We start from the raw sequence: 72089 nt of genomic DNA, 5'->3' as shown, positions 1-72089 counted from the left end.
GATTACAGACACATACAAAACACTAGATACTGAACTACTGACATTATGCACTAACAGACTCCCCCTTAGCAGTAGCTTCATATCTCTATCTTCATTCACGTGTCTAGTAATCCCCAAAATCTCATGTCACCCGTCTTCAAGCATGAACGCCCTGTCTAACACAAACAGAGACCACTCTCTGGTACTTCTTGGCTTCATCTTCATCTTCCATAACCGCTTCAGCTGTTTGGCTATCAACATACCACCACTTTAGATTCTTTAAAACATCCTTGGGCATTATCTTCATCGACACTTCTTCCAAACACCGAACCGGCTTATATTTCATCACCATCCAAGGTTTGCCATCAGCTACGCATTCCTCTTTTCTTTATCTTCAACTAGCTTCCCTTTCTGCGGCTTTAACAACTCAAACTTTTTCTCTTTCACACTTTCTTTCCACACAATCTTCCCAATAATCCTTGCCATATTATCATCACTTTTATTAATCAACCCTAATTTTGCCAAATCCTTCACCTCACACTCAGGCAAGGTATTAAGATATCTCAACATCCTCTTAAAATACTGAATCCCATCAAAGCGTTTAATCACAAATAACCTCAACTGCTCATCATACAACCAACATATAATACCCTTCTTCGACTCAGCATACCCTTTGATATTGTAACTCTTCTTGAACATGGTTGGAACCGCTGGCTTCTTTGTCTTTACAAACCACTGAGCGTATCCTTCTTTCCATCTCGGCTGCTCTTCCCACTCAGACTCATCTGTCACATCCATATCTTGACTCACATTTACTTTGTCAACACCTGGAATATCATGTTCTACACTGTCATCCACAATCTCACCCTCTTCAATCTCACTATCGATCACAATCTGTTCACCTATCTTTTCAATCTCTTCAACAGGTAACACATCGTCATCACCCACATCATCATCACCACCTGATCCACCTGCTGTACCAGTTGACTCCCCCTAAGATGTGGAAGTCCCAAGAGTTTGTTCAGTTCTTGGCAACTCACCACCTGCACCTTTCGATGCATTGGGATCATCGTCTCTATCATGACTTTTCTTTGTTCTCAACTCATCTCCCTTGCAGCTCGTCTCCCCATGAGATGTTAAGAACTGCTTTAGAGCATCAAAAAGTTTACCGTGTTCAACAAGGAGGGACGATTGGATCTGATTTTCTGCTACAAGGCGCTGGATAGCTTGAGTCTGGATTAGATTGATTCTTGACTGTTCAGCAACGACCCGTTCAAGAGCAGCTATCCTTTCAGAATCGGATAACGTAGCATCAAAATCAAACCGCATATGAGAAACGTCTTGAGCATAAGGTGGAGGTATTCCCAAACTAGCTGGAGTGTCAGAAACAGACTGAAAAGTAACCGCGGGTGGTATTGTGACAGATAACCCCGCAGTAGCAACCAACGTCGACTCAACAAATCTTGCAACAACCTTCAATGGAGTAAGAGTAGGAGGTGGCAAGGAAACTATCTCCGGGGCCGAAAACTGAAACGTGGTTGGTGGAATACCAAATGATGATGATGTTGTCACCACGGGAACACTGGAGGTGATCGGTACTGTTACAGTCATCGAAGCCGGAACCATGGTCATACCAGATAACGAGGGTGGAGAGAAACGAACCACCCTTGAGCTTTCACCAGCTCTCGAACCCTCACCAGTTCTGGCCCTCTTTGATAGACGTATCAACTGGTCTAACTCCTCCTCGAAGTCAGATTCACTGTCATCTGAGTCTTTCTTTCTCTTACCATGTATTCTTTCTTGTGTGACCAGAATCTGTCGTGCTTCAGCGATATCGTCAGCGGAGGAGTCAGAGTCGGTTCTCTCAGAATCTGCTACAGACGTAGCTACCATCGAAACATTCACACCAGATGCCTCATGCTTGAACCTCTGCAGCTGGATCAATCTGCTCCATATCAAAGAACCCTTGGCCACCAAAAGCAGCTTCAAGATCTACCTGTTCCTCTGGAGCTGCAACAGGATCAGCAGGCAAAGCCTGCTGTACCACAGGTGGTGGTTGAGGAACATCAGCCTGTTGCTGTGCCCGGTCCCGAAATTCATCTCCACGAGGAGCAATATAAGCAGGGTTCACCAAATAACCAAACAATGGAGTGTGCCGCGGACGAAGCTCTGGTTTGCTACGTGCGCTTGACGACCTACATTGCGCAAAGATCCTCTTACTTACACTCTCAACATAACGGATGGGACGTCGTTGAGGTAGCATAGGTGCTACATGATTCAAAATCATCTGTAAGAATATGGGGTACATTAAAAATCTTTCACGAGCGACCACGCGTCTCTGACGATTGATTTCATAAAACACCATCTGACTGAAGCTGTAGGGCTTGTTTTAAGTCAGGGCTGTCATAGCAGACTGCATCGTTGCCCCCATACCGTCTGTACCAGCTTTACGACCCGACATGCACACAATCATTACGTGCATAAGAAAACGCCACTAATCTAGCAAGAATCCCTTTCGCCTTTGAGTGTCACCCAAAGGATCCGAATAGCCCATACGTAAAAATGCACCATCTCTGAATGGAGCTGAAAAATCTGTAGGACCATCTCTAGTTTCAGTCCCGAACTGCAAAGCGACTCTGATCTGATCTGCTGAGAACTGCACCTCCTGATTGTTCACTGTGGCGCGCATAACCGGAGGCTCAACTCTACAGTCATATTCTACCGATCGCCAGAAATCTTCTATATTCGGTAGAGAAATGGGGAGAGTTGTAGTGATGGCGTGAAAAATTCGTGAGCGAACGAAGAAGGAGATGATCTCGCGATAGTCGTCGACACCACTAGCATCCGGATCCAAAGTAATGTACATGTTGTGACCCGGAAAGCACTGTCGGTTGTTATCACCACCTTCGTCACCACCAGCACCACCAGCTCCTGCTACAGCAGCCATATCTGCACAACAAACGGTCTAAGTTAGAACATCGAAAAAGCAGATCATAACTTCGCCTGTTACCATGAGCGAAGTTATGATAACATCTTATGTGCAGGCGAAGTTAACCATATGGCGAAGTTGAGTGCGACTTCGCCTTAACCCTAACTTCGCCTGAGAACAACCAGGCTAATTAATTAATTAAACATGAGCAGGCGAAGTTATGCCTAGGGCGAAGTTGAGAACAACTTCGCCTAAAGCTAACTTCGCCTGAATCTGAAACGGCAACTTCGCCTAAAGCTAACTTCGCCTGAATCTGAAACGGCGTAAAACAGAGGTCCGATCATGGTGTGTTTGGTGTTTTTGTGATTGAAAACATGAAAAGATGTTACTATGGAGATCTAGACGATTTACTGAGTTACGAACACATTAGAAACAGATTGGTTTATCAATTGTTTAAAAGGTAGCATAAACAATGTCACACATCGAATCACCATGGCCCTTGATTATCACCATTAGTATGAATTACATGTAATACCGAGCCTACACACCTTTAACACGGATTGAAAACAGATAATACGGATTCAAGGATTAAGTACGCCGAGGGTTAGGAGTGTATATAAGTTCGCCGAGGGTTTAACCAGGTTGACCCTTATATAGGTTTGAAAATGCAAGGGCGAATTTAACCTTAACTTCGCCCCTGTGACAACTTCGCTGGTCAACAGGTTATCATTAACTTCGCTCAAGGTCAACCATGGTCAACTTCGCCTCTTTACAAGTTCGCCTAAAGCATACTCGGAAGCAAAGTGTGCTCGGAAAACAAAGTGTACTCAGAAAACAAAGTGTGCTCGGAAGTAAAGTTTACTCGGAAAGCAAAACACTTGTATTTTTCAATTTTTAACTAGCACAAAGTGTACCCGGAAGCACTTTCCTAGCACAAAGTGTACCCGGAAATCAAAACACTTGTGATTTTTCAATTTTCAACTAGCACAAAGTGTGCTCGGAAGTAAAGTGTGCTCGGATTACTTAGTGCTCGAAAACAAAGTGTGCTCGGATTACTTAGTGCTTTTTCATTTTCTTTCACATAACACCAAGCATGCTCGGGAGCAAAAGTGTGCTCGGGAGCAAGGGTGTGCTCGGGAGTACTTGTGATTTTTCATTTTCTTTCATTTAACACCAAGCATGCTCGGTAGCAAAAGTGTGCTCGGGAGCAAAAGTGTGCTCGGTAGCAAGGGTGTGCTCGGGAGTACTTGTGGTTTTTCATTTTCTTTCACTTAACACCAAGCATGGACAACTTCGCCTCTTTACCTTAACACAATTTCGCCTAACTTAATTTACAAAACAGGACCTTATAAATTTGATCAAAGTGCAACTGTCTTTTAAAATCCTCCGTTAAAGATTTAAACACGATCAAATAACCAAGTGACCAAGTTTTAAACCATAAAACAAAATATGCGTGTGAAAATTGTAGTAAGTAAATAAAAGGGATCAAATTTCAGTCTTAACGAGAACCTGCATGTTTTAGAAAAGATCCGAACAGGAATCATACTAATTAAGTGGCTGTCACATAGATCCATGTTCAGCGGTATTGTGACATATAGAAACAGGTTGTAAGCAGGTATAAAACTTAGTATGGTTTTCATCGCTTCTGTGATACGGATTAGGTTCAATTAAGCTCAAAATTTAGATGGACATCACATGAGAGATTGTGATGCCTCCTATCTATTCTCAAAGCGTATTTGGCTTTCCCCAAGTCACCCCGTGTTGACCTTGACCCGTAGTGTCTGATTAAACAGTAAGTACATATTGATCTTTAGAGTCTTCTTCCCGTTCTCTTTCTTGCCTCTTGGTTGATATTTGAAATAACATAAGCTTCAAAAAGGCTTAACAACATCTTTTTTTAAATAAAGATATTAATACAGCTTCAAATAGTAGACGACTGCAAGTCCCGAATCTGGATCACTGCAGGTACTTGACACACCATCTTCTCGGGAATCAGAACACTCACGGGCTCGTGTATGACAAGGTAATCACTTTTCTGCCTATCATTCGGAAAGATGTATATGGAGACATGCACAACTCAGAATGATTCTCCACATTAAATCGAGGAGATTTAGTTTGTATCACTTCTACTTTTACGCACCATATAAAGCTACCATAACTTACAATGGTTGTTCTAGAGTCTTTTAGGCCTAATAACTTCACCAGTTAAGCACACAGAATTAGTTTTTCTATCACTTTCCATGGTTGGATCAATTTTCTTTTAAACATTGTATTGAAACTTCTTACGAAGTTATAGACTTGAAAAATTATATCATCTCCCTTAAAAAAATTTAAATTCTATCGCCCCGATCAAGTCAAAGTCTTCAGGTAAACGGCTATCCTGAAGATCCAGTGGATCAGCTGGACCGACCACATACGAGTACGTGTCCTTCTAACTAAGTATAAACGACTACTTTTCAGCGAAAGAATAAAAACCCATCATAAACCGCCCCGGTCACTTTCAGTCATCTGGTTAATGGCTATCCTCATAATCTACTAGTAGAAGTAAGGACCAAACATATCCGAAGATGTGTCCTTTAAACAGAAGCAACCGACATAATTCTAAGCGATAGTGATGTTTTTTTTTTTTTTTTAAGAAAAACGGAAAACAAGGTTACTCGGGATTGATCATCCCATTAAGTTCAACAAGATTTTGAAAACGGGATCGGTCAAACGCTTTAGTAAAAAGGTCGGCGAAATTATCCAACGAATCAACCTTTTCTAGCACAATTAATTTCTTCTCAGCACAATCCCGTATAAAATGATGACGAATGTCAATATGTTTAGTTTTGCTGTGTTTGACGGGATTGTTAGTTACTGAGATTGCAGCAGTGTTATCAATGCAAATAGGAGTTTGAGTGAAATTCAGACCGTAATCGCGCAATTGCTGTTGTATCCAAAGAACCTGGGAGTAGCAGTTCGATGCTGCCATGTACTCTGCTTCACAGGTGGAAATGGCTACTGAGGTCTGCTTTTTGCACTGCCACGACACCAATCTTCCTCCCAGAAACTAACATCCACAGGTTGTTGACTTCCTGTTCTATTTGCAACCACCATAGTCAGAATCTGTGTAAGCTACCAAATCCAGTTCTCCCCCTTTCGTGTACCACAATCCCAACTTAGGCTTGCCTTTGACAGAAGACATGATTCTTCTGTTGTCATCTCAGTTGACCTCATATCTATTATATACGTATTCTTTTCTCTTGGAGCTCTCATTACCACCCATGCCTCTGGTATCTTGAAACCAGGATAAAGGACGATTGCCTCGTTTTTAGTAAAATGCACCGTGTATTTTGTGTCACAAATCTGAGATACACTCAGCAAGTTATGCTTCAATTCTTCTACAAAATTCACCTTCTCTAACTTCATTTTTCCATTCGTCACAGTTCCAATACCACTGATTCTACTTTCACTCTCTCCAGCGAAACTAACCCTACCACCTTGAACAGGTTTCCAGTCACGTAACAAATTCTTGTTACCAGTCATGTGCCGGGAACATCCACTGTCCACAACCCACAGATTGTTTACAGCCCTGTTCGACTGTTCCTGCACAATTAAAGAAAAAGACTAAAATCTGGGGACCCAAGACCTACTGGTCTTGGGTCGGTTAAATCTGTTGATCGGCATCCTGTACTTTGGTTGCCCAAAGTCAGTTTGAGGATGATTTCTGTAAGTTCTGAAAGGAAACCTTCTCGAGGATTGACTATGAGGCCATCCAAACCTTAGTGAATTAATTGAGTTATAATTGTTGGTTTGGTTGTTAACTGGGAAAAACTGAGACCGATTTCTTTGAAATCTTGGATTAGTCCAATATCTGAAATTTGATGAGTTCGCAATCTTACCCGTATTATAATTAAAATTCCTTTTATTCTCAGTTTTCGAAGGCCTCATACCTCTAAATATTATCTGGTTTAGAGGACAATCAGCAATAAGGTGTCCTATTTGATTGCATCTGAAACAACTTCTGTGTTCAACTTTCGTCTCAACAGTTGTTGCAGATGTCGAGGTTGCATTACTACCCGTTTGTCTTACATATGGTGGGACGAACGGGTTTAGGGAAGAATTCTTTTCATTAGGCTTATATTCCTCCCCACGTTTTAGTAACACTACCTCTTCTTTTATCTCACCCGATTCGGATGACTTGTCCGAATTTGATGAGACAGAGCTAGGAACAGAAATCTCAACATTGGAAATTGGCTTACTCGTTTCGCTCTTATTAACTTCAGGTTCTTTAGTCAAAATTTTGACTGGAACTGTCTGACTAATCTCAACATCAGCAGATTTCTGATTACTAGGATTATAGGTATAGTTATTGTTATACGGTGGTGGAACTTCAGAAAATCCAATTCCCCCTTTGTTAACTGGGGAACGTTGAACACTTATGATGTGATTAAGCATTACTGAAGAGTTTCTAAATTGTTCAATTTTTCTGTTTAGTTCCACCACTTTTACCTAGTAATCAGCTATCTGTTTATCTCTTTCAGCAATTAGTTTGGTTTTTTCTTCTAGCACTTCATAACTAAGATAAATTACTTGTATTTTATCAGCTAGACTGGCTTTAAGACTTCTGATATCCTTTTCACTAGCTTTTATTTTTACCGAGTAACTGTTTTCTCTAGTTTTAGTGTAGTGATGATCTTCTTTTAACGTTTTAAATTGTGCATCCAAACTAATAAACTGATCAGTTACTGTTTTCAATTGTTCAGACAGATTTTCACATTGTATACAATGAAGTTCAGAACTTACCTCAGAGAGCTGATTGTTCACTTCTGCCATATATGCTTGATTTTCTCCCGTCTCCCGCTCACTTCCTCCAGTTTTGATGTTTACCAAATTAGCCTGTTCGAACACTTCCTCAACTTGTATATTCTAGTTGTATCCACCATTCTGTCTAGATACCATAGCTCTATTCTCACTACCACCCCCATTCTGTTGTGCAGGCCTGTTCTTACTTCGTTCGACTCTCTCATTTGTACATTCCTTAGCAAAGTGACCATTCTGTTGACAGTTGTAACATCGAACCTTTGATTTATCAAACCCTGGTCTTTCTCTAACGAACTTTCTACCCGTTTTCTTCATGAATCTCTTTACCCTTCTTACTATCATAGCCATCTGCAACTGCAGATCCATCTTCTCCAAATCATCAGCATCGATCTGATCATAGTCTTCATCCAAAGTTGCAGGGTCGACTATTTTACCTTTGATGTAGTTCTCATAAGATGCAATGAAGGATGCATAAAGAGAAAACTGTTGTTCAGCTGATTTAACACTCATGGGCATCTGTGAGTAGTTGTAGCTCGGAACATTTGATGAGAAATTTCCAGTTGTGGCTTGAGGTTTTGAAGAATTACTACCTCCAGCTACGAAACATACGTCACCATCCATATTAAGAGTCATATGACCATCACGAGTTGAGTTTGAGTTTGATTCTCCCTTTGAGTAGTAGGCAGAGGATTCTGATTTTGAACTTGAACTTGAAGTGACTTTCGGACCATACATTCCCGGATCCTGAACCTGATCAGTTGGTGTCTCCTTCCGAACCATGTTAAGTTCAAAATTTTGTAACTTATTCACTGCTGTTTCCAAATCAGTATTGGCAAAGTCTTTATCCTCTCGCATCAAAACCGTGTACATTTCCCATTTCGGTGGAAGAGCATCAAGGAGTTTCTCTACTATCTCTACTAAGTTCGGTCATCAAGTGATAATATCTGGTGATGATATCGTCAAGTGATTCATTTTTCAAATACTTGAATATAGAGAATTGGGTTTTTAGTAGCTTTGTCTTGGAAGCACGTATCCCCACATTACCTTCATATCTATTTTCTAGAGCTTCCCATAGCTCTCTAGCGGTTTTGTACTTCTTGAAGGTATGAAGAATCTCTTGTGGAAGAGCCATTGTTATTGCTGCATGAGCTTTACTTTCTACCTCATACATTTTCTTTTCCTTCTCTTCCATCTTACTGTACTTCTTAATTTGATCACGACCTTCGAACAAGGATGTTGGTGGAATGTATCCATCTTGAATGCAAACCCACATCTTAGCGTCTTGATACTTCACATACTGTTCAAACCGATCTTTCCATGCAACGAAATCGGTACCCTTAAGCATTTTTGGAGCTTTGGTTGCTGAACTAGCTTCAACCTCCATTTTTACCAGTTCAGTAATGTATAGTGAAGTCATAGTTGAAAGAAATATGACTCGAAATACAAAGAAAGTATATAATTTTTTTTTATTTTGAACAGTGATCAGATGGTGAAGTTGTGCTTAACTTCGCTTGAGCTTAACTTCGCTTGCTTCCTAACTTCGCTGTACTTAACTTCGCTGAACCTTAACTTCGCTGAACCTTAACTTCGCTTTCTCTGTAACTTCGCCTTCTTTGTAACTTCGCCTAAACCTTATAAGTTCGCTTAAACCCTACAAACGATGACGGCAACTTCGCCTGACGAACACGAGTTTCTGCAGGTTTTGATTGAACGTATTGCGAGGTATGCGAAGGTGTATTGGATCGTATTTGATGGTGGGAGATGGGCAAGACACAAAAACTAGGTATTTCAACGTAAACTCGTTCCGCGAATAGTCAAACGGAACAATCTTAACACCCGTGTGATAATCCCGAACCACACAATCACGAGCAAACGCTTTGATACCAATTGTAGGTTCCCAGCCGGATCTACACAGGAGTATCACGTAACACGAGGGTGCGGAATCCCCACGTAATACGATACGAGTGTAAGATATATAATACGTTGAGACGATACAAAAACACACGTTACAATACTAATAAACACGTTGTATTGCAACACTTCAACACGTGATCTCAAATCACAAAAACACGTTCTGCCCCTAAAAACAAACTATTTTAAACAAGCCGAAGTTAGGCATATATAGGCCTCGAAAACTTCGCCTAACAGACTAGGCGAAGTTGTTTTAACTTCGCTTGTCCACAAGTTCGCTTACATCAGGCGAACTTGTGTGACACCATATCTAAAACCAAAACAACCAATCTAACACGATTACAGACACATACAAAACACTAGATACTGAACTACTGACATTATGCACCAACATTTATATAACACGATTACCAAGTAATTCTACTTGTAAACTTGTTCCATTACATAATTCATTTTTCTAATCAAGGTTTCGTAATACATGAGTATCAAAACATATAAAACCAAGATGTATTTTGTTATAGACTTCATAGATTTCATTGAATTAGCCTCTATATGTATATAATCATATAAATTTATTTAAAAAGTCAACTCAAATATTAATCAGTTTTGATCCGAACTTGCTTTACTCAGAAAAACTTATTGACATGAGCTTGTTTTGAACCAAATATGAATCCACTCACCTAGTTAACATCATAAGTATATGGTGTTAAGAGAGTAGGACTAAATGACAAGAAACTTATACCAAAACATACTATGAAAAAAAACAATGGACTAAAATAAAGATTTTGACGTAAAGATGACCATAATCATGATTTACTCTATATTTCATTATAACATTTATATATGTAATTTCATAAAAACAAATTACACAGAAAATCTAACATGTCCAAACGTATTATTCGCAAGCAAATTTATATACATACATTTTTGGGAGATCTGTGCATTATGGTCTTGTACACTGTGTATCTAAGTTTGTACTTGATTTTTATTGGACCTTCAAATGCACTAGATCTCTTCTCTTTCTTTCCGCTGCCACGATGTTCTATCATTCACCACATCCACAGCCACTACCGCTTCCTCTTCGTTACCTACGGTTGTGCCCTCCCACACATCTGTCGTCTTGAAGGTTTGTGTTCTTTATATCTTAATAAATTTGATTGCTTTTAGTATTTCTGAATTACTTCTTTCATTATATAGAAACATAGATATTACATCAACATAGCAGGTAGGCGGGCAACAAGCTGCGCCGCCACCACTTTCTGAATTGCAAATCCTAACCTGCTAAAGACATACCCTTGCCCCTTTGGAGTCGACACATTGCTATGCACAACCCGTTGAACCCTGGTTAGGAAACGGATAGCTTCCGGTGCCAAGGAGCCAAAGGTATCAAAAGCCAAATGGACAAAAACATGTTGGTTCTCTTCGTAGGCTTTAGCATGTTTCTCCACCTTCTTCGTTTCAGCCATTTTCATTGCTTTCCCAGCTACAAACCCATTATCCCTCAAACCAGCTAAGGAAGATACCCATGCGAGGTCAACACAAGCGTGTTTTCCCCCGGCCCAACCAAAGACGAGCAAATCTGCCGGTGGTAGAGTGGATCTCCCTTCCGTGGGGTCTAGCAAGTTGTTGTGTTTAAATGATTTGCAAGCTCCATTCTGTCTATTTACAAACGATGGTAGGCTTGGATTGCTTTACTTCTCTCTTACTTATAGTCATTACTCATAAATAGCACTTTTTGTGTTTAGCAGATCATTTGTGTCGCAACTCGCAATGGATTGGTGGCATACTATCGTACATGTATCGGTAAGCTTTCAACTTGGTTTTTTATGTTGCAGTCAATTTAGAGTTTTCCCCTGCCAATTGCATTGCGGTTCTGATGAATTGTTTTGTTGTCCAACCTTTTGAATTTCATACTTTTTTTATGTTGTTTTATTTCTCATTTTCTTTGTGTTTAGTTTAAATTGCATTGTTCAATTGGTCCATAATTGCCACTACGAATGATGACTAGCGATGATGGTTGTACGGAAGTTAAGTACGCTAAAAACGTAAAGACTGGACATCCGTTCGCCGTCAAGATTCTTAATAAAGCCCGGATCAACAGCCTTAATATCTCCAATAAGGTATGTCGTTCTTCAATTTGTTGTCATTTCGGTTTGGTTATGTATTCAATTTCATGGATTACGTAATAGAGTATTTGATAAAGTTTGTATTTTTAGTTATTTGATTGAAATTTGATTAAACTTTGTTGTAGATGAAGATGGAAATTGTAGCATTAAAGATCCTTAAACATCCCGTCACTTTTGTTGGGTTTGATTTCCGGGCCCTTGACGGCAGTTGTGTGGTCTGCTATGGGTGTTATGGCAGACGGTGGCGATAGTGATGGTTTATGGCAGAAGTGTTGTCAAACGACAGCCCAGTTCAATTTTCGGCTCTTGATGGCAGTTATTTGGTGTTGGTGGTGGTCTTGAAGACATTTGCGATGGTGATTGTTTTTGAAGCCTACATCTGTTGTAATTTTATGGTCCCTAATTCTGTATCTGTCTATCGTTTTCGGGTTCCGATTTGGAACCTATAGTGCCGTTGTTGCTTGATTGTCGATAGTCTATCGCTACTGTCTTTCGATTCGGAACCCTTGGTGGCGGTGGTGTTAGCGACAATTGTCTATGGCGGCAGCCTACGGCTACTCTGGATCAGTTTGGTTGATAGAATGCCATGATGATAACTTATCGGAGCTTACTAATTGTAATTCTATTTCTTAGCAACCGTTGATGAACCAAGTTTTGGTACATTTGTTTTGCTATTTATTTTTTTTTTAACAAAAGTACTTCTTGGCTAAGAGTTTAACATTCATTTTTCAGGCAGTGGCTCAAGTTAGTTGTTTGGTAATACTGTAGCTACGCTCTACTTGCAGTCCAGCACAACCCGAAAAAGAAAAAAATAGTTGCGACCCACAACTCTGCATTCATCCTCCCACCGGAGTTTCCAAAAATGTAGGGAAACACATATGTTGGAGGTGCGGTTTTATGTAAAGGTGAGTTCTTGATGGCTATGGGTAGTACCGTAGTAGTGGTTCATGGGTCACCAGGTTAATTAAATCTTGCATTTTTTCTGTTTATATTTTCCTTCGTTGAGTTTTAGATTAATTGTAATCCTCTAGACATAACCATTTGACTTTAATGGCAGTGTTTCCTTTTTGTATATTGATTTTTAGATTTATTATTATGTTGGTTTTATTTTGTTTAATTTTCGTAGGTATGGAATGGAGGTGGTAATAGGCTGGGTCAAAATATTTTTGTGTTCAAATGAGTCATGTTTTTGTACGAGTCTAAATTAGGTGCTTTGGGCTGGCTTGACCCGGTATGATGTAATGTAGGGCTATAAGGTTGGTACGTAAAATACCTGTCACACCCCGACCAAAGGCGGCGGAACATGCCGGGGTGCAACGATTGCTCATAAGCGCATGACACTATTTAAAGCGACAATATTTAACAAATTCATTTCATTTCACAACATCGAAAATGTCACATAACCAAATATTCATAACTCAAATACAACAAAATATAACAAAATATAGCAAATCAAATATTATTCATTTTTGCTATTATCCTAACGGTATTTGTGACGTTTTCTTCACCGAACTCCATAATCAACTTAGATGCAAACCTGTAACATTTCATAAAATAAAGTTTATCAACACAAAGGTTGGTGAGCAATTCATAAGTTTGAACAATAGATATATAGTATGAAAAGCCACAAAACTAGTATACAAAACAATAAATAAGAGCTATAAACCTGGATAAAATAGTTATCGCTAAACAAGTTAGCGACACCCAACTATAAGGGGTTGCCAAATAGTTTAGGATTTTATAGTTATCGTTAATTGCATTACGTTAACGATACCTTGCCATGAGAGGTTGCCAAATGGTCTAGGACTTATAGTTCCACCATCCAAAAGCGATAAACACATAGTCAAATAAGCATAGAACACCAAATCGAGCAATTATTCAAGTAAGGTATACAACAACGTTTGTGGTTTAAGACCCAAGTATAAAACATTTAGTTTGGATAAGTTGAATTGTCACCCCCAAAATAAAAGATAGAAAACGGGGTATGAAGTTACTCACGTTCAAGTAATAAACTTGAAAGATTGATTATTTGGAGATTTGCCGGAACGACGAGTTTAACGTATGAAGCCTAAATAAAAGAAAGTCTTGGATTTAGAAAGGTTGTCTTGAAGATCTTTAAATAAAATAATTATTGCAAAAACTAATCAATTAAAGTTCAAGGTTTAAAATGTAACTATTTAAGAATTTATAATAATAACCCTTTTAAAAAATGTAAGTTTGCTCAAAACCGGGTTAAAGTATCTAGCCTTAATATTTACTTAACTAATGTTAAGTAATAAGGTGGGGAAAATGCTAAAATGCAAGTTCCATTAGGCTAAAGACACTAAAACGGGTTTTTAACGAGTGTTCGGGTTGTCGGTTCGGGTCTTGACAAATGGTCGAACCCAAAGTCAACTTTCCAAAATATTAATTGTTATGAGATAACTCATTAAAACATACTAACACTTAACCAAGTACGTAGATCTATTGTTCAGAACTAACAACGCACGTTAAGCGAGTGTTCGGTTTTGTCGGTCCAAACTATGTTATGAGATCAAGTTGGATCCAACTATTCCAAGTACTTAAGAAAATAATTAAAATCAGTTTGTAAACTATTTTTTTAAAGAAATATACAAGTCTTGATAGCTAAAAACACACTTGTGTGTCTTAAGCGAGTAAAAGTCGGTATAGTTCGGTTTGGTTTGGTCTCCATCTCACAAATAGTTCATAGATGGTTTCTACATGCCCAAATATCATAGAACTTGTATATTGGTTTATAACTGAAGGAAACTTAAATTTTACAACAAAAAAAGTTAACTACAAGTCTTTTAAGCAAAAGTTTCGGTTTAGTTCGGTTTCCATCTCCCAACGAGTTCATAGATGGATTCCATATGCTTAATATCAAAGAACTTGTAAAAATGATTTTTGAGACTCAAATCTAGCAATAAACATGTTTAAACAACTATTTTAACAAAACTAGTAAACAAAAGTTCGGTTTCCGGTTTGGACTAGTTTCGGTTAAACCGAGGTTAGTCTTATACAAACCCACACCATGAAACTTGTAAATAAGATGAACAAACTAAAGGGTTAGAAGTTAGTCATAAATGATACGTATAATAAGTTATGTGTGTGTAAATATATATCAAGAACACGAAGTCCTCCATGAAGCCTTGCCTTATGACATTCGAAACTTAACCAACCAGAGTCGGTGAAGTAACAAATAAAGGAAACAAGGGGTGTGTATTATATATATGTTGTACCACCATATTCAAGAGTTAGTAATGTTAGATGAACAAGTTAAATTGAAAGACTATAGTTAGTTTGACTTGAGAAGTCAAAACTTCAAGAATACATAAGAAATAACAACCTTGAATCTATGGAGTTTTGAGAGAGTTTTTGGAGATGTAGCAAGAGTAAAATGAAGAAGATGGGTGTGTATATATAGGGAAGGAGTGAAGGGTTGGGTATAAAGATTCTTTTATGGTTTGCATAAAAATGGGTATGTTTAAATGGTCAAACAATGCATAATATAAAAAAACCAATATTTTATATATTTTATATATTTTAAATGACAAGATCCAATATTTTATATATTTGAAATATTCGGGTTACAAACGGGTCGGGTTTACATAACAAAAGTGACCCGAAATTGACGAATGTCACAATACCTCCTTTGGTAATTCGTACCGACACCCCACCGCAACGCGGCGGGTGAACCAACTAGTATTTAGAAGTAAATGTGTAAGTTCTGATAAGTTCTAAGGAAACCCGTAATACGAAGCCGTTGCTTCTAACTTCTTAAAATTAAAAAAATACAGTATTTTAAATACCAGGACCGACCATTGACCAGGGTGGAGTGGTCAACGGACCTAGGCCCGAAAATTTTTAAAAGTATATATATATATATATTGATGTGGATGTGGATGTTCATGCGGAGTGGTCGACAGACCTAGGCCCGACTAACCGGCAGGCCCGAAAATTTTTAAAATTATATATATATATATATATATATATATATATATATATTAAAAGTTGTATTTCAGTTTTCTTTTAACAAGGCCAATTACAATTTTCAATTGCCCAAAATATGAAAGCTCATAAACCATTTACAATTTTGTTTACCAGGTTATGAATTAGGAGACCAGGAGGCACGACGTTAACGTACGACGTACTCATCATCAGATCAGACATAATATTGAAAGTTTGAAACCCTTAAACCACCACCGTAATCGGTCTGTCGGCGTCCACAGTCCACTCCGGCCAGCCACAGCGCCGCTACGCTGGCTTCTTTGGTCTCTTGGCTCCCTCCGACAGTCCGACTCTCCACTATCCAGCTCTCCTGACTCTTGAGTAGAGGTTTGTTACTTGGTAAAATTTAGACGATCATATCATTATAAATTTATTGAATAAGAGTAACAAGAAAAAATGCCTATATATATTATACTAATATATATCTAACAGTTGATTACAAGAAACACTAACAGTTTCGTTTATTGAATAAGAGTAACGCATTTTACTAATATATATATAACATCCTAAATATTCTAATAATAAATAAAGAAAGTTGCGTTAAATTGTCATGCATTGAATAATATTAACTAACGTCTAATATGGAAAAGATCATGGACTTGGATTTAATTAAGATGGATTAAGGGTAATGGGCCTTAGGTCCATGACCCTTAAGGGGTATAAATACCTCCTTAAATCACCCTTAAACCCTAAACCATCATTCATTTCCATCTTATTCTCTATACATTCAAAACACGCACACATACACTACACCATATTTCGGCCGAGAGAAAGAGAGGTGAGGTCCGAGCAAGCACACGCGATTCAAGATAGATACAAGATCTAGAGCCCTTAAGCAAGCTAACCGAGACCGAAGAACGTATAAAGGTAAGCCGTTTTACCTTTAAAGTTTACATTTTTATACACGTTTAGACTTGAAACTTGAAACGATAATAGATCGGATCTAAACGAAGCGTAAAGTAGCGAACTTGATGCTAATACGAACCTAATAAACCCATAAACATGTACGGTTCGTTTAAGATAAACCGTAGATCTTGTATTGAACGTTTCTGAAATTAAAGGTCCAAACTTTACGTGTTTTCGGGTCAAATCTTAACCAAAAACGACTATAGGAATAGTCGCGGGTTAGTTAAATACCATATTCCTGGATTTCGTGTTAAACGATTATGATTAAGGGGTTTTAGAGCGAACAGTAATCACTGCTGAACAACTTCGCCTGCAAGCTTAACCTCGCCTGCAAGCTAAGTTCGCCATTGTATGAACTTCGCCGAGTACATAAGTTCGCTGAGTAAGTTCGCCAAGCCATAACTTCGCCTGGTGATAAGTTCGTTCAATGCTAACTTCGCCTGAGTTAAGTTCGCTGAATGCTTAACTTCGCTGAATGATAGGTTTGCTTAAAATATAAGTTCGCTTAACACTAAGTTCGCTTACAGTAAGTTCGCTTAATGTTAAGTTCGCTTGTTGTTAAGTTCGCTTAATGATAAGTTCGCTGGAGTTAGCAAATTAGAAAATAAATTAAAAACCTAATGAAAAATGTGTTAAGACAGTTAATGGAAATAAAAATTTTCCAAGCTGACCTGGCAACTCGACCCCAGCCAGGGGCTCTGCCCCTTGGACCCTGCTAGGGGCTGCCGCCCCTAGACCCCGCTGCCAGGGGCGCTGCCCCCGGACCCCCGTTCGTTGTGGGTTATATAAAGATAGAAATACAACATGAGTAGTAGTAGTTAATTGATACATGTAAATATTATACAGTTAGCCGTGCATAGCTCAAGAAGGGAATAACGATTAACGGAGAGCGTAACAGGATTCAGGTGAGTTTCTAGCCCCATTTATGTGTTATGTTTTCGGGGCTGTGTGCATACTCAATATGTTTGTTAATACGCTTATCCTAAGAGATAAGTGTATGCCTTATGTGAATAATGTGAAATGTCTGAATGATTGCTTGATGGTACGTGAACGATCTTCGGATATTGCACGTACTGTCAGGTTGTAACGCTATGTATAAGGTAAGTATGATATGTATGCTCATGTGTATTAACGTGATAAAGTTAATAAAAGAATGAAAGGATGATTGTGTGGTTGTATGGTTACGAAAAGGGTACCGAGCCCTTATAATACTCGAGGTATGATGTATGGTTGTATAGTAACGAAGAGGGAATCGAACCCTACTAATATTCGAGAACTAGGGAACCGAACCCTACTAATATTCGAGGAAAGAGGGTACCGAGCCCTAATAATACTCGAGGAAGGAGGGTACCAAGCCCTAATAATACTCGAGGAAGGAGGGTACCGAGCCCTAATAATACTCGAGGAAGGAGGGTACCGAGCCCTAATATTACTCGAGGAATGTAGGGCGTAATGCTCTTTATAACGTAAGATATGAAAGCAAGTTAGTACAAAAGAAAGTATGAAAGTATGAATAAAAGAATATAAGTTTGTGTGTATTGTATAATGTATGATTAACTAGAACTCACTCAGCGTAGCTGACTTTTAGTATGCACGCAGGTGAGTAGGATGAGGCAGCTCGCTTGAGGGGACACGTGGCGTTGAATAAGAGACTGGCATCGGAAGGCTCAGGGCGTGTTATGTTTTAATTACTTAGTTTTCGTAAGACAAGTTGGTTGTTTAAGACAGGTTTTGAATTGTTATGAAATGTTTTATTAAAGTTTTTATATTCCGCGAATGTTTTTAATTTACTCTGATATTAGAACTGCGTTTATGAGTAAATTCAACACGAAAGTAGGGCTACCGGTAGCGGGGCCTTACAATATATCTATATATATTTTTCAGAAAAAATGCCTCCTAAATACAGGTACCTATCAGGTAGTCATTGGGATCGTGAGTAATGAAGCGAATGATAGAAAGCAGAGATGATCGAGAAGGACGGATGATTGCCAAGGTATTTTAATTGAAAAGGCATGAAAAGATGAGGCTACATAGTGTAGAAAATATGAAAGGAAGACGATAAGAAGAATGTAGTTGTGTACCTGAGACTTTATGGAAGAGACCACTAGCGATACTTTCGTTGAAGTATGAGAATGGTTATGAATTGTAAGGTAGAATTAGAAGGACGTGCGTTCCTTGCTATTCTTTATGTTCGACCTTAAGAGATTTCGACGACGTTTGGGAATGGATTTGCTGTTTGAGCCTAAGGCTCATATATCATGTAAGAGCAAGTTGATAAGGTTTATGTCTTTTGATGGCGGTACATTGACGATTTATAGTAAACTTAAAAAGAGGAAACGGGCGGAAAAATTAACAAAGTCTCAAGCTGGGGATATATTTAACCTTTTTCCAAAACAACCTCAAACTTCAAGCAGTAAATAAGAACAAGAATGCGTTTATGTTGATAAAGATAGTGTGATTAATATTGAAGCTAATGTTGATGGTAATGTCAATGTCAATGTGGATGAAGATGATATTGATGTGGATGCTCATGTGGATGAAGACGATATTGACGTGGATGTTTATGCGGATAAAGATGATATTGATGTGGATGTTCAAGTGGATAAAGATGATATTGATTTGGATGTTCATTTGGATAAAGATTATGTTGATTTGGATGAAGATGATGTTGATGCTAATATGGAAGGTGTTAATTTGGATGGAGGTAATATAAATACAAATATTGATATTTTTTATCCTAGAAATTGGGATACCCTTAGTCCTTACATGATCAATATCTTGGTTGAGAAAGTTCCAAAACGAGATTTGACTATTCATAAGGGTCCGTTGAATTCAATAGGAAGACGGTTTTCTTCAAGCATGTATACAAGATGCCAATCTAATGGGGAGACTTGTGATTGAGCATGGCTAGTGTATTCGAAGGAGGTTGACAAGATATTGTGTTTTTGTTGTATTTTTTTAGAAATGGGCAACCAAAGGTGGGTTGGATAGCAATGGTTTTACGAATTGGAAACACTCTTCCATTAAACTTAAAGATCATGAGCTTAGCATTGAACATTTGAATAATATGAAACAATGGTTTGGAATGCGTAAAAGGTTGAAAAGTAAGGAAAAATTGACAAAGTAGCATACGAGCAATCCAAGAAAGAAAGAGATTATTGAAGAGAAGTTATTTTTAGGATTCTGCACTTGTAAAATTTCTTGCTAAAAATGGTTTAGCATTTCGGGGATCCTACGAGAAGTTGTATCAAAAAAGTAATGGAAACTTTTTGGGATTGATTGAGATGTTGGAAGAGTTTGACCCATGTATAAAGGACATGTACGACATATTATGAATGATGAACTAAATGTACATTATCTTGGGCACAACATCCAAAACGAGTTAATAGGTTTGCTAGCACATCGGATTAGATCAGAAATCATCGAGAAGATAAAGCAAGCAAAGTATTATTCTGTCATGCTCGATTTCACTCATGATATAAGTCACCAAGAAAAAATGTCGATAATTGTGAGGTATGTCAATGTCAATTTAAACTCTAATACTGTTACTATTGAGGAATCTTTTGTAGGTTTTCTAGTTGTTGATGATACCACCGGTAAGGGACTTTTTGATGTTACACTTGAAGAATTAACGTTTCTTGGTCTTGATGTCCATAATATGCGTGGCCAAGGCTATGATAATGAATCAAACATTATAGGAAAACATCAAGGAGTTCAAAAGGGATTCTTAAATATGAATCCTAGAGCTTTCTATGCCGCATGTGGTTGTTATAGTCTTAACCTTGTATTATATGACATGGTTAATACTTGCACTAAACCTAAAGAATTCTTTGGTGTCATACAACGGATCTATTCCAACTTTGCTAATTCTACTAAGAGGTGGGTGATTTTAAAAGACAATGTTAAAGGATTGACTCTTTAGTCAATGTGTCCCACTAGTTGGGAAAGTCGTGTGGATAGTGTTAAACCGATTAGATTTCAACTTATGATGTAAGAGAAGCTTTTCCTGAAGTTAGGGACATCAATACCGATACAGATACTAAAACTCAAAGTGATGCTCGTTCGCTATCAAATAATGAAGTTTGTGAGCTTGATTTTTATATAGCAATTGTCATCGGGTATGAAATATTATCAACGGTGAATTTCGTGAGCAAAAGATTGCAATCATGAATATGACTCTCGATGTTGCTATTAAACAAGTGAAGAAATTGACTAAATTCTTCAAAACTTATATAGAAGTGGGCTTCTCTAAGGCTATTGATGAAGCTACAAAAATTGCCATTGAAATGAGTGTTGATCCGGTATTCTCTCAAAAAGCGTCCGATTATTAGGAAAAAACAATTTGACGAGTCTCATGAGCAAGAAGTTTATTTTCACCTGAGGAAAACTTTAAGGAGAACTTTAAAGTCAATTACTTTTTATGTATTGTTGACCAAGCGATTGCTTCTCTTGAAACAAGATTTGAACAATATGAACAATACGAAAAACTATTTGGTTTTTTGTTTCCTAAAAAGTTGAAGACGCTTGATGAAACAAAACTTAACTCGTGTTGTTATACTCTTCAAGAAGCATTAAAGCATGGAGACAAGTTCAATGTTGATGCCGAGGAGCTTTATTTGGAGTTGAAGTTATTTGATATATTTTTATCTAGTGATATTGTCACACCTTTTGATGCTTTAAACAATGTGGTGTAACATGGTTTTTTTTCCTAATGTGGTAAATGCGTATCTAGTGTTATTGATTAATTCCAGTAACCGTGGCTTCGGCTGAAAGAAGTTTTTCAAAATTTCAGTTGTTGAAGACTTACATGCGGTCCACAATGTCTCAAGAAAGACTTAACGGCTTGGCGTTGATATCTATTGAGAGCGATGTATTGGAAAGCATAAATTATCAAGACCTGATCGAGTTTTTTGCTTCAAAAAATGCAAGAGAGCATCACGTTTTATTTAGGTATGTAAAATAGATTAATTTTGCTAAAATTTATATGTTTTGTGTATTGTAATTACAATTATCATCGTATGATTACCTTTATTTGAGTTATCGAATTTTATATTTTACTTAAGTCTTAAGATCCGAATTTATACTCGTCTTCGACCTAAAATTTTGTAATGGTTTTCAAAGCCGGGCTTGTTAAATACCAATAGGAAGGTTATAAGTTTTAGTAAAAAAGGTAATTGTTTATGTATAAAAAACCATTCAATCCGTGTGTACGTATCAAGTTGCTCCATGATGCCTGAACATACATGTATATTCTTTTGAGTAATTTATAACTGAAGTATTTTCTGAATTTGTCAATTGTTTGCTACTTTGATATTGGCATATATTTCTTTTCTCTTGTAATTAATATATTAACATCTCATTTTCAATTTTTGTTTGTCTTTTATAGATACAGATCATATACTTGATATTTATTAACAAATCCGTTGTAGTCTAGTTGGTTAGGATGCTCGACTTTCACCCGATAGACCCGGGTTCACGTCCCGTCAACGTAATATTTTTAGATTCTAATTTTAATAATAATAATTTGCGTATTAAAGAATGTAGAGAAGAGGGGAAGTAGTCGGTCATCTAGAAGGATAAGGTTTTAATAATTACACATTGTCAAGGGGCTTTATTTTATTTTTCTAAATTGCCAATAGCAATCAACAAGATTTATTTTCTTTTTATGTTTGTTTTTCTATTTGTAATTTAGCAAATAAAAAAATAAAATCGATCTTTGTATATATTAAAAGAGATTTATTTCAAGTCGAGTTATCAAACCTTTTTTTTTTCACTGAATTAACTTATAACTTATAACTTCATTTACCAAGAAGTGTTAGATATGTAGTAATTAAACCCCCACATGAAACACATTTGTATAAAATAAGACACAAGTGTGCTTAAACTACCCAGAGATGACACAATGAAACAAACATAAAGAATAATCATGATTATATATGTTGTGCACCAAATCACACCTAGTAGCTCGACGCGCACGGGCAAGGGCTCAGGCGCAATGTGGCGCTTTGATGACGCACTTCGCACCCTTAAAGGCTGCCTTAGTATTTTTGATACATTTGGGTTTCTAGCTCCAGAGGCTGTGAAATTTTTGAGTAGGGTTCAGCGCGTCGTACACGGAACCTCTTCAGCTTCTAGGTCCCAAAGCTTCGTTTTTAGCAGGATTGGCTTTGCTGTTCAAAAGGGGGTTGCGGCGCAGCTTGTTGCCCGTTTGCCTGCCACTTTATTGTAATCGTTTTATAGTAAATTATATAAAACTTCGATTTGATTAAAAAAAAAAAAAAGGGGAATATAAGTCTAAATCTAAAGCATTATTTTAATCCACACACCAGTCTATTATTGAAACACATTTATAGCCTACAATCTTATAAAATATGAAAGTGTGTGATGACATTCCTCTGCAAGAGGTAAGAATTACAACAGAATGACCAAAGATGATGATCCCTCTTCATGCCTTATTGTGAGACGACACTTTTGGCATGGGCTTGATAATAAAGACTTTTCTCTTTCTTTTAAAACTAAACATGATAAATAAATAAAAATCCTCACTTATGGCTTAGTGATAGGAGGTTTCAGTTATTCAGTGAAGACCCAAGTTTGAATCTCACGTGTATCAGTTTTGGGTGTATATTGACAATGAAGCATTTGAGTTAGGTTTTTTTTTTTACAATGGTTGTCACTTCGAAATCACATTCACCATGGCCATCGTCTCTTACTTGAACAGAGCCTTCTCATCTTCTTCCAAGCTTCTCGTCGTCTTCTCCCTCAGGTTCACTAACTAACTTCCATTTTTACCATTTCAATTTACTTCATTATTATTATTATTATTATTATTATTATTATTAATTACCAGTAGTTAGGGCTTCAAATTATTATTTGGTTTTTCCCAGGGGTTAAGTTTCGATTGATTGGAGAATGTGTTAGAATATCAATAGATCAAGTTATTGTCAACACAACTGTTTGATTATCAACCTTTTAACCATGCATATCCTATTTTATTTAATCATTACTGTTTGCTTTTATACCCACTAGTAGTGACTCTCTATTATTCTATATATCCTTTATTATTATATGCCAATTCTCACTTTCCATTTTCCATATGGTGGTCTGATGTTTCGGGTCGACCCGTTCTCTCTTCATTTGCATATATGATTAATATATCAAAGTATGAAACCTTTTTCTAATCTATGTTAATTATCAACTTGGGTTTATTTAATTAGCTCTAAATTAGAAGAATAATTGGAGAACAGACAGTTTTAGATCTACTAAATATAGTAATTTGTTAGAAACCAAGAGTAGATAAAAAGGGAAATCGATTTTAGTTTAACAAGTTATTTGTCAAAGAAAATTAGAAATCAAAATATTTAACCTCAACCCACTTTTTTAGAAACTCTTAAACGGGTTAACAGGTCAACCCAATTTTTAAACAGGTCGTGTTGAAAACGGGCTGTTTCATCCGACCCAAAACCTTTTTTTTTTCATGTTGTGTCGGGAATTGTCGCCCCTAATCTTATACCATTCCTAAATGCTAGGACCACTAGTTTTAAAGTTTAATATAAATAGGGATCACATATGTCTTGTTGAATGATCATATGCTCCATCTATTTTGATGTCTGCAGTGGTGGTGGACTTCTTGCTTACTCAGAATCACAACCAAATGGTCCCACCCCCACAGGCAACATAGAACACGAACGATTAACAACTAAGAAAAAAGTGGTTGTTCTTGGAACCGGATGGGCTAGTACAAGTTTCCTCAAAGATTTAGATATTAGTTCATATGACGTTCAAGTGGTTTCTCCTAGAAATTATTTTGCTTTCACACCATTGTTACCTAGTGTTACTTGTGGCACAGTTGAAGCACGGAGCATTGTGGAGCCCGTTCGTAACATCATTAAAAAAGTAATACTTGCTTTTAAATTGTATTTCCTAGATATTCTAAATGAACTGTTTGGTATATATGATTTTGTTTTTTTTTATATATAGAAAAATGGAGAAATTAAGTTTTGGGAAGCGGAGTGCACGAAGATTGATGCAGCAAACAAGAAAGTTTTGTGTCGGTCTGTTATCGATTCAAATTTAGGAGGAAAGAAAGAGTTCTCTCTTGACTATGATTATTTGGTTGTTGCAACGGGTGCGGAAGTAAATACCTTTAATACCCCTGGTGTGATGGAATATTGCCATTTTCTGAAAGAAGTTGAAGATGCTCAAAAGATTCGTAGGAGTGTAATCGACTGTTTTGAAAAGGCTATTTTGCCCGAGTTGACCGAAGAAGAGCGAAGAATAAACCTACATTTTGTAATAGTTGGAGGTGGGCCCACTGGGGTAGAATTTGCAGCAGAATTACATGACTTTGTTCATGAAGATTTGGTCAAATTGTATCCTATGGTCAAAGATTTGGTTAGAATATCAGTTATTCAATCTGGTGATCATATATTGAACACGTATGACAGTCGAATCAGTACGTTTGCTGAACAAAAGTTTGCTAGAGATGGTATCGATGTGCATACGGAATGTTGGGTTTTAGGTGTGTCGGATAAAGAAGTCAACGTGAAAGTCAAATCTAGTGGTGAAAATGTTTCCATGCCTCGTGGAATGGTTGTTTGGTCAACTGGTGTTTCAACCCGACCCGTTGTCAAGGACTTCATGGACCAAATTGGCCAGGTTTATTATTAGTTTATTAATTTGTTTTTTGTTTCTCGATGATTGATTTTTGATTTCTAATACATTTATAGGGAAGTAGGAAGATTCTAGCTACTGATGAATGGTTGAGAGTAAAAGGATGTGAAAATGTTTATGCTATTGGTGATTGTGCGACCATTGATCAGCGCAAAGTCATGGTATTTAATATTTTCTTATTAATTTGTTACAAAATCCCATCACGTTTGGTGAATAAATATATCCTGTAGGAAGATATTGGTGCGATATTCAATGCTGCTGACACGGATAAATCAGGCACGCTAACTGTTGACGAGTTTCAAGATATTATTGATGACATACTCATGCGTTATCCGCAAGTTGAACTTCATTTACAGAGTAAACATCTTTGTAATGTGACCGACCTTTTAAATGATACGGATGGAAATGCAAGAAAGGAAGTTGACATTGAAGGGTTTAAATTAGCTCTTTCTGAGGTTGATTCTCAGATGAAAAGTCTCCCTGCAACGGCACAGGTAAATCGTATTCCTTTGTTGGTTTTATTTGTAAACAAAATAGATAAACGGCATATCAGTCAACTTTTATAATGATTTATGTGAAAGGTTGCGGCCCAACAAGGGACATATCTATCAAACTGCTTTAATAAGAGGGAGTTGGCCAAAATTACACCAGAGGGCCCGCGTCGTTTCAAGGGTACTGGGCGTCATGATTTCTGCCCGTTTAGGTATTATTTTGGCACTGTATTTTCTTATTAAAAGTGACGGTTTTCTGACTGTTTTTTTTTGGGGGAGGGAAGGTATAAGCATTTTGGGCAGTTTGCGCCTTTAGGTGGAGAGCAGGCTGCAGCAGAATTACCAGGAGATTGGGTTTCAGTGGGGCGTAGTACACAATGGCTATGGTATTCTGTGTATGCGAGGTAATATAGTTTTCTGCATATTGCATATGATATGTTTCCGTACATGATTCTTTTTTGTATTTTGGGACAAATGCAGCAAGCAAGTGAGTTGGAGAACAAGGATGCTTGTTGTGTCTGATTGGACGAGGAGATTTATTTTTGGTAGAGATTCAAGTCGGATTTAATTGATGTTAGGTCGGGTTTGGTTGTTGTTTGAGGCAGAATGGAAGAGAATTGTTGTTGTGTTTGGGTGTTTTTGTGTTTCTTGAGGAAATATCTAACCGATGTCCATATGGAATTCTGATCTTCACTTGTATCCTGTTATTTTCATTTGTGGTTTTAATATTATTGTGGTTTTAATATAATCTTTTTTTTTCTTTTACTTTTTATTGCTACAATTTTGACATGTAGAAACTGTATATAACTCACCGTTTAACAATTATTCATCGTTTAGACGTTCACTACATCTTTTTAACATGACCTAGAGATTATGAACATGATTATAATTCGTTTAGGGGTTATGTATTGCCGCACCTACGGTATAAGCATTGTTTTCTTATATCACAAGAAATCATGTGTTTGAAAATGAAGAGACGCAGAAGACTTTGTTTCTGTCCCACATCGGAAACCAGAAGATGTATTTTCTTGTTTATAAACAGCAAACAAGAACAAAACAACGCTGAGCTTGGTAACATGAGATTGTAAGAGAACGAAAATTGTTTTACTTCAAAAATTATTAAAGACGTCTCTAACAAAATTGTTTATTAAAATTATTAAAGACGTCTCTGACAAAAATTGATAATAAAGAAGTTACGATTAATTATGAAATTTTTAATCTCGTATGCTTTAAAGAAGAATTAACTACCAATGAAAGTTTAGAAGCCATAGCAGCAAAAATTATCAAACAAAACGAAGAACCGATAAAAGAATTAATCAAAAAGGTAGAAGAATTAACTACCAATCAAACAAAATTGATAATAAAGGAGAAAACTCGAAAAACATAAGGAAATTACATCCGAAGAGAAAAAGAGATTTCAAAAATACTATTTTCCCAACTTTAATGTTGGAAATCCATCATTAGGAAGTGCTAAAAGTCCAAATGCTTTAGAACGGCCTTTCGGATCTACCTCAAATGACTAATAAAAGTCAAATAAGAACACTTTTTCAGAAGACAAATTCAGGAGTTAGAATGAATTATTCTAACCTTCAAAATATCATTCAAAAAATAAATGAGCTTCAAAGTAACTGGAGTAATAATCCATATGTTAAGAAAACTAGCTCTTTTAGTACAACAAAAACGACTTTTTGAAAAAGAAATACAAGATCTTCAAAATAAGAAAATTATTTTGTCTTGTAGATAAATGAGTTCTATCACACAAAAATTAGAACATATTTTTGACGAACAGCTGGAAAACTATTCAGCCGAACAAATACAGGAACTCGTTCAACTTATGACCTTAAGCGATCAAGAGTGCGAAAAGAAATTTTCTGAAAATAAAGAATTAAAAGAAAAATATTTTCCAGAAAATAAAGAAAAAGTTTTTGCTCTAAAAGAACTCAAAACCGAAGAAGAAGACTCTTCAGAAAAAGAAATTCCAAAACATATGATGAATCAATCTAGCACTAGTAGTAGTAACCACAAGTCATCCTACAGGAAAAGAAACACGAATTCTGAATTCTCTATGCCCTATCATAAGGGGATACCTAATTCCGATAAAAATAATGGTAGTTCAACAGAAATAGGTACCATAAAAATTGATTGTATCTTTTGACTTTAATCAAAGAAAAGAAACAATTGACAAATGGAATACTGAAATTAGTTTAATTATCCACATTAAAGGAACAACTTGGAATAAAATTTACATGGTGAAGATTTCTTTGATCAAATTATTAATGTCATATATATGATGTTCTTAGGTCTTGATTTTCTTACAAATAAAGATCATGAGAACCAAAAATTGCTTGAAAAAGCAAGACAAACGTTCTTAGGTACCAAAAATTACGATTAATTATTTAGTTTTTAATCTCGTATGCTTTAACAAATCGAAGAACCGATTAAAGAATTAATCAAAAAGGTAGAAGAATTAACTACCAATGAAAGTTTAGAAGCCATAGCAGCAAAAATTATCAAAGACATCTCAAACAAAATTGATAATAAAGAAGAGAAAACTCGAAAAACGTAAGGAAATTACATCTGAAGAGAAAAAGAGATTTCAAAAATACTCTTTTCCCAACTTTAATATTGAAAATCCATCATTAGGAAGTGCTAAAAGTCCAAATGCTTTAGAACGGCCTTTCGGATCTACATCAAATGACTAATAAAAGTCAAATAAGAACTCTTTTTCAGAAGACAAATTCAGGAGTTAGAATGAATTATTCTAACCTTCAAAATATCATTCAAAAAATAAATGAGCTTCAAAGTAACTGGAGTAATAATCCATATGTTAAGAAAACTAGCTCTTTTAGTACAACAAAAACGACTTTTTAAAAAAGAAATACAAGATCTTCAAAATAAGAAAATTATTTTGTCTTGTGGATAAATGAGTTCTATAACACAAAAATTAGAACATATTTTTGACGAACAGCTGGAAAACTATTCAGCCGAACAAATACAGGAACTCGTTCAACTTATGACCTTAAGCGATCAAGAGTGCGAAAAGAAATTTTCTGAAAATAAAGAATTAAAAGAAAAATATTTTCCAGAAAATAAAGAAAAAGTTTTTGCTCTAAAAGAACCCAAAACCGAAGAAGAAGACTCTTCAGAAGAAGAAATTCCAAAACATAGGATGAATCAATCTAGCACTAGTAGTAGTAACCACAAGTCATCCTACAGGAAAATAAACACGAATTCTGAATTCTCTATGCCCTATCATAAGGGGATACCTAATTCCGATAAAAATAATGGTAGTTCAACAGAAATAGGTACCATAAAAATTGATTGTGTCTTTTGACTTTAATCAAAGAAAAGAAACAATTGACAAATGGAATACTAAAATTAGTTTAATTATCCACATTAAAGGAACAATTTGGAATAAAATTTACATGGTGAAGATTTCTTTGATCAAATTATTAATGTCATGTATATGATGTTCTTAGGTCTTGATTTTCTTACAAATAAAGATCATGAGAACCAAAAATTGCTTGAAAAAGCAAGACAAACGTTAACCCAATCACAACTATGTGATATATGTCCTTTAAATGATTTTACTTGCCTTTTTGAGCAAACCTTATATAAGCTAAGTACAAGTAAATACCATTCATGGATAGAAGTTTACCTATTGAAAATTCCTATTGTGGGGGAAAAAGCCAAAGAACGATGGAATAAGGAAAAGAACGACTTAACAATGCACTCACTAGGAAAGATTTTTCTAAAAGGATACAAGATAATAACTCTACATTCTTATGTAGATACAGAGGCAAGTCTCTGCCTAGCAAGCAAACATTTTATACCTAAAGATCTATGGGAAAATACTCCCGAAGACATCAAAGTAACAGTTGCAAATCAAGATACAATTAAATTAAATAAGGTTTGTAGAACCCTTATAGTATATTTCTCAGGAGAATCATTCCTCATTCCTACAATTTATCAACAGAAAATAGGAATAGATATACTCCTTGGAAATAATTTTTGTCAACTATTTGGGGCTTTCACCCAATGGTTAGATAGAATATCTTTTCACCTTAATCAAGAAATTATTCTAATAAAAAAAGATAACAAAAGTTTTTCAAGTTGGAAAGACAGGTTTTCTAGAATCAATGAAAAAAGATTGAAAAACAAAACAAATCCCAGGTACTAATATAACTCAAGATGTTATAAAACAAGACGAAAAATATTTTCTCGAAAAATATTTTCTTGAAATTCATAAATACAAAAAAATAGAAGAACTACTTGAAAGAGTATGCTCAGAAAATCCTATTGATCCTGAAAATCCAAGAAATGGATGAAAGTTTCAATAGAACTTATTGATCCTAAAACTTTAATCAGGGTAAAACCTATGAAGTAAAGTCCACAAGACAGAGAAGAATTTAGCAAACAGGTCAGGGAATTACTTGACTGAAAACTTATTACCCCAAGTAATCACCTCACATGTCTCCAACATTCTTAGTGGAAAATGAAGCCGAAAAAAGAAGAGGAAAAAAGAGAATGGTAGTTAACTACAAAGCAATTAATGTAGCTACCAAAGGCGATAATCATATTCTGCCTTGCATGCCGGAACTAATAACATTTCAAGGGGAAAAACTTATTTTTCTACTTTTGATTGCAAAAGTGGTTTCTGGCAGGTACTGTTAGATGAAGAGTCTCAGTTGCTGACGGCATTTACATGTCCTGATGGTCATTACCAATGGAAGGTAGTTCCTTTTAGGTTAAAACAAGCACCAAGCATATTCCAAAGACATATGCAAAATGTTTTAAGAGGTTTAGAAAATTATTGTACCGTCTATGTTGACGATATCATAGTTTTCTCAAACTCCGAAGATAAGCACTATTTTCATGTTTAGTCCTAAAGACAATAGAAAAATATGGAATTATCTTGTCAAAAAAGAAAGCTAATCTTTTCAAAACAAAGGTAAATTTTTTAGGTCTTGAAATAGACCAAGGGGCTCATTGTCCACAAAAACATGTCTTGAAAACTTTACATAGGTTTCCAAATGTTTTAGAAGACAAAAAAACATCTTTAACGGTTTTTATGTATTTTAACTTATGCAGAAAGTTATATTCCTAAACTTGCAGAGCTTAGAAAACCACTGCAGGTAAAATTAAAAAAAGGATTATGTATGGGAATGGAAACAATCCGATATAGATTATATTAAAAAGATAAAGAAAAACCTAACCAGTTTTCCAAAACTTTATCTACCAAAAGAAAATAATTTTTTAATCATTGAAACAGACGCCTCTCAAGATTATTGGGGAGGGGTTTTGAAGGCTAAAACAGCCGAAAAAGAAGAAATATGTAAATATACTTCAGGAAGCTTTAAACACGCAGAACGAAATTACCATATTAATGAAAAAGAGTTATTAGCGGTAAAAAACACTATTTCAAAATTTTCTATCTACCTAACCCCGGTAAAATCCCTGGTAAGGACAAATAATAAAAACTTTACTTATTTCCTTAAAACAAAAATTTCTGGAGATAATAAGCAAGGCAGTCTAGTCAGATGGCAAATGTGGTTCTCTAGATATTCTTTTGACATTGAGCATCTCGAGGGAACCAAAAACGTGCTAGTTGACGGCCTGACACGAGACTTTCAAAAAATGTGAAAAAACTATTCACATCTTTTTTCACCTATTTAAGGAGTCAAAAACCCCTAAAGGAGGGACAAACAATTATTTTCCACAAAAGGAAAAAACCCATGGAAGAGTTAAAGGCATTGCGCCTCAAAAAAAATTTCTTCTTATAGAATTAAAATCCATTCAGGAAAAAATAGCACTGTATGACGAAAGTCTAAAAACAACTACCAATTCAGAGCAGGAATCCGGAAGGAGACAATCTGAATCTATTCCCTTTCAAACGGCAAAGGGTAAAGAAAAAGCAAGTACGTTTACTCCTGTTGCTTTGGAAAAAAGCAAAAGAAAAATAAATGAAGAACTAAAATCTTCATCTAGTCCAGAAGCAAACGGCTCTGGTAAAGACAAATCAAATCCGTTGATGGCTGACAGTTTGCCAAAACTGAAGAGGTCTCACTAAGACCAAGCTACTCTCAAATTACCCAGAGACCAGAAAATCTCAAAACAAGGTTTTATGTTATCTTTGACGGTGAGCATAGGAGGATATACGAAGACTGGTCAATAGTCAAAAGCTACGTGGATGGAAGTAACAATCCATGCAAAAAGTTTGGAACGTTAGCACAAGCCCAACAAGAAGCCACTCGCTATTCAGAAAATCTTGGAAAAAGAGAAATACCTTTGAAGGTAACAATCTTTCATGAACCCTTAAAACCAGGAAAACAAGAAAGAGCCGTTGAGTTCAGAAAAGCTTCCCCATTTATGACGAAAGTGTTATTAGTAAAGACAAATCAAATCCACAGTTGGTATCAAAGCAAATATTTATGGCGTAAAACATGTAAAAATGTCGTAAAACCAATTTGTAGAGTGTTAAACTCAATTTGTGAGTATTTATGATGGAAGACATAAAATTGTCGATACATCGATTTTTTGAGTATTAAACTCAATTTATGAGTACTTATGGTGGAAGACATATAAAATTGTCGATGCGTCAATTTCTTGAATATTAAACTCAATTTATGAGTATTTATGATGAAAGTCATACAAAACTGTTGATTGTAACATCCTACTTTTGATTATAATAATAAAATAAATTTCGTCAGTTTAATAGTGGGTCGTTATCGGTTTAGATAAATAGAATATGAGTTCGGCTTATGTTATTTAAATGGAGATGGGTTATGGACTTGGGCTATGAAAGAAAGAGGAAAGGACCATGGGCTTAAGCCCATGACCCGTAAATATATAAACCATAATCACCACTTAATCATTCATTTCACATATTCCATACACCATCCAGAAAACACACTTAAGCTTTCTCTCTAGTTCTTCCTTTCTCTAAACCGAAACCAAGAAGGAAACAGAGTATTGACCCGAGGTAATGATAGTGTAATATCATATGAGCTTAAACCCGTTAGATATAAACACGAAACGACGAGCCGACACCGTTAAACCGTTTAAGTCACGAGATTCGGGTGGGTTCGGGTATAAACCGAACCTAAGATGAGCTTAGGGATCACCCTAGCTCAGATCTGGATCGAAAGGGGCGAAAAACGGTAAAAAAAACGAGTCCAGACTCGTTTTTCCGGCGAATCAGCGTTTTTCCGGCAGCCTTCAGTCGGCGGCGCCGGAAAAGATGTACGAGGTAAGGGTGTCAGGGAATGTTCCCTGATATTCTGACCTAACCCTAGTTCTCTAAGGAGTAATTAGCGAATTAGAATCAATTCGCCAGGTGATTCTCTAAGTATGAGATAACGAACTAGCTTCTGATTCGTGATAGTCAGTTCACTAAAGGAGATAACGAATTAGCTCATCCAGTTCGCTACGTCAGATAGCGAATTGGGCTAAAGAACTGGGACAGCGAACTGATTAACGAATCAAGTCAGATTCAGATGACGAATCAGATGCTGATCAGATGACGAATCAGTTAGCGAACCAGATCACAAAAGATAACGAATTGGCTAGCGAATTAGGCTTAATTCGTTATAAGAAATGGGTTAGCGAATTAGAAGACAATTTAAAATCCTAATGAAAAATGTGTTAAGACGGTTAATAGAAATAAAATTTTTCCAAGCTGACCTGGCAGCTCGACCCCAGCCAGAGGCTCTGCCCCTTGGACCCTGCTAGGGGCTGCCGCCCCTAGAACCCCGCTGCCAGGGGTGCTGCCCCCGGACCCCCGTTCGTTGAGGGTTACGTGAGGTCGAAGACTCACTCAAAAATAAACTGATTACAACTATTAGCTAGCGGTAAGCGGGTATTGAACACAGGGAGTTTGTGGAAAGTGCGTTACTGAGTAGCTATAAAATTTAACTATATCAAACTAAGTGCAAAAAGTAAATTCAAAGATTTGGTTGTTTGGTTTTGATAACAAAAAGAACTAAAGCAATAAACGAGTTTTAATCAATATGCGAAAATATGCCTTCCCTCGGTTTCAGGTTTCCATGAATGTTACGGTTAATGTTTAACTGAGATGAACAATAGGTAAAGTTCGTGTTTATGTAAACGATTGCAATAATTGAAGATCAAGTACTTGGATTATACAACGCAAGGTAATCACTCAAAAACCAATTAGTTTATCCAACCCGGAATCCCTCCCGGTTAATCTCGATTACCTAAAGCACCAAGAACTGACGGCTTAGAACACAAAATCGATAAACTAACAATCTATCAACCAATACATAAACACCATAATAATGAAATCAATAAGATCAAATATTATCTCAGAAATTGTCTAAACATTCAACCAAACAAACATAATAAACCTTACAATCCGAGGGAAAACACGAAGGAGTTTAGCCGAGCATGATTCGGTTCGTTATCCCTTCGATTATAGTTTGCATATGAATCAAAATAGAGTTTCTAATGATTACCACACTCAAAATTAAGCTATGGCACCTCCAAATCGCCCTTAAGTCGTCCTTAGATGAAAGATAATGATTGGGATCCCAAAAGCCAACCCTAACACGAATTTATAAGGTTGTTACAAGTTTCAGCGTCAGTCCCACCGTAAGCTACGGTGGCCACCGTAGCTTACGGTGGCTTAAAAATGCCCTACGGTGGCTTAAAACTGCCATACGATGTGATTTTATTCAGAGTCCACCGTAAGCTACGGTGGCTTCACCGTAAGCTACGGTGGCCTTTAACAAGGCCTTCTTGTTTTCATCATAACTTTCTCGTTTCAACTCCGTTTTCTTCACCCTTTTCGCCCACGTTATCGTAATTAAATCCTCTATCTTCTCCTACCTGCAATTATATGAGTAACCATAGTCAAATAATTCCACAAAATAAACCGATTGTATGCATGGTTATTAACCGTCTTATATCACTTAAGGATTGTCCAATGGACCACCTGTCAGAGGGTAATAATTAAACTAGAAAGACGATATGTGTAGTGATAGTTATTGATACGTATAATTATTATACAGTTAGTCGTGCACAGCTAAAGAAGGGGATAACCGTAAACGGTGAACGCAACCGCCTTGAGGTGAGTTTCTAGCCCCACTTCCTTGTTATGTTTACGGGGCTGTGTGCATACTCGATGTGATAGTTAATACACTTAACTTAAGTGGTAAGTGTATGCCTGGTATGATTTATGTATGATGATTGCTTGACGGTGCATGAATGATCTTCGGATATTGCATGTACCGTCAGGTGGTGGTTAAAGATATGATTGATAAGTATGATGTAAGATATGATGTATGTATGAATATATGATGTATGCATAATGTATGTATGTTATGTTGTGGTGCGTGAACGCTCTTCGGAGATTGCACGTATTGTCAAGTAAAGTATGTATGGATAGGTACGGTGTGGTTGTATGAAACAAAGGGACCAGACCCTAATAATATCTGTGATGGTAGGGACCAGACCCTAATAATATCTGTGATGTTGGGGACCAGACCCTTTATAATATGTGTGATGTTAGGACCAGACCCTTATAATATCTGTGAGGTTATAGAGCGGAAGGCTCTTTAAATAGGACGGATAGTTATGTATGAAAAGTAAGTATGAATAATGTACACCCCTTCGGGCACGTGTGCAAGTATGTGAACAGATTGTATGTTGTATGATTAACTAGAACTCACTCAGCGTAGCTGACTTTTAGTATGCACACAGGTGAGTAGATTGAGGCAGCTTGCATAAGAGGAAGCACATGGCATGAACTTGAAGAAGCTGGCATCTCAAGAAATGTTATGTTATTCTAAAGACAATGTTTTATGTTTTAAATAATTTGAATGCCCGTTAAGACAACAAAGTATGGTTTTGTAATATGATGGTTTGAATGTTTTAATATTCCGCGAATGTTTTTTTTATTAACTATGATATTATGAACTGTGTTTATGAGTAAATCCAACGTCAAAAGTGAGGCACCGGTAACGGGGCCTTACATTGATGCTCGTTTTTCTTTTGTATTAAATGAGTTGTGGGATCGATTTTATTGGACATAAAGTCTTTATTTATTGTCTATTTTTGACTAAGTTTTTGATTAGAAATCATTTAGTTTCAATAGAGACTAATCGAGTTTTGTTTGAGAAATCAAATATTTGTAAAAATGCTTAAGGAGAGATTATATAAATACTTTTGAAGTAATTTAACAGTTATAAAATAGACCATACCTTTTCTTCCTATCCAGCTAAGTAAATCTTCTTAAGTTGAATCTTTCAAGTGACCAACCCAACCAATTTGTTCCCTGCGGCCTCCTGCCTCAATGGTACTCTTATGGCTCCAGGGCTCCAGGTTTTGCAAAATTCTTAAAGATGAAAATGATGGATAATAAGAACTTATATATTTATTTCATAACTGTTCTTCCCTTGGGAAGAACTTCTTGGTAATTACAAAATACTCTCCTTTAGCAAGGAGATTACTCACTAACACATATGATTGATATTACAAGTAGAGAGAAAAGAAAAAAACTAGATGAGGATGCGATGATTAAACTAAAAATCATTCCCTTTTATATAGGAGGAGAAGATTTATACAATGGACTAAAATGCCCTTATAATTTCGTCATGCATGACGTTTCTGGTCGACATACCCATGTGTTGGTCCAGTTCTCTGGTGTCTTCGTCAAAGTAATAGCTGTAAAGATGAGAGCTGTTATTTTCTTTTGTACCGCATGAACAGTATTGGCAATTATGATTTTCATAAGTGCGCTGAAGTTCCTGACATAATCTTCTTTAGTGACTGGTCCTGCTTCTACTTTATTAAAGATGATTCTCTGCTCCATCTTCTCTAAAGTTGCTTTCTCGTGCTTTGGTAGAGGAATACTACTGAAGCTGGTGATTATGCAGTGGTGACTATAACAGTTCACTTTATTAAAGCTTCCAGCTTTTATCTTTTGCAAATTTTCGAGAATTTTTAGAAGACTCTTGACTCTTATTTCAACCCAGTTGCTCGGGTCTTCATATTTTTCTTCCAATACTTTGGATGGATTTACGGTTCTTGTTTTAGCAAGACTGATTTCTAGATGATGGTAGCTTTGGAAGTCTTTTCCTTGATGCCAATCTGGGAGTGTAGAAATACACTTGATGAAGATGTTAGCGTCTTTTCCCACTGCAATCTTTTTGCGAAAGTTTTTGATAGCTTTCTTTATTCCTTCAGCCATTAAACTAATTTCTTGTAAATTAGAGGCATGGTAAATATACTTAACTAACCCAGCAGAGAATGCTAAGGAGATAAGTTCTGGGCTTGCACCTGGACAAAAGACAATTAAACTTTTAGTAGCCTTATTTTCTGTGTAATGTGCTCGGATTCGAAGTCATTTTAACTTAAAGACCGCGCTTTAGACCATAATGATCTAAATTCATCAAGAGATACAATATCTTGAGATTCTTCTTTTTCTTTCTCTTCATAAGTTTTTAATTTTGAGAGATATAGGGAAGCTTTTCTGAACTCAACAGTTCTTTCTTGTTTTCTTGGTTTTAAGGGTTCAAGAAAGATTGTTACCTTCAAGGTATTTCTCTTTTTTCAAGATTTGCTGAATAGCGAGTGGCTTCTTGTTGGGCTTGTGCTAACGTTCCAAACTTTTTGAATGGATAGTTACTTCCATCCACGTAGCTTTTGACTATTGACCAGTCTTCGTATATCCTCCTGTGCTCACCGTCAAAGATAACATAAAACCTTGTTTTGAGATTTTCTGGTCTCTGGGTAATTTGAGAGTAGCTTGGTCTTAGTGAGACCTCTTCAGTTTTTGGCAAACTGTCAGCCATCAACGGATTTGATTTGTCTTTACCAGAGCCGTTTGCTTCTGGACTAGATGAAGATTTTAGTTCTTCATTTACTTTTCTTTTTCTTTTTTCCAAAGCAACAGGAGTAAATGTACTTGCTTTTTCTTTACCCTTTGCCGTTTGAAAGGGAATAGATTCAGATTGTCTCCTTCCGGATTCCTGCTCTGAATTGGCAGTTGTTTTTAGACTTTCGTCATACAGTGCTATTTTTTCCTGAATGGATTTTAATTCTATAAGAAGAAATTTTTTTTTTGAGGCGCAATGCCTTTAACTCTTCCATGGGTTTTTTCCTTTTGTGGAAAATAATTGTTTGTCCCTCATTTAGGGGTTTTTGACTCCTTAAATAGGTGAAAAAAGATGTGAATAGTTTTTTCACATTTTTTGAAAGTCTCGTGTCAGGCCGTCAACTAGCACGTTTTTGGTTCCCTCGAGATGCTCAATGTCAAAAGAATATCTAGAGAACCACATTTGCCATCTGACTAGACTGCCTTGCTTATTATCTCCAGAAATTTTTGTTTTAAGAAAATAAGTAAAGTTTTTATTATTTGTCCTTACCAGGAATTTTACCGGGGTTAGGTAGATAGAAAATTTTGAAATAGTGTTTTTTACCGCTAATAACTCTTTTTCATTAATATGGTAATTTCGTTCTGCTTGTTTAAAGCTTCCTGAAGTATATTTACATATTTCTTCTTTTTCGGCTGTTTTAGCCTTCAAAACCCCTCCCCAATAATCTTGAGAGGCGTCTGTTTCAATGATTAAAAAATCATTTTCTTTTGGTAGATAAAGTTTTGGAAAACTGGTTAGGTTTTTCTTTGTCTTTTTAATATAATCTGTATCGGATTGTTTCCATTCCCATACATAATCCTTTTTTTAATTTTACCTGCAGTGGAATACAACTATCTGCATAAATTAAAGTACCTAAAAACCGTTGAAGATGTTTTTTGTATTCTAAAACATCTAGAAACTTATGTAAATTTTCCAATATATGTTTTTGTGGACAATGAGTCCCTTGGTCTATTTCAAGACCTAAAAAATTTACCTTTGTTTTGAAAAGATTAGCTTTCTTTTTTGACAAGATAATTCCATATTTTTCTATTGTCTTTAGGACTGATAAAACATGAAAATAGTGCTTATCTTCAGAGTTTGAGAAAACTATGATATCGTCAACACAGACAGTATAATAATTTTCTAAACCTCTTAAAGCATTTTGCATATATCTTTGGAATATACTTGGTGCTTGTTTTAACCCAAAAGGAACTACCTTCCATTGATAATGACCATCAGGACATGTAAATGCCGTCAGTAACTGAGACTCTTCATCTAACAGTACCTGCCAGAAACCACTTTTGCAATCGAAAGTAGAAAAATAAGTTTTCCCCTTAAAAGTGTTATTAGTTTTTGCATGCAAGACAGATTATGACTATCGTCTTTGGTAGCTGCATTAATTGCTTTATAGTTAACTATCATTCTCTTTTTTCCTCTTCTTTTTTCGGCTTCATTTTCCACTAAGAATGCTGGAGACATGTGAGGTGATTTACTTGGGGTAATAAGTTTTAAGTCAACTAATTCCTTGATTTGTCTGCTAAATTCTTCTCTGTCATGCGGACTGTACTTCATAGGTTTTACCCTGATTACAGTTTTAGGATCAATAAGTTCTATTGAAGCTTTCATCCATTTCTTGGATTTTTCAGGATCAATAGGATTTTCTGAGCATACTCTTTCAAGTAGTTCTTCTATTTTTTGGTATTTTTGAATTTCAAGAAAATATTTTTCGAGAAAATATTTTTCATCTTCTTTTATAACCTCTTGAGTTATATTAGTACCTGAGATTTGTTTTGTTTTTGAATCTTTTTTCATTGATTCTAGAAAACCTGGCTTTCCAATTTGAAAAGCTTTTGTTATCTTTTTTTATTAGTATCATTTCTTGATTAAGGTGAAAAGATATTCTATCTAACCATTGGATGAAAGACCCCACATAGTTGATAGAAATTATTTCCAATGAGTATATCTATTCCTGTTTCTTGTTGAAAAATTGTAGAAATGGGGAATGGTTCTCCTAAGAAATGTACTATAAGGTTTCTACAAACTTTATTTAATTTAATTGTATCTTGATTTGCAATTGTTACTTTGATGTCTTTGGGAGTATTTTCCCATAGATCTTCAGGTATAACATGTTTGCTTGCTAGGCAGAGACTTGCCCCTGTATTTACATAACAATGTAGAGTTATTATCTTGTATCCTTTTAGAAAAATCTTTCCTTTGATAGAAATGGAATTTGGATTAGTTATATTTAAATAAACTAATACATTTTTCTTTTGAAGATTCTTACAAAAAGGTGTATTGTTTGGGCCTTCATCTTCATCATCCCCCCATTTAAAAGTTTTATTCATCTTAGAGTACTAGAGCTAATTGTCAAGGACCAAATATTTGAAGATCGAGATGCTTAACTTGTGTTGCAACGCTTGGGTTTGTTGGCTCGTCCCGGACTTCATTGGGCACGGCCTCAGCGGGAAGGAAGGCGTACATGCCTAGTCGTGCTGGCACGACGAACGAATCGATGGTTGCGAGCTGTTGCCGCTCGCCTGATAAGTCCAAGGCAGGACGAAACCAGCAAGCCCTGATCATGAGCGGACCGATTGGCTGGCCTTCGGGCATCACACGGACTCAAAGGGATAGCTCCGTGACAAGTGGTATCAGAGCCAGGTTGAACCTCGGATATGTTGGAACGTGCACACTCAACCAAAAAGAGCTTAAAAATGTCGAGAATGAGTTATGCTATGGTGGTGGGAGAAGATCGAATGGTCTTTGTAAGCCGCGAGTATGGGATCGTGAGCTCCGCCCTAGTCCAGTGAGGTGAAGGACACCGTGTTCGTGTTAAAAGTTTTACGGTGTGGCAGAGCCGTAATCTGGGTTGAAGTCTGCTAGGTTGGCGAACGTCGGCGTAACATAATCCGACGGCATAATTAACCGACACGGCTAACTCACATTTTGGCTGAACTACTGGGTGTCCCATTTATCAGAGTGAATCATTCTCAAAACGCATGGCTTCGGCTTGTGAGCTGGTATGGGATGGCGAACTTGCCCTTCAGACATGCATGGCATAAGGGAAGACCAACGTCTAAGTCTTGCACGTCGGTATTGGACGACAAGTGCATGCACGAGGACGTGCATGGTTATGGTGGTGGAAGAGTGTCACAGACCAAATATTTGAAGATCGAGATGCTTAATTTGTGTTGCAACGCTTGGGTTTGTTGCTCGTCCCGGACTCATTGGGCACGGCCTCAGCAGGAAGGAAGGCGTACATGCCTAGTCGTGCTGGCACGACGAACGCATCGCTGGTTGCGAGCTGTTGCCGCTCACCTGATGAGTCCAAGGCAGGACGAAACCAGCAAGCCCTGATCATGAGCGGACCAATTGGCTGGCCTTAGGGCGCCACACAGAGTCAAAGGGATAGCTCCGTGACATAATGCTACTATCTGAAGAAGAATCATATTTTATTTCAAATGAAAATACCTGCATATACGCCATAATCCCAGATTGGCTGGGTCAAGTTGCAGCAAAATCTGACTTGCCCGTTCCAAGTCTGGAGTTGGGTCATGTGGTTCGAGCGTAGGCTTGGACTATTTGGTTCCTAGAGTGGAGTGTATTGCGTCAGGTTGGGTTCCTTTAAATGGACTTCCATTTCTTTTGTTAAATATGTTCTGAACTATGGATGAGCAAAATCGGTACCGGGTTAAGTACCAAGAATTTCTGTTTTTCAGGATTGGTATTTTTAATACCGGTACGATACCGTGCCCATCCATATTCTGAACTACTTATTTCCATTATTTTGGTTAATATAATCTGAATTATTTGCTATTACCATCCTTTTCATTAATATATTCAATTATATTTTAAAATTTCCTATTTTTGTAAATATAATCTGGCTTCTTTTTTATTACCATATATCTTTTTCGTTATATACATTCTGAACTTTTTTTATCACCACCTTTTTTTTAATATAGCATTATAGCTTGAATTATTTTATAAATTTATTCTCTTTCTTTAGTTTGAATGTATTATGAGTCATTTATTTTATTTCTCTGTCCATGTAACTTTATTGGTTGAAATATTAAAATATTTATAGATATTTAGACCATCCGTAGTCATAAAGCTCTACTACCAGGCGTTATGCGTCACGTGGCGCCAGTCAGAGTTATGGTTTTTCACAAAAACTGGGTGTAGTCATAATGCCCCACCCCCAGGCGTTATGTGCCACGTGGCGCCCAGTCACGTTTACACTTTTTTGCACCCACCACCGGATCCAATTATTCCGGCCACCACGAAACCCACCGGATCCAATTATTCCGGCCAATATGAAAACTATTAAAAATAATATAATTAGGCCAGTTTTTTAATATGTTTCATGAGGAATTATCTTGGATTGGGCTGGGCTTGTAGCTGGACTAGACTTGTAGCTATTTGGGCTTGTGGCTGGTTCAAGAAGTTTGTGGCTGGTTCCTATCTGATATAAAAATAACGGGTTTGAGGACAAGGGTAGATACACATATAATACTCTCAAAAATCTTAGTTCTCTTCCAGGCGATTTGTAGGTTTCGTCTGTTATAGATCAGTTCTCTGTTGATATTATTAAGGGTTAATCTCAATTGTGTGGATTAATGAAGACCACTGGATTCAATCTTTCCGGCCACCATGAAACCCACCGGATCTTGACTGGATTACTCCACCGCAGCCGTCGCCGAAGTTACTCCTTCCACCTCAACGCAGCCGCCGCCGGAGTTACTCCTTCCACCTCCGCCGGTGTCAACGGCTCCCACCCCACCGGATAGTTTTTTTGATTTTTGTGCTCAAAAAAATAAAAACCTCAAAACCGATGGTCTTAGCTGTTTTAGCATTACAGATTTTTTCGATTATTTTTCAGACACTTTATACTAAAATATCTCTGACCATTTTATCATGCATTCCATGGTAATAGAAGATACGATCTTAAATCCTCACATTTTACCAGAACACCCCAAGGTTATTAAATGTCCTAGTTAACTGGAGGGGCATATTAACAAAATCCAGCAATGAACACACACATGCATATTCATTTATACATGCACACATACTTCCATATATACTCTTCCGTAATTACATATATATATTCTTTCTTACCAATTCAATTCATAGGGGTGGCTAGGGTTTAATTACTAGCAGTACGCGCGTACTGTCGGCATGAGAGGATCATACTACTCGTTCTACCAGAGAGCCTCCAATGGTTTCCGTGAACATCCTAAACTCTCTTTATTTCGCCGGTACTCTCAGGTATTAATGTTATACTTATACCGTATGTGTTTATTTTTATCAAATCTGCCCTTTGAATTTTGATTCTTATGATGTATTCCAATGCTTAACAATCTAATCTCATGATAATATGCGTTTATTTGCTGTATTTGTTCTTAAAGTGAACATTAATTAGAAACCGATATAGTGTAAATTGCTCATTGTCAATGAAAGTTTACATGTTAGCTAGGGGTGTAAACGATCCGAGCTTGAGCGCAGTTCGTTTTGACCTACTCGAGTCTGAGCTTGCCGTGTCTTGACTTACTCTTGCCTGAACTCGGCTCGTTTTGACTTCCTTTTCCTAGAGCGCAGCTCGTTTCGAGCTTTTTTTTTCTAAAGCTCGAGTTTGGCATGTGAGTTGTTTTTTAAAGCTCGCTCTCGGCTTGTTTATTGTTTATTAATTATTGAATATACGTTTTTATATACTTTAAGAGAAGTCTTAAACGAGCCTAAGCTTGGTTCAAGCTCGTGTAAACGAGTCAGATCTCGGCTGTGCAATGGTAATTCATAATGAAGTCCAAAAGAGGTCAAACTTATAAATACACAACGGGCTCGGGTCAAAGCCTCAAACTCAAAAATGCTCGGCTCGTCTTGAGCTTTGATCACTTTTTACTGAACTGAGCTTGAGTAGCTTGCCAGCACTCATAATGTTAATGCATGTGGTTTAAATGTATGTCTGAATGACTCATGAACTGATGTTTTGGTTTGGGCTACGTATGCAGTGGTGGTGGACTCGTGGCCTACACTAATGTGAGGCCAGTTGGTAGTGTTTATGCGGATTCAGCTCAATCTAACATCAAAAGAAAGAAAGTTGTTGTTTTAGGAACCGGTTGGGCAGGCACAAGCTTCCTGAAAAACTTGAAAGATCCCTCACTAGATGTTCAAGTTGTGTCCCCTAGTAATTATTTTGCATTTACCCCTTTGTTACCTAGCGTTACAGTTGGCACTGTTGAAGCTCGCAGTGTTGTTGAACCAATCCGCAATATTGTCAAAAAGGTACTGTTAATTTGTAGTTGGTGAGTTGTAGTTTGATTTGTGTGTGAAATTGTGAAATTTGTATTGCAGAAAAACTTGGATGTTTGTTTCAAGGAAGCAGAATGTTTCAAGATTGATACAGTTAACCAGACAGTCCACTGCAAGTCCAGTCAACATACCAACGAAGAGTTTACTGTGGATTATGATTTCCTTGTGGTTGCAATGGGAGCACGCGCAAACACATTCTACACTCCTGGTGTTGTTGAAAATGCTCATTTCTTGAAGGTATTGTTTTTCATTAATGTTATTGACTCACAAATAGAAAGGTTTATTCATAATATTCTTTGCAGGAAGTTGAAGATGCTCTTAAAATCCGTAGGAGTATTATTGATTGCTTTGAAAGGGCAAATCTTCCAAGTGTAAGCGAGGAGGAAAAGAAAAGAATTTTGCATTTTGTGGTGGTCGGAGGTGGGCCCACCGGGGTGGAGTTTGCAGCCGAGCTTCATGACTTCCTGTATGACGATTTGATTAAACTGTACCCTGATTTGAAGGACTATATGATGATAACACTGCTTGAGGCTGGTGATCACATATTAAACATGTAAGGAACTTGAATTTCTAGATATGAAATCAGTAATTATACATTTATATATAGATGATGGTTTGACTAAACTTCTGTGTTGGTATGCAGGTTTGACAAAAGAATAACTGCTTTTGCTGAAGAGAAGTTCCAGGGAGATGGCATTGATGTGAAAACTGGGTCAATGGTTGTCAAAGTTTCTGACAAATCAATATCTCTTAAAGAAAGAGCAACTGGTGAAACTAAAGATTTGCCTTATGGGATGGTTGTGTGGTCAACTGGAATCGGGACCCGCCCGGTTGTTATGGATTTTATGAAGCAGATTGGCCAGGTTAATTTAATTTCATGCAATGCAATGCAATGCAATGCTTTGATTTTCTTTCTAATATTTTACTCAACTATAATGATTAATTATCTGTTTTTTGAATTACAGGGAAACAGGCGAGTAATGGCAACGGATGAATGGCTTAGAGTGGAAGGAGTGCCAAATGTGTATGCACTTGGTGATTGTGCTACAATAAATCAATGTAGAGTGATGGTATGTTTGTGTTATTATTATTAGTTTATTATAAGAGGAAAATAGAAGTTTTATTGAGCAAATTGTGTTCACATGAAGATATAGCAGCCATATTTAGCAAGGCGGATAAGAACAAAACTGGGATGCTGAATGTTGCAGACTTCAATGAAGTAATCAATGATATTATCGAGAGGTATCCGCAAGTGGAGCTCTATTTAAAGAGCAAAAAGCTGAAGAATTTGGTTGAGTTACTGCAGAGCGATAAGGATTCTCGGCTGAATATTGAGAAGTTCAAATCAGCACTATCTGAAGTGGATTCTCAAATGAAGAGTCTCCCGCCAACTGCACAGGTGAATCCAATTATTCGAATAAAAACTAACTTGATCATTCTTGGTTTAATGTAGTATATAATAATCTAATGCTGTTATTAGGTGGCGGCTCAACAAGGTGAATATCTAGCCAAATGCTTCAACCGGATGAAAGAGTGTGATGAGAATCCTGAAGGCCCGATTAGATTCAGAGATTCTGGACGACACCGTTTCAAACCGTTCAGGTAAGTAATTATGTTTTGATAATTGTGTAAACTGTATTGAAGTGTAAGTAACAAGCATTTTGTTATGAACTGAATGAAGGTACAAGCATATGGGGCAGTTTGCTCCACTAGGCGGTGAACAAACAACAGCACAACTGCCTGGAGATTGGGTTTCAATTGGGTACAGTTCACAGTGGCTTTGGTACTCTGTGTATGCTAGGTACATACTAGATTGATTGTTCTTCATATTTTTAAAGCTCTTCCAGTTGTTTAATTAATAATAATAATAATATGCAGCAAGCTGGTGAGTTGGCGTACAAGATTCTTGGTGATTGGTGACTGGGGAAGAAGGTTTGTTTTTGGAAGGGACTCCAGCAAAATATAAGAAATGAAAGAATTATTATAGTGAAATTTTGCTTTTATTATGAATTTTGATAGGTGATGTAGTTCTGTGTTGCCTTTTGATTTTATTATTAAAAAAGGGTTATCATATACTATGATTGGTTGAAGGGAAGGTACTTGTAATTTGAATTTTTTTTTTTGAGAAGTTGATCAAAGTGAGGCGTTTATTTTTTGGTTTGGAGCTTTTCAAATGGCGTATTATGGTGTATTACGCACTTGCATTTTTTAAGATATTGTTTTTATCTTCATCTTGTTAATCCAGCTACCGATGTTTACAAAATACAACATGTACTGTATTTTTCCTTGTAGAGAGATGTTTTCTGGAAGAAGACCAAAAATGAATTATTATTTTGGTATCATTCATACCATGGCAAAATAGACTGGTACAAAAACAAAGTAAAACGGTTACTTTCTCTTAGCACCAAGCCACCATGATGCCTTTCATTTTGTGAAAACATTTGGTTTTGTATTGCTACCGATTTTGTTAAAACCAATCTGATGCAGTCGGCCCAAACGACCCCGGCCCAAGTCGCGTCCCGGACCCATCATGTCTGGTCCAAGAGGAGAGCCCAACCAAGGCTGATGAAGTTGTTATTTAGTTTCTTCTTTTTTCCTTTAACCCCTGTAATCTTTCTCTATAAGCTTTGTTTTTCAGTCTTATCAAATTCAAAATTCAAACAACATTTCTCCCTCTTCTCTCTCATATAAATCCATCCTAGACTATGATGAACGATACTTAATAGTTCTGTTTCTTTGTTATGCAATTTGATCTACTGAAATTAGGGTTTCTGCTTTTTGGACGTAACAGTTGAGTCGATTTAGTGTCTTACAATCTTCAATCCTCAAGCACCGGTTCAATTTAATCGTTGGTTCGTCATTCGCAGCCTAATTCCTAATCAGAGGTAAAAATTGATTCTGAGTTTGATGTTTATTAATTTTATAGAGTATAGATTTTATCATTCACATGTTTATTGGGATTATCCTCATCTCTTCTAATTGACAGATTCACATCCCCAATGGAGTAATCCTTTAAAGTCCTAAGCCCTAGCCGCTTCTGTAAGTTTGATTCTTCATAATGATTTGACTGATTCTTCATTCTCATAATGGGTTTTCTTTAACTTTATACAAGTATTAATTAATTTAATCGTAGATACAATCGCGTTTGTAACATGGAAATATGGAATTAAAGGTTTCCTTAAAGTTCATAAACTACTTACACGTAGAAAGTACCTATCAAATACCAATCTGCTTTGTTAACTAACGTTGTGTGGGCTAAATAAAAGTAACTTATCCATAGTACAGGACACCATTATGAAATTTGTATTACTAGACAAGTATCAAATGTTTTCTTTTAAAGAAAACACCATTGTAAATGGCATATATAATATTGTAGATGAACTTTTGGTAAATATAAAGATGATAGTGATACAGATGCATTAGTTTACATATTGTATATGCGTTGGCTTGTCAAAATTTTTTCTGTCTTATACCTCGATGTTTGTTTCTTTTGCTGCATAAGATGTTATACTTTGTTTATCTTAATTTTATGTTGGTTTGGATGTTATGTTCCTTCTGTGTTTGTGATGTCCCACTTTTGTTTCTTGCTTTGTTATGTTTTGGTTTGCGTATTATTGGTTTAAAATTTAGATACTTCAGTTTTTTTATAGCATAGTAGTATTTATAAATGTTTGCTTCTTTTTTGTGTATGAAGAATTTAAAGTTATCTTTGGTTTTTTTGATTGCTATGATTCTAGGATTTCATTGCTAATGTATTTTTTGTTTTACTTCTTTCGTTTGGTGAATTTGCGTTTGTGTTAATTTATTGTAGCTTTAGACTTTTGTTTAAGCTCTATCTTTTCTTTTAACATTTGTACTTGATTGCTCACTCTGTCCTCCACATGTGCGTGATAAAAGACCACATATTAGCTCATCATTATTCGGTAACAAGTATCATTGTAAATCATATTGGCAAGCCTCTCATCACCTGCACCGTGAGTTTCTCTAATTCCTTTCCATAGACACCCTTAGTATCCTTTTCTCATTCTTATTTTATTTCATGGTGACTTGTGTTTAGAAAAGAAAGCAAACGATTTAGGCTTCTTGAGAAACACAAGGACTGTGTTTTCTGAGCAAAGGGCTTCCATAAAAAGGAAGATTACTTTCAAGTAAAAGTTTTTAGGTAATACACATTCATTTAATATTGGATTTTTCTAAAAACCAAAAACTATGAACCTAACTTTATAAACAAAATATCAAAGAAAAGGTAGCACTCAGGAATATGAGTACTTGTATTTGAAACTGGGCGAAATGGGCCACAGCCACTTTGGGTTAACCTTCTAAGTGCGTACATCTTTTTGTCCAAGTTTTTGAACATTTTTATATATAATTGATGCATTAGTAGAATGATTACATTACTCTGTAGAACTACAAGCTGTTTAGCCTTCTTTGATAATGCTCTCAACGCTAAGTTTTTAGTAACAGGTTGCAAGAAAAGTGTTAGTTATGAGCATCATAAGGAAATTCATTTAAACGGAACTAAGAAACAATGCGTTATATGAATACTAATTGGTTTTCTTTATATAAATAATGGTTTACAAATTGCACATTTAGTATACATAGATTGAAGTTTTTACCTGCATGTTAATCTACATGTTTTTTTAGGTTTTAATTGTACAACTTCTTAGTATGATTCTTGTGTTTAGTTGGTTACTTATATAATTATATTGTGTGGAAGTTTCATTAAGTACTCTTTCATTTGTTAGGTTATCAAAAACATCATGTTATTAACATAAGAATATGAGCAGCAGATACAACTTTTTAGCAGCCTACTGATACAACTGCGAAGTATGACCACTCTAAAACTAAGGCGACAAAAAGATTGAAACAACCGGTATACACTTTTTTTATTCTTATCTGTATGGCTTATGTTTAAACCCCATGTTTAAATCTTGATGCTATATAAAGTATGTTTTATATAATTTTGCTTATTGCTTTATACATGTTTATACTAATGTTTTAACAGATTTCATAAATAAATACTGCAACTAAACCAAAATATATATTTATTTAATTTAATACTTTAATTACTATTAGACGTCGTTAAACAAATCACTCATATTTTGTATGTTAACTTGTGATTTATTATTGGTTTGATGACAGTAGAAGCAACAAAATAAAGTTATATATATATTTATAGAACATGATGATTAACTATTTGTTGTACATCATGAATCTAAATGGTAGTATAACAATAGCACGACCTCACATCGCAACACTCGGGTAAAAAACACTTTTATTCACTTAAATTTAAAATTTACTATTATTATATTTATTAAAACATGTTTTACAATTAACGTTTACAACCCGTGTGTCACACGGGTAAATATCCACTATTGTTTTGTTATCATTGTGTATTCAAATTATTTGTTTATCATTTTGTAGGAGTTCAGACAGATCAAAGGAAACATTAGTGCAATGATATCAGTGAGTACAAGGTGAGAAAATAATATTTAACATCACTCCGGTCTAATTGCAGAATTAATTTTAGTCTCAACTGTTATGTTTTTGTTAAACTACTTGAATTTAATTTCACATGTGTATATGATCATGCTTTCTAATTGCATACTTGTTATAGATGGGTTATTGTCATATCTAATCGGGATTTAGGCCAACATGCATGGTTGTCCAAAGGAAGCTATATTTTGTTTTTATGATCTTCCGGCCAACAACGAAATTGGAGGGCTTCACATGTTAACAACGGGTGACATTAATGTTACACAGTACATCCAACATACATGTATGGTGTAACACTTTAGGAGTGGCAAGCGTTATGAAGATGACCACTTGATTCTAAACCTATATTGTGGTTATATTCACGTGTATGATCTAAAAATCCTTCGAATGTTAAAATTTTATGTGGTAATGTTTTTCTTTTCTCAACAGCCATGGGAGAGTAAGTTCAATTGATCTACATCTTTAGGTAGAATATGCTCTCAAGAGGCAGGAAGCTTAGTCACAAAATAGGCTTGAAGATTTGGAAGTGAGTTTTAATTTTGTATAGTAATACGCGTTAAAAATCACCTTTACATAAACGAATTTCCACTATAAAATGTTTAAGGGGAGACGAAATAGAAAAAAAAAAGCACACAACAATTCTTTCTTACTTGTAATTTAGCTTAACAAGGGTATATACGTATTTTTGTAGGTTTGTTCATGGAGTTGCAACAAAAAAAATATAGCTTTTGGAACCTCAGTTAACACCTTTACCAGGACGGTTCGTTTCTTCATTGGACTTGCGGTCATGGCGGCGGCATCAATAGCTATTGCACTACATGAAAGTTTATTATGTATTAAGGATTTGCATTTTGAAAGTCAAAATGTTTACTTGATTTGGGTTATGTTTGTCAAACGGGCAAAACCGTTAAAACGGTTTAAAAAACGGGTCAAAGATCAATTGAGGTGAATTTTGGATATCATTGCTTCAATCATATTTGGGCCGCAACGACTCTTTTGAAATGGTGGTTTTTGTTCGAGCCAGAAAGGGACTTTTTTTATCTATAAAATTGGTCATTTTGGTTCGGCTCATATTGGTTTAGGCCATAGCTGGTCTTTATAATGGTTACAACATGCTAATGTTGTAACTTTTTACTACAGGACACTATGTTCTTCAGCAAGAAACTCTCATAGGTAACTTAAAAGCCCAAATCAATCTAAAGAAAATTGCATTGTGTAGCTTGGCTGACTTTTTTTTGCCCCTTTTGACCACATTTATTTCCTTTCGTTATTAAACTTTTTTTTTTTACTTTAATTTACTATTATTATATTAATTAAGATGTTTAGAATTAACGTTTACAACCGTGTGTCACACGGGCACATAACCTATAATTCAGTCATTCAATACAATGGTTAGCAAATGGAGTGAAAAATAATAATAATATATTAAATTGTTGAATGATAATCGTGATACAATGTTGAATGATATGAGAACTTCAATGCACAACAAACTGAATGTTATGTTAAAAGACATGAGAACTACAATACATAACCAGTCGTGATACAATGTTGAAGAATCTCATTACAATATATAATCAACAAAGATACTATGTTAAAAGGTACGAGAACAACAATACAAAATAACTCTGATACAATGCTTAAGTACACAAGCACTACATTATATATTTATTATTATAATACACCTTACAACCAAGTATGAAATCAGCCATATAAAACTATGATATAGTTTTCAAATATGAGGACAAAAATATACAACTGTGATTAATGTTTAAGTATGAGACTTCGGTGTTTTGAAACCCGGCCCCGCCCGGCTGGTTGGACCGGGACCCGGTAGCTATACCGGTCCGGGTCAGGGTATTTGGCCCGTTTTCTAAAACCTGGCGGGGTTTTACGGGTGGCGGTCGGACCAGAACCGGTGACCCGGCGGGTGAACTGGTAAAAAGCTTTAAAAAATCAAAAACTAATCGAAATCCACCTAAATTCTATCGATTGACGATTCGTTGTCATCTCAGCTCTCTACCGTTGGCCTGAGAATCCGGCCGACCAAGGGTTTTGTGTTGATAACGAGACTGTAAAAGTAGGTATTATGAAGAAACGTTTAAAGGAAGATAAACCGGAAGGTTATTCCGGCAGATGGCGGTTGCCGGCTGTGCTTGTTGCTTTGCTGTTTGCAGCTATGTAAACAAGGGTTAATAATAAGGGAAAATTCCCAAAATGACCCATTCATAGAATGTGTTTCCAAGTTTATCCCCATTAATTCAAGTTTCCAACTTTGTCTCTTTGGTATCTCGTCGCCGACGACATGATAGCGAACACCGACGTTGCATTACTGAAACAAATAGGATAACGACACGTGGCCGGAATCTGTGTTGACATTGCGTTATGTTGCTAACGTAGGGTAGCGGCGATGCGTTATGTTGCTAACGTAGGGTAGCGGCGATGCGTTATGTTGCTAACGTAGGGTAGCAATGATGCATTATCACTAACGCATCGTGGAACCCTTGTGTTGTCATAACAAGGTAGCAGCAACATAATGTATCGCCGCTACCCTACGTTAGCAACATAACGCATCGTCAACCCTATGTTATACGTAACGTAGGGTAGCAGCGACGCGTTATGTTGCTAACGTAACGTAGGGTAGCAGCGATGCGTTATGTTGCTAACGTAAGGTAGCAACGATGCGTTATCCACTAACGCATCGTTGACGACCTATTTCGGCCACGTGTCGTTATCCTATTTGTTTCAGTAACGCATCGTCAGTGTTCGCTATCATGTCGTCGGCGACGAGATAACAAAGAGACAAAGTTGAAAACTTGAATTAGTGGGGATAATCTTGGAAACACATTCTCTAAATGGGCTATTATGGGAATTTTCCCTAATAATAAACATGTTAGGGTTGGTTAACTGAAAAGCACTACGGTGGTGGCTGGCATATATTTATTTAACTTGGGCTTGAAAAGCCCAAATAATAATATGTATAGTGTAGAACTTATATTTTGATTTTTAGAACTTAAAATCCACTTAACATATTAGAAAGTAATAAATAATATTAAATAGACAATTAACAAATGTTGTTTTGAGAAAAAATATTAAAGATAAGTTCTTCAATTTTTTTTCTTTTGAGCCTGTCTAAAACAATAACTAGTTTTATAATTTTTTATATATAATATATTATTTATAACGTTATCCGGGTCGATGTCCGGTCCGCCCTCTCGGGTCGGTCTGATCTTTGACCCAGTAAGGCATCCGGGTCGGGTTTGAAAACATTGGTTTATACTTTTGACGGCTATCTAAAAGCATTGTGAGTAGAGGTGCACAAAAAAACCTACCCTACCCGCGGGTACGGACCGGGTTTTGGGTTTCCCACGGAACTGTACCCGGTGGAACCGGTTTCGCCAATATCTGGTCAAAACCCGATTCTACCTGAAATCCGAATAAAACCCGATGGAACCGGTCAAATACTCGACTATACCTGGAAGTCCGGAACTGGTTTTGACTTTTATTGACCATACTCGGTATCGGTTCCTGAGAATGCCGGGTTTGTGCACCTCTAATTGTGAGTATTTTAGTTGATATTTTTTTGAAGCCAAGCATCCTAGCAAAATGAGAGGATGCATCGACACCAATGACCCCATTACTTGTTGAAAACATACAAATAGCGATGAATGCTGATTGGAATGAGTTGTTAGTGTACGTTTAGCAACCATTCCCTGACTAATATGCGGTAAAGGCAATAAGTACTAAAATTCAAGCAACAATTTAACGCATTTCATCATGGCTTATGTATGTTATACGTATATTGACAAGAGTGTATCAATTTCCAGGGAGTTATAATCTTTTTTATTATGTGACAAGGGGTCATCCATTGTTTGTTTGTTTGTTTCTCTTCTTGCGTAAATATTTCTAGATTTTCAACTCATTTTCCGAACTGAAGTGCCACTTCATCATTATACTTGTTATTTTGTTAGAATACAACTTTTGATACACACACACACACACTTGTTAATAATAATGATAATGAGGGCAGGTAGAATAGAAACTAAAGGAATTAAAGTAATCTGAGATCGAGGCAGTTGGGCACTTCCTCCTCCGGAGAGTTGATGATCTTGTCGTATATATATTATATTGTATTAGGGCTGTTTAATTGTGAATAAACAACATCCTCTGATCCTTGCAATTACAATTATTGGAATCATCATCGGTACTCAATTCAATTCAACACCTTAAACCTTCCGTCTTTCATTCATTCCGGTAAGCCTTTTTATTATTTATTTGGATGATGGAATGGAATTTAATTGAAGGGGAATGATTTATTTTTATTCAATTGAATATTTTCATTTATTTTGTTTCCAGGCATTGATGGATTACAAAAGGCAGGTGTTCACCGTTGATCTTTTAGAAAGACATGCAGCCAAAGGTCATGGAGTTATTACTTGTATGGCATCTGGAAATGATGTCATTGTTCTTGGAACCAGTACTGGATGGCTAATCAGACATGATTTTGGTCTCGGTGATTCCTATGGTATAAATAATCAAAATCTCATTTCATCCTCTTTATTATTATTATTATTATTTAAAATAAAATACTAATCATCATCATGTATTGTATTATATATATTACTTTTATAGATATTGATCTCTCTGCTGGTCGTTCTGACCAGTCCATCCACAGAGTTTTTGTTGATCCCGGTGGCAGTCATTGTCTTGCCAACGTAACCGGCAATGGCGCTTCTGATACGTATTACATGCACGCAAAGTGGCCAAGGCCCAGACTCTTGACCAAACTTAAAGGCATTGTCATAAACACCGTTGCCTGGAATAGACAACAGATTACAGAAGGTTACTTACTGTTTCATCTTTTACCATCACATGATAAATCATCACTTTCGTCTATCTTATATTTATAAATACTGGACAGCTTCCACACGAGAGGTTATTCTTGGTACCGATAATGGTCAGCTGCATGAAATTGCTGTTGATGAGAAAGACAAGAGGGAGAAATATATCAAATTTATATTTCAACTATCTGATATGCCAGAAGCTTTTAAAGGGTTACAGGTGTCTTTTCTTTCTAAAGTTTATTATTTTCTACTCACCATCTTATAAATCAATTGATTTTTTTATAAAACTTATGTATAGATGGAAACAGCTAGCTTTAACACTGGAACTAGATACTATATTATGGCAGTAACGCCAACAAGGCTCTATTCTTTTACGGGTACCGGATCTCCGGAGGTAATTTATTTGTCATGATGGCACATGTTATATCTTCTTTCTGGTATTGCTGATAGCATAATTTAAATACTTTGTATTTTCAACTTAGGCTGTCTTTGCCAGTTATGTAGACCGTGCAGTGCATTTTATGGAGCTTCCTGGAGACATTCCAAATAGGCAAGTGCTTTATATACTTCATAGTTTTTATATTAAAGTCTATATTAATAGTTAATAAATTATCTTTTAGTGAGCTGCATTTCTTCATTAAGCAAAGAAGAGCAGTGCATTTTGCTTGGCTTTCTGGAGCTGGTATCTATCATGGTGGTCTGAATTTTGGGGCACAAAACAGGTGCAGAGTTAGTTAGTAGTTACATTATTCTTTATGATTATCTGATCATTCTTTTTTGGAATATTGGTTTTAAATAATCCCAACTTGGCTGCTGACATGACAAATAACAGTCCCGAACTTTACACTTGGCTGCTGACAGTCCCAACTATTGGTGTATTTGTTTTTAATAGGCCGCGACTAACGATGACTAACTCCGTTAGTGATTTGCTGACGTGGTATATGGCTTATATGGTTATTACCTCCATCTGCAGCTCCGCTACCTTTTTCACTTCACGGCCACCCACTTCCACCGCTGCCACGCCAGACTTTCCGCCACCACCGCCGCTACAAAAGATCTTTCGTGCCACCACAGCCTCTCCTCCAAGCCTTCTTCTACGTTAGCACATGCAGCCTCCGTTAACCACCTCTGCCGCCCTCCGCCGCCGCCTGCAACCTCTGTCCCACCCTCTGCCACCTTCGTCCCACCCTCTGTCACCGCCGCCGCCACCGCCACTTGAAACTTCTGTTACGCACCTCTGCAACCTCCGATTTTCTTGAATCAATAAACCTTTGAAATTTGAATCAGTAAACCTCAAATGCATTTTATGGATATTTGAAAATTGAATTGATGAATGAAGGGGAGAGATGGTGGTGATGCAGTGGTTGCCTGGTTGGATTTATAACTCGTGTTTGAATTATGTTTTTTAATCAATACAATGAAGAAAAGAAAAGAAGCAATCGAGTTTCTGAATTATATTTGCTTGTTTCTCCAACAATGTTGGCGGGCCTAGGGTTTGGTGGCGGCGGGTGGCGGTGGTGGTGAGTGAACCGCAGGAGAGAGAGAGAGAGAGAGAGAGAGAGAGAGAGAGAGAGAGAGAGAGAGAGAAATAAATAAAATTCTTATACTGAGCCACATAAGATGCCATGTAAGCAATTTTTAGACAACTAGGCGTGCCACGTCATCAAATCACTAACGGAGTTAGTCATCCGTTAGTCGCGGCCTGTTAAAAACAAATACACCAATAGATGGGACTGTCAGCAGGCAAATGTAAAGTTCGGACTGTTATTTACCAATATGGCATAGTTGGGATTATTTAAAACCAATATTCCTTCTTTTATGAGAGTATCCAATAAAATTGTTTTGTTGAAATCATAAGATCGTCAAACGGGGCTGTGAGTTTTGTGGAGAATAAAGCTCTTTTGGATTATTCAAAATTAAGTGATGGTGGTGAAGTGGTTAAACCTAGTTCTATTGCACTCTCAGAGTTTCACTTCTTGCTTCTAATTGGAAACAGAGTGAAGGTGAGAACGAATACTTGTATCTAATATTAAACTTTTTGCAATTTATATTTTTCATCCCATTAATATATGCATCATTTAGGTTGTAAATAGAATCAGTGAGCAAATTGTGGAAGAACTTTATTTTGACCAAACATCTGAGTCAGCATCAAAGGGGATAATTGGCTTATCCATTGATGCATCTGCTGGCTTGTTCTATGCATATGATGAAAACTCAATCTTTCAGGTTTTCATTATAAGTTACATTACACACACACATATTCTTTTTTGATAAAGTGTTGACTTTTGAGTATCAAAATAGGTGTCGGTAACGGATGAAGGCCGAGATATGTGGAAAGTGTATCTGGATTTAAAGGAATATGCTGCTGCTTTGGCAAATTGTTCTGATCCTTACCAGAGAGACCAAGTATATTTAGAACAGGTGCTGTCAGTTATTTTCTTGTTAATGTTTATAATATTATATAATTTATATTGATTTACAATATTATTGGCTCAAGTGGTTTGTGTATTGCAGGCTGAAACTGCTTTTTCAGCAGGGGACTTTTTTAGAGCAGCATCTTTCTTTGCTAAAGTGAGTGACTATTTTTGTTATTTATTGATTTTCTCTTACTTCGCGTTTTAGTTGAAACAAGTAATTTTTTGCAGATCAACTATGCATTGTCATTTGAAGAAATCACATTGAAGTTTATAGGCATAGGTGAACAGGTATATACAGTTCTGTTTCATTCTATGAGATTTTATATAAATTACATTAATGCTATCTACATGACTAACGCGTTTCTATAATTTTTTATTGTTTCTTGAAGGATGCGTTAAGGACGTTTTTATTACGGAAGCTTGATAATATTGGGAAAGATGATAAATTTCAAATAATGATGATATCTACATGGGCCACTGAACTGTACCTTGACAAGGTTTATATTAATTTGTTTTATAATTCCTCAAAAGCATATTTTCATTTATATATTATTTCAGATCAATAGATTACTGCTGGAAGACGACTCACCCGAGAAGCGAAATTCAGAATACCAATCAATTCTTATGGAATTCCGTGCTTTTCTTAGTGACAGTAAAGATGTGTTGGATGAAGCAACTACAATGAAGATACTTGAAAGGTTCTTATCATTTCGTTATTATCATTATTATTTTATTTTGCAATTTGAATAATTCATGTGTCGATGTATGTTGTAGCTATGGTAGAGTTGATGAATTGGTATATTTTGCTAGTCTAATGGAACAACATGAGATTGTCATTCATCACTACATTCAGGTTTTTTTTTAAATTTGTAAAATTGACTTCATAATTATTTTTGGGGTTAATTAAAAATGTAGAGTTTTATGCTTCATATTGAGCCAAGAATGAGGCCTGTAAACCAATTGAACGAACATGACTGGGAATGTTCATATTCGTCTGTTCAACTTTAATCGAACACGAAGTTAAACGTATGCAGTTTTCTTGGTCGTGTTTGTTCATTAACAATATAAATGAACATAACTGAAAATAGATGAACGAACATAAGCGAGAACGTAATTGAGCAAACACCAATTTAAAGTAAACATGATCATTAGGTTTAAATGTTTAATAATAAAACTAGACTAAATTCTAATGGGTTATATTTTAATTTTTAAAAGCTCGACTTAACTGTAAGGACCTAAAAAGTTTGATGAATGTATAAATGAACGATTAACGGACTAACAACTGTAAATAACGAACATGGGTGAACGTAAATGAATGAAAACGATTTTAAATAAATGAGTGTTCACAAACATAATTGAACTGTTCTATTTGTTCGTTTAACTAAATAAACAACAAATGTTGTTCGTGTTTGTTCATTTATTAAAGGTTAACCGACTTCCGCTGAATGGTTCAGTTCATTTACAGCCCTACCAGTAGTGTTTTAGTTTAACTCAATGTGTACCCACTTTTATAATGGATTTTACTGATCTGCCCTTTTTAACTCAATTCGTTCGTCAAAATTGCACTAATTTTGACGTTATTTTACTAATCTCGTGAAAATAACATTAAAAGTGACGGACGGTTAATCAGGCATCATGTAGTGGCGTTGATAGCTGAAAGATAAGGGTACATGCACCGATCAGCTGGTGTCCCGATGATTGAGTGCTATGTGCCTTATGTCCAAGGCTTGATGCAAAACTACTATCGAGCCGGGGGTCTCACCGGAAGCAGCCTCTCTATCCCTATGGGGTAGAGGTAAGGCTGCCTACATCTTACCCTCCTCAGACCCTACCATAGCTTTGCTATTGGTGGGATATACTGAGTACGATGATGATGATGATTTACTGATCTGCCCTTTAATTTACTTGTGTAGCAAGGAGAAGCGAAAAGAGCCTTAGATGTACTTCAAAAACCGGGTGTTTCTGTTGAACTTCAGGTAAATATTTATATATTTTTTTACGAATATCAGTTTTGTAAACAAAGTCACATATTAATCATCATTATGGTGCAGTATAAGTTTGCTCCAGATCTCATCATGCTTGATGCATATGAAACCGTTGAATCATGGATGACCCGAAAAGACTTGAATCCAAGAAAACTGATTCCTGCAATGATGTCTTATTCAAGTGAACCTCATGCAAAGTAAGATCACTATTTATAAACGTAATAAATATAATTATAGATATATTGAGTTATTGACGCATAAAGTTTCATATGCAGGAATGAAACCCATGAAGTAATCAAGTATTTAGAATTTTGTGTTCACCGGTTGCAGAATGAGGATCCCGGTGTTCATAACCTCTTGCTCTCTCTATATGCCAAGAAGGTTTGTGTATTATTCATTCTATAATATTATTATCATATAAACTAATAATTTTTAAGTTTTCTTATAAACATTCAGGAAGACGACAGTGCCCTTTTGCGGTTCTTACAATGCAAATTTGGGAAAGGACGGCCTAATGGGCCTGACTTCTTTTATGACCCTAAATATGCGTTACGTCTTTGCTTAAAAGAAAAACGTATGCGTGCATGTGTTCATATTTACAGCATGATGTTTATGCATGAAGAAGCTGTTGCACTTGCTCTTCAGGTAATAGTTTTTTCCACTTATATATTATCTGCCTGTTGAATATACTCATTATTTGACTTTCGTGAGTAAGGTTGACCCGGAGCTCGCAATGGCTGAAGCAGACAAAGTGGAAGATGATGAAGACCTGAGGAAGAAGTTATGGCTTATGGTTGCCAAACATGTTGTTGAGCAGGAAAAAGGTACTAAAAGAGATAACATTAGAAAAGCAATTGCGTTTCTTAAAGAAACCGATTGTCTGTTAAAGATTGAAGATATCTTACCTTTCTTCCCGGACTTTGCACTAATTGATGACTTTAAGGTAATTAATGCGACTTTGTGAGCCAATAATTAATAATCAGCAAGTAATTAATTCTTTTTTTGTTTAAACTGTAGGAAGCAATTTGTTCATCTTTAGAGGATTATAATCAGCAAATTGAGAAATTAAAAGAGGAGATGAATGACGCGACACATGGTGCTGATAATATTAGAAATGACATAAGTGCCCTTGCTCAAAGATATACAGTCGTTGACCGTGATGAAGAATGTGGGGTTTGCAAGCGGGTAATTTTGCCTTCTGCTGATCATCGTGTGTCAAGAGGTTATACAACAATTGGGGCAATGGCACCTTTTTATGTGTTCCCGTGTGGACACGCGTTTCATGCACAATGCCTTGTTGCACATGTTACCAAATGTACTGATCGACATCAAGTAAGTATTAGTTAGATTATAAATTTATTATCAGTTAATCCGGCATGTTAACCGGAAATTTTAAAATCCATTTGCAGGCTGAGTATATACTGGATCTTCAAAAGCAGCTCACTTTAATGAGTGTGGAGCCAAAGGATGGTGTAAATGGTGGGTTAAGTGGTGATGAGTTGACGACAAGTGTGACACCTATTGACAAGGTATGTTTGTATGTATGTATGCAGCTATATTATTTGAAGTGTGATGCTAGTAAATGTTTTGGTATCATGATGAACAGATTCGGTCGCAGCTAGATGATGCAATAGCGAGTGAATGTCCGTTTTGTGGGGATTTGATGATAAGCGAGATTTCAAAACCGTTTGTTTTACCAGAGGAATCGTATCTGGTTTCTTCGTGGGAGATTATGTCCAAGAATGTTGGAAGTGAGAAGGGTATTGCGTTTGTCGTGTGAAACTAAGACGGGTTGCATCGAAAACTAAAGCACACGTGTGAGGGTGGTTTTTTCAGTTTTGTTGATATGTAGCATGTGGTGTTTGTTTATGGATGTATAATTTATGTTAACATCGTACAATTGTTTATGTTGCATGATCTGAGTTGATCTTTGTTTGATGTTGAAGACAAAAGGACTTTGTATGGATTTTATGATGGTTTTGAGAGGAGAGAAAGTTACAAAATAGTTATATCTTTTATAGTTTATTTTTATAATAAACAGAGTAATTAATTTAATTGTGCCAATAGCAGAGAGTCATGCGACATAATACCAGCATAATGTATTCATTTTATCTGGCACAAACCTGTTTAATCTGTCAAATGCTTGTCTAAGTTCCTCATGGCTGAGTCTTCTTTTCCAATATCATCTTTCTTTTGTGTATCACCAATTAAGTTTTATTGCGTTATGCATATTCTGTCTTTGATTCTTTAATCTGTGTCACATATCGCCCTTCTAATTGTGTAGGATATTGTTAATGACAAATGTTTATTTGTTGTATATACGTGAATGTGTTGAAAATTGTTACTTCAAACCGTTAACACACCAAAAACTCAGAGAGAGATTAGTCTTGATGTCTATTGTGAGATTTGTGAGTATATCAGATCAACTTGTCGATCGTAGAAATTAACAATAGAGACCGAACGAGTTACTTGACGCCGGGGTTTGTTTAATACTAATAGTATTTGGGCTTTATTATTGGATTTTATGTTTGCTTTGAGTAATAATCTACTTGGACTTAAGTGTTGTGTTAATTAGACTTAATTGGATTAGGCCTTGAGTTTGAGTAATAATAAATCAGGCCGATGGTTTTTCTTGGTTAGAGACTCTCGATTGCACGCATGCAAAAGAGAACAGGCGGTTACAGAGGGTTATCTCTGGTTCTTCATCGATACATAGGAACATCAAAACTCAATTCCATGATTAGAATGCTCTGTCTAATCCAATAATTAATTGTGTGTAACTCACAGATAGGTTTATCTTGTATTGTAGTGATTCGCGATTTAGAGCACGATCCAGGCTTCAATTTCTTCATCTACAATCACATACAAGTACCCGGTTTGTTTAGCTGTTTGACTATGGGTTTCAGACAACAAAATATACAACACATGCAATATCCTAGATGGACTATAATATATATGGAAGGAACTGAAAGCTTTCAGATCTCAAAAGATCAACTATAGCTCGTGTTTGATTCGTAATATTTGGATCAACTAATCATGCTACTGGTATAGGTCTTATTTAATAAACTATTGTCATTTGTCATTTAAGGGCACATTGCACTTGTAATGTCCAACGTTTAAGGTTCCTAGCGTAAGATCACAAGTATAACTTCTTTGTTCTACATGTCACAGCAATAGTTTCGAGAGGGGTTTTTATTTCAAAAATCTCAAATCTAGAATGCTTGTTAGCAAGTATATATACATGAATTAGTCTCTCATAAACAGTGGAGTTAATGGTTGACCAATTAACTACAGACCCTATGTTAGTTACATATACAAAAGCTTCATTTTAACCGAAGGAGGAGGTCATGTTTAATGAGAGTGAGTGACGAAAGAAAGGTTATGAGGTAAGTTTGATGTGATTCTTACTATTTACTATGAAATTACTATAATTCATATGTAAGTGTAACCTATAAAAAGCTAGTTTTCTAAACGGACAACAAAAAATAATGGAAGACAGAGAGGATAACAAGGGGACACTTTTGTTACGGACTGAAAACATTGCAAGGTATGAGACTTGTCCCACATCGGTTGTATGGGCAACTGATGTGGGGTTTATAAGCCAAATGGGTTCCCTCACCTATCAGACTAGTCTTTTGGGTTGAGTTCTTCTGTTTGACTTGTAACAACTTTTTAATTATTCAAACGCATAGACGGGACTTCACCATCATCAACTTGCATCAGCACATACACTGATACACATATATATATTCTTTCCTTTTCTAGTATAAGAAAATACCTTTTTTTTATTAGAGTTAGAGTGTCTTGTTTCTTTATTCAGTCTCTTCTAATAAGTCTCTTTCCACACCTAACACATTGATTTTTTTTTTCTGAAAAGTGAATTTTTTAATCCTTTGTTGGAAATGAGTTTTGTATCCACAACCTCTCCAAACCTTAATGTATTAGAAGTTTTGCCTCTATCATTGGACCACAACCCCAATGCCAAAAACAATATTGTTAACACATTGATAACTTAACATAGAAATTCATTTTTTCCTATTTAAAATGTTTTTGTTTTTAATTAATACATAACATCTACTGATGTTATAGTTTTTTTCCATTGATTTTAACGGGTTTTTGGTTTGAAGGATTACGTCGTTCATTAAGGGAAAATTCCCAAAATAGCCCTTGTCAGGTGAGAGAATTCTCAAAATGGCCCGTCAGATTTCAAATTCCCATTTGAGCCCTTGAAATCCGTCTTCCACGTGACATTGAGAATTTCCCTGTGACTTTTCAAGAATCAATCATAATCTGACACATGTCAAGGATGTCCACCTACCACGCGAGTTTTCAGTTCAAATCCGTCTTACACGTTGGATTTCGCATGAAAACTTACCTGATAAAAACAATCTTTAACGTGATGTTTCAAACGGTTTCTATCTTCCACGTGAGTTTTCAAAAAAGTTGTTTCTGGTTTTATTTGAAATTCATCTCCTAATATGAATTTCACCTTTGAAAAAACCCAAAACATCTTCATCTTCTTCATCATATTTATCACTTTCATCATCTTTCCAACCACCGGCACCATCACCTCCGGCAACATATTCCGACCAGCCATGGAACACAACCCAACCTTAAACCCAACTGCCCAAGAATTCCGACCAACATATTCCAACCCTTTGACATATTATCCATATACACATCCTTACAGCTTCAACACTCCACTACCACCACCACCACCACCACCATCGATGGTTTATGTTCCATCGTCGCTACCACCACCACCGGTGATTCATGTTCCGGAAAGATGATGGAGGATGTCCGTGGTGAAGGTGGCGGATGCCCGTGGTTTATGTTCCACCGCCACCACCACCGCCGTTAACAACAATATCGTGGATGTCCGTGGTGGCGGTGGCGGTGACCGGAATAATGATGAAGGTGATGAATATGATTAAGGTGAAGAAGATGAAGATGAAGATGAAGAAGATGATTGTAACATGATGAAAATTTTGGGCCAAAAATGTCAAGTTATAAAACTTCAAGGACCAAAATTAAAATTTTGTTTCTACTGCCGATCGCGATACACGACGGCTTAGACCCAACGTCATCGCGTATCGCGATTACGTGGTCTGACAGCCGGCCATGTGTCCCCATGTGGCACATTTCGCACGTGTCACTACGTGGCACCATGTTCGCCACGTGGCAAAGCTAGAGGTGACTCACCACACCTACATCGCGATACGCGATGGGCCCTGGGATCGGCCTATAAAAAGAGGCCTCCGGCCCTCCCATTCTTCACACCAAATTTCACATCACTTTCTCTCTCTAAAACATCTCTTTAAACCTCGTAAAGCATGCCATCGATCACCTCGCAAACCGTTCCTAAATTCCGGCATTATCTCGTGTTCCGTGCCACTAAATCGACGATACCCCGAAGTACCGACGACATTATCTAGAAGATTGTGCCACCAAGGAGACGATTCGACGCCCTGCCTCGAAGTACGTGCTGATGATTCGTGAAGAACGGCGTGCCTTGATTCGCGTGCCAAGAAAGGTGTTGACCAAGGGAGCTCGAGAGAAGTAAAGGCGTATAAGTGCCGCCCAAGTTTCTAGGGTTTTTATAAGCAAATAAAGGTAGGCATAATGCCCGAATAAAATAATTATAAAATATTTAAGGCTTAAAAACCCTAAGTCGGGGATATACTCGATACCTCGAAAATACAAAAGAAAACATAAAAAGGAAATATAAAAGAAAGAGATATAATTATAAAGTGATTCTTTGTTATAAAAATTATTTAAGTTTATTAAGATTCTTAAATAATAAGTAAGTAAAGTATACGTTTCTTCAAGAAGAAGAAACGTAGTGTTTAAGAAAGTAAATAAGTTAAATTAAGTATATTTATCTTATAAAAGAAAAGAAAGTATTTTAAACTAAAGGTTTAAAAGAAAATATAATCGAGGCAAAGATTATACAAAAGAGACTAAGTTTTTTTAAGCCAAATTAAAGATCATGTATTAATAAAATGTTATACTCGTACTATAGGTCCGAGATAACGAAGAAGAACCGGTCAGTGTATCGAAGCTGATCTTTTCAAAGAAAGGTGAATATGCCCAACTTTATAAACTTGTTTAATCGAGTAAAAAGAAATTAAAATTGATTACATGAGATTACGTATCTCTAAAACATTATAAACAAAAGTAATGGCTAACCCTTAGACTGTCGTGTACGTTTGTTTGGATCCTTACATATGTGGTAAAAAGTTGGTGGGCACACCGCACCACACCTGGTCATGAGCCTCCGCCACGATAGGCCGGACCTAAGTTACGTCCGAGTGAGGGTGATCATGTGTATATTGATGGTACCTAAGTAATGTCGAACGTTGCGGTGTTTGCTGAGTAGTTTGTGTAGAATCAAGTTTATAATTGTGTTTTGTTTTTAAAACTTGATTATTCCTAAGCCACGATGGGCCGGACCTAAGTTATGTCTCGAGGGGTAATCAAGTAAAGAAAATATTTTATGCGTCAGCTTATTCACTAGCATGTGTTGCTGACGTATTTTCTAAACATTTTACAGATAACGAAGACTAGACCCTTGGAAAGGACGAAGTGACATCTAGGCGATCTGATGGATCATATCCTTTTGTTGGTATTAAAATATGAAATGGTGGTTTGTATAAACAAGTAATATTTTGTAAACATTAAACGAGTATTTTATAATCACGTCTTTTGATTATGTAAATATAATATTTTAATCCACGCAAACATATTTTCCGTTTTAATCCGCTAACTCTGATTTATTTACAAATGTGGTACCAACTGTTGGTCGCACGCCTAGGCCTAAGATGGAGGTGTGACAGGTTGGTATCAGAGCCATCGATCTTAGTGAATTAGGTATTATTAATTGATAATACCTAAGCTTCGATCCAAGTGATTAAGAAAATTTTTATGATTACTTGTTAAAATAGGGATAAGATAGGTTGGTAAACCTTTTCTATCCCTCCTCAATCTAAACCACCCCTTAGATGTCTTATCGACGGCTTCATGCACGGCACAAGAAGAGCTGGATGTCCCGACCCGATGCCAAAGGACAACATGAGTGAAGATTACTACAAAGACTTATTCAATCAAGATCACCCAATCGAACGACCCACACCGGTGTATTTTCCTGGAACTGAAAAACTACCAATTAACATCCTCGATGATCCACCAAGACAAGAATATGAAGCACCAAGACAGTCAAGTTATCATCCATTAAGCATACCGATGTATCACCCGTCCGACATCCCGACGTATCAACCATCTGGCATTCCGACGTATTATTCGTCAAGTATCCCGGAGTATCATTCGTCAGACATCCCGACGTATCACCTAACCAATCCTCATCCGTCTTACACATTCCTCGCCAATAGACCAATCAAGGAGGAAGCCAAGTCCGATTCTTCCGACTGGATGCAATGCCACTCCGACCAAAGGCGATGGCACACTGGAACCTCTGCTTAAAACTCTATCGATTCTCACCCCAATACCTATGATGGTCCTTCTCGAAAGACGAAGATGAGAGTCATTCAACCTTACGAGAGTTATCGCTTGCATCCTTTGGTGGCTGATACAACAAAAGCTATGGAGGAAGATGAAGACCCAGAGGAAGAGGAAGATCCAAAAGAAGATCCGAAAGAAGATAAAAACCCTGAGGAAGAACATGATGAAGAGATATTTGAGGCAGTAACAACTCCAATGGAGGAACCAACAGAATGTGACTGCCCACCCGGTCAGGGATGTGTGCAACCGTTATTTCACAAGAGTCCAAGCTATGGATCTGTAGACCCATACATGCAATATCTTCAAGAAATCAAGAACAAGTTCCCACCAAGCTTTTCACCATACCAAGGCATAGTTCCTTCAATTCAAGAACAAGCAGACAAGATTCGTGAACAAGAGGCAGCAGCAGAAGCCTTTTACAACTACCCGTCTGATGTTACCTCGTCCCCATATCCAAAGACTCACTATGATATCGTGATGATGGGATACCGTGATCCACCTCCATAATACGGTTATCCGAATGTGATCCCGCAGTCCCAAAAAGAACATCTCGATCGAGCATTACACGAGACCGATGAGTTGAGTAAGAAGGTGGCCAAAGAAGGAAGCAAAAAGAAGAAGATATGAGACAAGCTTCTTCACAAATGCAACAAGATGACCAAGTTGGTGAAGAAATTTATGAAGGACTAGAGAAAATTTTGTTGTCAATGTTGTATGTGTATAAAGGACGTTAAAATGTTCTAAAATAAGGATAGAAATATATATATATATATATATATATATTTATATATATCAAGTGATGATATATATATGTGTGTGTGTGTGTGTTTGTAATATATATATATATATATATGTAAAATAAATAAAATGAATGTTTAAGAAAAGAATGTAATTTAAATTTCAGAATGTCGAATCAAAGTAATGCTGAAGCTTCTCGAAAGGAAGCAGAAAACTGTAAAGATAAAGAAAAAGAACAAGAACAAATACCGAAAAGTATATGAATCAAATACAAAAGATGATGAAAGAAGCCGTAAGAGCCGAATCCCATATTAGAACTCAAACCAACTCCGTTGAACCATCTCAAAAATCCGTTAAATCCAGCCCTAAACCATCTCATATCGAAGAGAGCTGATATGTGCTGTGCGTATGGTGAAATATAAAAGATGGGATGGATTGGATATTTAGCTTTTTGCACAAGATCGTGTTTTAAATTTATAAAAGTGATTTCTACAAAGACTAAACACACACAAAATAGGCATGTGTACCTATCGTATATGTAGAATAGTATTGGTAAGAACCAAGTATCGATCCGTGGACACAAATGTTTCTAATGATAAACCGTTGTTTTACTTTAATCGGAGGTTTTAATCATTTTGGGGTTAATTTTTGAACTTTTTATAAAATATAAATGCTTATATATATAATATATAGGTGACCAAGACGAGAGATTCTAAACGAGTTGTTCAAGTATGCGAAGGTTACCATCTAAGATCAAGAATCCACTCCATTTTAGCATTGATAATTAATATTCAAACATGTGGTAAACTTGCCATAGAAATATATGATAGATAGCTCCTTAAAACTTAAGTGAGCATCTTTGGCACTAAGGAGGTAACATGCGCATTTTAAAGTCCACCCTTTCCTAATGTCATGTCACCTCAATGATGTCAATTTAAGTTGGCAAGTAGTTTCGTAAAGTAGAAAGATTAGGATTGACTTCGATTTCTCAAATACCAATTCTAACAAATTCGGGTGGTTGTAGTTTAGTCACACAACCTCCCCTTGGTTGATTTATGTAGGTAATAATTACACATTCCATTAACATATGATTTCTTTAACTAGCATGATATCCTAAGCAAAGCCATTTTCGGATTACCAAGACTTAGAGAAATGCATCATAACTTATATCTCATCATTTCTAAGTACAATATAGGGATCCTTGTTTCGATAATGTATCAAAGTATTTCTATCTTTCAAGAACATGAATCGATCATGAGCAATTGCCAATAGAACTGACAACCACCAACTTTGAATTACTGATTTAAGATGGTGAAACATTTCTCATCAAAAGATAATTGTAATATAACCATGTACTTTACTAGACTACACCACATGTTTTGTATAATTATTAATTAAAACAAAGCTTCTTCATAGATTTTAGATAGTAAAAGGAGTTTAGCTCATAATGAGCATGATGATAAACATTAAGATGAATGATGATAACAAATACATGATTAAACTTGGAACAATCTAACCAAATGTAGATGAATCTTCCTTATTAATGATGATGATGATGGATGATATGAAGATGGTTGATGGTGATGACCTCCAAGCCTTCAAACTCTTCACTAAATCTTCTATGTGAGTGTTAGTATGTGTTTTTATAAGAGAAAACCGGATAGAATTCTTTTCAAGGCACACTTCTCAGATGACACAAGAGCCTCTATTTATAGTCTATCTGGAGATAGAAGCACGGCCCCGTGTCTACGTGTCCCAGTTGCATGTTGTCAGATCGTACATGATGACTCACCACGGCCCCGTGCTTCATGAGGCACGACCCCGTGCTTTTTAGTGACATGTGCTAATTCTTTTTGTCGTTTCTGAAAGGTGACCACGACCCCGTGCTTCCTGAGGCACGGCCCCGTGCTTTTTAGTGACATGTTCTAATTCATTTTTTCGTTTCTAAAAGGTGACCACGGCCCCGTGTCCATTGAAGCACGGCCCCGTGTCTAGTTGTCCACTATTTTGTCTTTTCTTGTAGATTTTTGTCTTTTCTGATAGGTAAGCACGGCCCCATGCTTCAGAAGCACAACCCCATATTTTGCTGTTTTCTTGGGTTTTCTTTGGTTTTTTCTTCGTTATTTCATTCGTTTCTTCGTTTGAGGCTTGGATTCACCTGAAAATACATTTTAACATGATAAGTAGTTATTTTAGCTATATTATACGATATGACGGGTGGTCCATGGGATAACCCTTAATTGATTTAAAGCCGTAATAATCATGTTTTGAATTGGTTTATTTGACCAATTGGTGTCTAGCTAGGTTGGATAAGGCATGGGCTTTCCAATGGGAGGTATGAAGTTCAAATCCCACTCCGGGCGGCCTTGAGGTACCCGTCACCAATGAAGTTCTACTAAGACAGGGAAGCCGTAGTGGCGCGGGTTCGATCCTGAGGGAAGGCCCAGATCTGTCGCAGACTGAATGGAGGTGTTTTACCGGCGTCATACCTCTTGCGGGGTAGGGTGATGGGTATCCAAATGGGTACCGGGGTAAGGGTTCCCTCCTCCAACCCTTTTTTTTGAATTGGTTTATTTGGTGGAATTAGATGAGTACGGTATTGTTGGTGAATTGTAGGTACAAAGGAGGTTCCGGGGCTATCATGGTGTATAACGAAGAAACCTAAGGAACCAGGTACGCGATAGATAGTCAAAAGAAGTGAAACAAGAAAATGGGGCTGAAGTCCACCATGGCCCACGGTCCAGACCATGAGCCACGGTCCAAAATGGAGATTCAAACAGAAGCCACCGTACCGTGGCTGGTACGGTGGCCGTGAAGCTCACCGTGACCCACGGTTGAACCGTGAGCCGCGGTCCAGGTTTTCTAGAAATCACCGTGGCCCATGGTGTGAACCGTGGGCCACGGTCCGGAGTCGTAACTATCATTTTCCTGCATTATTTCAATAGATTTTTGATGGTCTTTTCATTATCTTTTCATTCAAAACACTTTAGAGACGAATTTTGGAGATCAAGAACGAGACTTTGGTGTTATTAATCATTTGTTTGGGTTTATGATTCATTGGATTATCTTAATTGAGGTGATGATTAATCAAACGATGTGTGGCTAGTACTCTTGATGTTCTCTCCCGAATTGTAAGGTTTTCTAATTGGATATTTGTTACTCGTTTATGTTATTGGTGAGATAGTATTGTGATCATATGATTATTGTGCTATGGTGATTGTGTATTTGTTTTGTAATTGTTAGTATGGTATAATTTGTGTTCTTGACTATCTGTTCTTGGTGCCATAGGCAATCGAGATTTAGTAGAAGAGAATTAGGGTTAGCAATACTAAACTGATTATTGAGTGACAACCTTGCGTTTTTGTAATCCAAGTACTTAGTCCTCTCCTATCACATCCAAACGCATTTTCACGAATTATAATTGTGTAGTTCACCTCACAGGTAAACATTAACTTTATCAACATTGGAAACCTGAAATCGGGAGAGAGCATTCTTTCTTATATTGTTTAAAACTTGTTTATTGTTTTAGTTAATTTTGTTAATAAAAAATCAAACAACCAAATCATTGAATTTACATTTTGCACTTAGATTAATTTAGATTAGTTTTATAGCTACTCAATAACGCATTTTCCACAAATTCCCTGTGTTCGATACCCACTTACTGCTATCTATTTAGTTGTAATTGGTTTATTTTTGAGTGAGTCTTCGTCTTCACGTCAAATTTTGGCGTCGTTGCCGGGGAGTAGTGCGCAACGTGTGTTAGTTTTAGTAGTTATAGTCTGTTATTTTCGGGTTTACGCTGGTTGTGTTAGTGTGCAGGTACGTACAGGTGTATGCATACTGGAAGCTTTAAAAGGTCATCACCGCTAGTTATTGATCTCGATATTGACAAAACACTTCAAAGAAACCGAGTCTTACTTAGGGAGAATAAGATTCTTGGCTCTCCAACCGCATCAAACAACATGGATTTACCAGTTCCCACTTTGGGTCAAACAATACCGACTACACCTCCACCAAATCCACCTCCACCGATTACTAGTAATATACCTACAGCATCAAGTGAACTCCAACCACCACCCACAACCGAACCCATAACTGCTCAATACACCTACTCAACATCATCCACATTGCCACCTATTACCAATCTTTTTCCTAAATTTGGTGCGTCATCATCATCTCAACAATATCAACCACCATCCTTTCAACAATCACAATCAAACTACCAATACCAACCCCAACCGTTTATGCAACATTCAAGATCACAAGGTGATGGATATGGATATGGGTTTGACAGTGAATTCGAGGGGTATGAAGTGGAAGGTTACTACACGGGAGGTGATGGAAGCTAAAGGGTAAATCTGGGAAATTTGGCCTATAGTCAATGGCAACATCCGGAATCGGTGCAAGGGTTTAATAGACAACCACCACTGGTTATTCAACAACAACCTCAAAAACAACCCTTGGTTGTCCAACAAAACGTGCAACCACCGATTCAACAACAAGCTCAACAACAACCACCGGTTGTTGTTTATCAACAGGTTCAACCGCCACCGATTGTTCAACAACCACAAGGGCAACCTCAAGATCCACAATTTCAACAAAAAATGCCCCAACCACAGTTTCAACAACAATTTGTGCAGCCAAGGCCCGTTTATAGACCAATGGGTCAACCAAGAGTACCAATGGGGGTACCAAGAAGGCACGCAAGAGATATGGTTAGGGGGATTGAAGCCCATTTCCGACCCATAATTACTAATAATTCATCTTCGGTGGTTATTCCCCTCAATCATCAAGGGAGGACATTTGAATTAAGAACCAATTCCCTTCAAAGTCTTCCGAAGTATAAAGGTCTAGCAACAGAGGAACCTTACTTCCATTTGGAGGCATATGACTCCATTTGCAACACAATTGGGGGTCAAGGTTTTACATCGGATGAGGTAAAGTTGGTTTTATTTCAGTTTTCGTTGGAAGACAAGGCAAAGAGATGGTTTTACACTATGCCTTCCGCGTCTATTTATACTTGGGCCGAAATGCAACAATTATTTTTCGGAGAATTTTACACGGCCCAAAAGACAAACGATGCGAGAAG

General features: G+C 36.7%; 3 protein-coding genes across 3 annotated transcripts; all 3 read left to right on the top strand.

The window, feature by feature from the left end:
* Positions 1 to 23357: 23357 nt before the first annotated feature.
* LOC143628014 (external alternative NAD(P)H-ubiquinone oxidoreductase B1, mitochondrial-like) lies at positions 23358 to 26525 on the top strand. The gene is made up of 8 exons (XM_077097706.1): positions 23358 to 23428; positions 24279 to 24558; positions 24643 to 25320; positions 25392 to 25496; positions 25566 to 25829; positions 25917 to 26038; positions 26111 to 26230; positions 26307 to 26525. The coding sequence occupies exons 1-8, from the start codon at positions 23358 to 23360 to the stop codon at positions 26392 to 26394; spliced, it is 1728 nt and encodes a 575-aa protein (XP_076953821.1). The 3' UTR covers positions 26395 to 26525.
* A 16349-nt stretch (positions 26526 to 42874) lies between these two features.
* On the top strand, positions 42875 to 45987 carry LOC143628002 (external alternative NAD(P)H-ubiquinone oxidoreductase B4, mitochondrial-like). Its single transcript, XM_077097698.1, has 10 exons — positions 42875 to 42942; positions 43684 to 43978; positions 44048 to 44242; positions 44308 to 44558; positions 44649 to 44868; positions 44971 to 45079; positions 45154 to 45404; positions 45486 to 45607; positions 45687 to 45806; positions 45884 to 45987. The coding sequence occupies exons 1-10, from the start codon at positions 42875 to 42877 to the stop codon at positions 45969 to 45971; spliced, it is 1719 nt and encodes a 572-aa protein (XP_076953813.1). The 3' UTR covers positions 45972 to 45987.
* Positions 45988 to 53860: 7873 nt separating this feature from the next.
* On the top strand, positions 53861 to 60724 carry LOC143628013 (vacuolar sorting protein 18-like). Its single transcript, XM_077097705.1, has 22 exons — positions 53861 to 54023; positions 54131 to 54340; positions 54420 to 54559; positions 54641 to 54736; positions 54825 to 54896; positions 54967 to 55064; positions 56201 to 56345; positions 56425 to 56568; positions 56644 to 56763; positions 56857 to 56913; positions 56988 to 57047; positions 57149 to 57256; positions 57318 to 57457; positions 57534 to 57612; positions 58673 to 58735; positions 58811 to 58941; positions 59020 to 59125; positions 59201 to 59389; positions 59460 to 59687; positions 59762 to 60076; positions 60154 to 60273; positions 60351 to 60724. The coding sequence occupies exons 1-22, from the start codon at positions 53861 to 53863 to the stop codon at positions 60522 to 60524; spliced, it is 2958 nt and encodes a 985-aa protein (XP_076953820.1). The 3' UTR covers positions 60525 to 60724.
* The last annotated feature ends 11365 nt before the right edge of the window (positions 60725 to 72089 follow it).

The sequence above is a fragment of the Bidens hawaiensis genome, unplaced genomic scaffold, assembly GCF_021521415.1.
Source record: "Bidens hawaiensis isolate Kalapana, Puna unplaced genomic scaffold, B.hawaiensis_p1.1 tig00004773_1, whole genome shotgun sequence".
NCBI classification, from domain to species: Eukaryota; Viridiplantae; Streptophyta; class Magnoliopsida; order Asterales; family Asteraceae; genus Bidens; species Bidens hawaiensis.
The sequence above is the reverse complement of the archived record's forward strand: the minus strand, read 5'-3'. Positions and strand labels throughout refer to the sequence as shown.

What these genes read in the sequence shown, in the direction of transcription:
- LOC143628014 (XM_077097706.1), top strand. Translation starts at nt 23,358, where the DNA reads ATGGCCATCGTCTCTTACTTGAACAGAGCCTTCTCATCTTCTTCCAAG. An exon ending in GTCTCCCTGCAACGGCACAG is followed by an intron (nt 25,830 to 25,916) that starts GTAAATCGTATT and finishes TTTATGTGAAAG; the next exon opens with GTTGCGGCCCAACAAGGGAC. An exon ending in CATGATTTCTGCCCGTTTAG is followed by an intron (nt 26,039 to 26,110) that starts GTATTATTTTGG and finishes GGGGGAGGGAAG; the next exon opens with GTATAAGCATTTTGGGCAGT.
- LOC143628002 (XM_077097698.1), top strand. Translation starts at nt 42,875, where the DNA reads ATGAGAGGATCATACTACTCGTTCTACCAGAGAGCCTCCAATGGTTTC. An exon ending in GTCTCCCGCCAACTGCACAG is followed by an intron (nt 45,405 to 45,485) that starts GTGAATCCAATT and finishes TGCTGTTATTAG; the next exon opens with GTGGCGGCTCAACAAGGTGA. An exon ending in CACCGTTTCAAACCGTTCAG is followed by an intron (nt 45,608 to 45,686) that starts GTAAGTAATTAT and finishes AACTGAATGAAG; the next exon opens with GTACAAGCATATGGGGCAGT.
- LOC143628013 (XM_077097705.1), top strand. Translation starts at nt 53,861, where the DNA reads ATGGATTACAAAAGGCAGGTGTTCACCGTTGATCTTTTAGAAAGACAT. An exon ending in GTGTTTCTGTTGAACTTCAG is followed by an intron (nt 58,736 to 58,810) that starts GTAAATATTTAT and finishes ATTATGGTGCAG; the next exon opens with TATAAGTTTGCTCCAGATCT. An exon ending in TCTCTCTATATGCCAAGAAG is followed by an intron (nt 59,126 to 59,200) that starts GTTTGTGTATTA and finishes ATAAACATTCAG; the next exon opens with GAAGACGACAGTGCCCTTTT.